This window comes from Triticum dicoccoides, chromosome 5B (genome assembly GCF_002162155.2).
Source record: "Triticum dicoccoides isolate Atlit2015 ecotype Zavitan chromosome 5B, WEW_v2.0, whole genome shotgun sequence".
Lineage (NCBI taxonomy): Eukaryota > Viridiplantae > Streptophyta > Magnoliopsida > Poales > Poaceae > Triticum > Triticum dicoccoides.
The window spans coordinates 426,448,507-426,520,595 of record NC_041389.1 but is presented as its reverse complement, the minus strand read 5'-3'; positions in this window follow the sequence as shown (position 1 = coordinate 426,520,595).

Below are 72,089 nucleotides of genomic sequence, written 5' to 3'. Positions count from 1 at the left end.
TAAAATGTTGAATAAGTATTAAAAATGTTGAATAAGTATTTGAAAATATTGAATAAGTATTAAGAATGTTTGACAATTATTTAAAAAATGTTGAATAACTATTTGAATTTTTTGTATAACTATTAAAATGTTTAACAAGTATTTTAAAAATGTTGAAATAGCCTTCAGACAGCGTTGAACGTGTATACTGAAAGTGTTGATCACTTGTTACAAAAATATTTTTGACATGTACGAAAAATAAAAAAAACATTGAAAACCAAAGGAATAAACAAAAAAATGAGAAAAAGAAAAAAGGAAAAGAAAAAAAAGAAAAAAAACAACACAGAAGAATATGAAGGAAGAAAAGAAAAAAAGAAAAATAGAAAACCTGCCTACTCAAATGCAGAGCCAAAAAACCCCGACGACGTGAGTGGTATAGTATGGAAAAATAAAAAAATAAATAAAGAAAACAGGGAAAGGAACAAACCAGTACAAAGAACGGCTTTTGTTTTCTTTAAGTAGGTCACGTCCTTTGTTTTGGAGGACGTGAAGGTCATGTCCTACATAGGACTCAAGAATTGATTTTTAAAAAAATGTTATGTTTTTATAACAAATTCGAGAAATGTATGCCCCAAAAATAATAATCAAATCTATGACCCCGTCGGCCTCGCCAAAGCTGTAGAGGGTCTCTTCGGTCAACTGCTGGCCGAAGAGTGATCTTCGATCTACTGTTGGCCGAAGAGGTAGTGGGATGGGCCGAAAAGGGACTTTTCAACTTTCTGTAGGCCGAAGAGCTATCTTCGGTTAACTTTAGGCCGAGGAGTGCTTAGAAGCCAACTCTTCGCGTAAACAACAGGCCGAAATTGCATCACGCCACTTCTCGGTTTTTATTAGGCCGAAGAGTCCTTTTTTTTGTAAACTGGTTTATCAATCTAGTACAACCATTTCTCACCATAGTCATTGAAAAAGTATGCTTTCCCACAACCCTTTGCCTTCATCTGTTCTTGCCATTATTCTTCCCGCCAAACCTTTCCCTCCATTTGTTCCTGCCATTTTCCCTCGCCATCCTATTTCCCGCCATTTGTTTCTGACTCTAAACCCTGTCATCTCACCGGTCCATGTGTTGAGCATTGCCTCTTTTAAATAAATAGTATAGGGGCACGAAGGAGATGGCATCCAACCCAATCTGGCCAGAGGCAACCAGCACATGTGAGCAAGGCAAGTGCAACAACTTCGGTTTGTTGCATGTACACTCACACGTTGGTGTTCACCTCATGTGTGTTCACCTCATTTGTAGAACCAAAACCATCGGTAGGTAGTTATACCTCGTACCTCCTTTCCTCATTACCTAAAGTTTGTTGTACTTCATATGTGTGTCCGAAAAACCCTCTGCGTAGACATAGCCCACTTTGTCACTGCATACTTCAATTTTTCTTGGCATTATACATAGCCCCTATCTCGACTTGGTTCAGATGATACTGCCATGGAGTCTCATGGCCATCGTTGGCAGTAAGGCCAATCGATATGTCCTTATCCCATGCAGAAGAAATCAACACCTCCACTTCCTCCTTGAATTTCCAGAATCCAGTTCCTCTGCCAATCCATCCTCATCCTCCTCCTCCATCACCCTATGCATTTCCTCCCCTTCCTCATCCCCATCAGCAAAAGCACAACCAGCAAATACTCTCGACTGACTACTCTGCCCTGTATCATGACCACACAAATTGTGTGTCACATAATCTAACTCCTGTCCGGGTTGGCTAACATCCGCATCCACTGGCTGTGACTCGGATATATCGATCTCGTTAGCCACTTGACTGCCCTGCCCGAGTTCATACCCCCCCCCCCTCGACTTGTACAGTATTCTCCTCCTTCGCCACAGGTTGCACTAGGGCATACAGGTGGATTCTTCGGTCTCTGCAACGCCTTAACAGGGTCAACCTCTTCTGGCTCCTATCTATCAGCATCAACTCCCACGATACATTTTTACATGATTTGATCCACAATGCATGAATACTAACAGAACATACTTCTGGATTCAGCCCAAAACTAGTAGTCAACCAGTACTTCAACTATTTAATGTCAAGTCTTTGTGGGTCTGAAAGTGTCATCGTGTAATTTTTATACTCGCTAAGATCAACCCCCAACTCATTATATCGGACATTACTGGGGCCATAGTAAAGAGTCAAATTAACCGATTCAGACATTTTCACATGTCAGACATTTCCATCTATTCATCAATCACAATGAAAAAATAATCCCCGCTTCACTAATTAAGCACTACAAGTATGCAATATGACTCATCTACACAAACTACACACTAAAACCTAATATGTACATACAAAAATAATTAGGAAAAATATATGACGACATGGTTATACATTCGACACGTCGGTTCGCTGCCTTGCTCCTCTCTTCCACTAAGCGGCACCGGTCACCTCCCAGAGTTCTTGAACCACCGGGCACCACCGCCGCCTACCCCTTGGCTCCCAGAGGTTGGACTCCGGCTACCTCCACCAAGGTACATCACCACCAGCGCGTCCTCCACCCCCAAGCCGCACCCCCTCCCCATCACCACCTCCTCCCCAGCCGCACCTCCGCCCCACCATTGCTCCTCCTCACCCATGCTCACTTCTCGCAAAAAAGCTACCCCATGGATAGATCGAACCATAGGCCGCGGGGGGATGGCTATGCTCTATTATTTTTGCTGGTTGGATGCAAGATTGGCTGGAAAACGGAGGAGCTCGCCGGAATTTCGCGAGAGAAAGGAGAGAGAAGACACAAAGAAAGAGCACGTTGGAAGAAGAAGAAGGTCGGCCTTATCCCACCTCTTCGGTCAGCAGTTGGCCGAAGACCACTCTTCGATCGCTGGTAGGTCGAAATGGCCCTCTTCGGTCGAGGCGTGGCCGAAGTTAATCTCTTTGGTCCACGGGCCACCGACAGCCACTCTTCAGCCCGCATACACATGTCTTCGTCGCCAGTACACCGAAAAGCCTCTCTTCGGCCGACGTGAGACCGAAAAGGTGGTCTTCGGCCTGAGTGAGGCCGACGGGGTCATACTTTTGGTTTTTGTGAATTAGGGCAAACATTTCTCGAATTTGTTATAAAACATATTTTTTTTAAAAAAAAATCAGAACTCAATACTAGTGCAGTGGCTAGCAGCATTGCCTCCGAACGAAGACATCCAAGTTTGATCCCTTGTGTGCACAAACTTTTTTAGTTTTTGTTTTCCCGAGAATGAGCGTTGGTGGGCCGGCCCAATACTGTAGTGCCTTGACGCGAGAGGGTTCATCCGGCTCGCTTAAAGTTAGAAATAGCTCTCGCAGAATTTGGATGCAGAGTTTTCTTTACTATGAGGTTTCATCTACAAAATATATAGTACATAAATATACGTAGGAGCTCTCATACATGCACATACTTTCGCTGCTATGAACACATGCATGCATTTATATCTACTTATATGAGTACCTTTGAAACTGGGATGTTTTTTTTGCGAGGGTTTATTAATTCTTTTGAGATAACGGTAGGACCCAACTGTATATTTTCTTATTGCTTTTTGGGGTAGTTTTTTTTCTGTGTGTGTAGATTTTCATGGAAGTTCTGTACAAAGAGAGAAAAAGAAAATTTACCCAAACAAAAGAGAGCTAAGAGCATCTTCAGCCGGGCGCCTCAAACCCACTCATGCGTCCGGACGGCAGACACGGTCACTTGCCGGTCAAAAATACCAACCCGGACGAGCGCCTCAAACCGGCCTCAAACGTCTGGGCTGACCGGCACCCCTCGTATCCAACCCAAATATGGGACGGATATGGGGAGGCCCGGACGTGACTGGGCACGTTCACCACGTCAGACCCAACCCGACTCCACGTATAATCGCCCACATCCGCTCCCCGGATCAAAACCTAACCACTCCATCCACTCTCCTCCGCCCAAGCTCCCGTTCGGCCATCTCTGACCTTCTCTGGCATGGCAGGCAAGGAATCTAACTCTCGTTCAGCAATCTCCAACCTTCTTCGGCATGGCAGGCAACGGATTAGACTCCGATCAGTCCGGATCTGTCGACGTCGACTAGGGTGTCGTTCTGTGTGGGTTGGAGTAGGCAATGGCCGTCCGCATTGCACTCCGCCGCTCCGGGGAGGACAGCGCCTGTCCGACGGCAGGATTTGTCTAGTGCGAGTCCATTGCTTCGGCGAATCAAGCGCTCGGATCCTCCAGGGCTGGATCATCAAGGTCCTCCCGAGAGTCTTCTAATCTCTCTTTCCCAATCACCAGTCCGCCGTAGTATGTGAGCTTCATGTTTTTAACTAACCATGGTTAAGATTTCAGAGTATGTTTCCCTTTTAGAAAATCAGCAACTTACAACTCGCCACCACGCTCACAACACCGGACTCATCCGAATTCCTCTAAAAAGATGTGTTTATCCAAAGTTAGAAATGAAGAAGTCACCACAGAGGAACAGTCTCGTTGCTGACCGTTTGTGTACCAATGCAAAACATTCAGTCTTTGACAGGTTGAGTACCACCATCTCCACAAAGGCACAAAGCAGTGTGCAACACGCGAGCTCCGGGATGCAACGTACCGTGCCCGGTAACCTCGGATCGATGATGGAGCCCGTGCCAGTAATCACCGTAGCCCCACTGAAGCTCTGTGCAACTCCAGCCCCATCACACATGCGCGTTCATGATTTTGCTGCTGTTGACTAGAATACAGAGTTACAGACAAAGCCGAAAGGACCGACAGGAGAAGTAAATGGTCGCCAGTAAATTGACATAGTAGTACTGTATGTACCCAAGGGACCTCAGGCATGCACGTACGGTCCAAATGAATCCAGAACTTAAGAACATTCAAGTTTCTGTTTGCAAGAGGGCAGCGCCTATCTGTATTAGCAGTCCTTTCTAACCCCCATCATGCCCAACAAACAACATGGAGCACGAGCGCACAGGCAGTCCTTCACCAGGCCGGCCTCGTCGCCGCCACCAGCTCCGTGGTTATCAGGGCTTCACCGTGCCGTGCTTCACCTCTTGGTCAGAGTCGTCGTCTAGGGTTTCTCCTCTTCCTCCCACGCCATGGAGCCAGCTGCACAGCTCGAAATAAGTAGACAGCTGCGCGCTCTGCTCCGCCGCCTTGCTGATCTGAGGAGGCGCGGCGGGGGCATCACAGTCCGCGGCAACCGAGCGCGGCGGTGATCACGAACGGCTAGTGGCATGTAACGGGCGGTTGAGATGCATGCACTTGGCCCGTCCTTGGCTTTGATTGCAGCAGTGCAGTGCGGTGCAGTACAGTACAGTAGTACTACAGAGAGAGAGAGCAGGCAGACACATTCAGAATTTGTGACATGCAGTGGCCACCCATCAATGGCTTTGATCCTGGCACGCACGTCCAAAAGCTGAGGACTTGCGTACAGGCGACATAGAGTAGAGACAAGCCATCGAAAGCACCCTGCCCTGAAACCAATGCGCTGCCGCTGCCCACCCCACGAGCCCCGAATTCATTGCGGTATCTGATGCGGTACAACTACCGATCCATTCACCCGTCCATCCATCATCGGTGGCGACCTGACCTGACGCCAAGATGAAACCCGCACCGCACGGGAGCTGAGCCCATTGGATATTGCTGAAAATAAAGTTTGTTTAGGGTTTAGCCAGCCAATTGTAGTATATTGCTGGTCCCACACACACTCCATTTTCTTACCTCTGCTGCATATATACTTGCTGGAGATGGACGAGCGCCGATCAAATATTAGCTCAGTGTGGCAGTGTCTGAGCTTCAGGCTACTCATAGTGGAAAGTATCATATAGTAGTATCATGCATATAATACTAGTATGCGATACTATCTTCATAGTGCATAGTATCATAAAATAGTATTATAAATGACGAGTCATGCATGACACAAAGTAGCATAGCATTTAGCATACCATTTAACATGATACTCTAACCCTCTTTTTTTTTTAATTGTGTGTCACGTAAGCATGTTTGCTAGTCCCAAGTACATGTTACCGGTTATGTTACCCCGCTATGGCCAGCCTCACACGACGTGCATAGCATGCGCCTAAATTAATGTAATGTATGCACGCCGGGGCACTACGTACTGTGCATGCACAGGGCGCGTACATTCGCGGTATGCCTCTCCACATGCAGCATTCGCGGCTACTCCATGCACGCACGCCCTCGCACGCGCGCGCTGAAATTTCTTCGATCCGGCTGCGCTGCATGCCTCCCTCCATCCATGGCTTCACGCCATATAGCCTTTCTTAGCTTTATAGCTTAGCTTCTGCTGCATTGGCATGCATCACAAGCCACAAGCAACACGACTCAGCTTCCGCTTCCGCTTCCGCAGACATGTACGTAGGTTTAGCTAGCTAGCTAGCCAGCTAGGCTGCTGCCTGAATTGTACCGTTCACCTCTTGGTCAGGGTGTCTCTCTCTCTTTCTCTCTCTCTCTCCCTCTGGAGCTGGAGCTGGAGCTGGTGCATTCATGCAGGCAGGAGCAGTAATGTGACTTTCTGCGTAGCTTTCAGTGCTACGAGATGGTGCAGAGACACCAGAGGCTACTTGATGATGATGATCTAGCTAGCCGGCCCAAGACAGACAAGGGGAGCTAGACCAGGCCATGGTGGCGCTGAAATCCACGCGCGCGTCCGCATCTGCTTCCATGCCCGCCATTTACTACCCCTCTACAGAGTCGTTTCATCATTTCACCCCCTGAGACATCGACATGATGCAGGCGGAGAGAGAGAGAGAGAGAGAGAGAGAGGAGAGGGAGAGCCGTGCTGCACTGCTGCGTGTGTGTTTGTGCGTGTTGTTTTGGACTACCAGTGCCATAGCTGAGCTGCTGCCACAGTGTTTGCCTACGGAGGTTTTCAAATTTTATCTCTAGTGGGGGCTCTTCCCTTCACACTTCTTTCAGTGCCCAGCAGTTCATTGTCCCCTGAGATTCTTCCACTCGGTTCCCCGCTTTCGATACCGTCCCTGCCTGCATGGTTCCATTCCCACCCGTCAAACCGGCCACAATACCTGATTACTCCACCCACTTACTAATATGGTATGGCGATCATCCGGCGGCAACAAAACGGTTGAGGAACTGTATAAATAGTGAAGATCATGTGACGTACGGATGAAGATAATTTTTCTATGAGTTTATGGGTACGGATGATGATTATATGTATAATACTTCCTCCGTTTCAAAATAGATATAAAGTTGGGTCATCTATTTTAGAACGGAGGAAGTATCTCTTATTGGTTTCGAAAACGAACATGACTTGACCCGTGCGGCAAGTCTCCCATGAGGGCATCCACAATGTATGCCTTTTGCTGCCTGTAAGCCTTCTCTCCTCTTAGAGGCAGCCTCTATATATTGCAGAGCTGCCTCTAACAAAAATGGCTAGCATCATCTCTAACCTTAGAGAAGGATGCCTCCAACAATTTAAGAATCTATCCGGTCCAGTTGCCAGCTTTAGGAAGCCATAAGAAAGTACAAGAGAAATCCCTCTTTGATCTCAAATAAAAAAAATGAGTGAAGTGCATTGTAGGTCCGTGAACTATTTTAAAGGTTTCTTATATAGATCCTCAAACTATGAAAATCGCCATCTAGATCATCGAAGTGCAGTAAGTGTGTCATTTAGGTCCAAAATTTGTCTGACCCCTCCCGACTGGTCAGCTGACGCCGTTGACTCATGACACGTCGGACCAGGCCCGCAAGGTAACCGCGGTGATGGAAATATGCAAATAAATTCAAATTCATAAACTTTCGAAAAATGATTGCGTCGTTCGTGAATATAGAAAAAATGTTCACGGACATTCATATACCTTCACGACTGAAAAAATGTTTGTGAATATGGAAAAAATGTTCATGACTTTAAAAATGTCCGCATCACTCGTGAATATGGAAAAAATGTTCGTGAAAATTCATATACTTTCACGACTTCAAAAAAATGTCCACTAATATATTTTTTAAGCCTTGAACATTTTTCCATATTCGCGAATAACGCGTATATGTTTTGAAGTCATGAACATTTTTTTTTCCATATTCTCAAACATTTGTTTAAAGTTCTGAAAGTATTTGAGTGTTCGCAAACATTGTTTTCATATTCGCGAATGACGCGGACTTCTTTCTAAAAACAATTGTGAACAATTTTTTCCATATTCACGAACATTTCTTTAAAGTCATTAAAATATATGAATGTTCACATATATTTTTTTCCATATTCACGAATGACGCGAACATATTTTTAAAGTTCATGAATTTGAATTTCGCTGCATATTTCCATCACCAGCCGTTACCTTGCAGGCCCCCGACCTGACGTGTCCTGGGTCAACGGTGCCAGCTGGCCGGTCAGGAGGGGTCGGACAGATTTTGAACCTGAATGACATACTTACTACACTTCGGGGACCTGAATGTCAGTTTGCATAGTTTGAGGACCTACATGACACCCCTGAAATAGTTCAAGGACCTACAATGCACTTCACTCCAAAAAAATCGTATGGTCTGAGACAAGCTATCAACCCTAGATCACCACCGAGTTTACATCACCGTGATAGAACGATCCACAGTGCAGGACTAGGATCCTGCAAGATCCACTGGAGGCCAGGCTAAAGTTGAAAACCATCCCAAACTCTAGACTCCGGCACACGAAAAATAGAGTTCAATCTAAAACATATGAGGAAATCCGGACAAAAATACATCAGGGCAAAAGAAGCCAATAGCTGGAAGACGAAAGGGAGCCACATAAGCACCGGGTCCACAATCAACCACTAATTCAAAGAACGCATGCTCTCCAGCCCTACGATGCTCGATAGACCTCACTTGCTACTCGCTCTATGAGTTTTGCCGCTAGCTTCATCGCCATTTGTCCTAGCTCCTTTATCTGCAGAATAGACCAATAGATGATCCAAGAGCACATCAGCTTGATCATAGTCATGGGATTAGAGATATTTTTTCTCTAAAAAATAATAACATTGTGATATCTTCAAACCATCCAAAACATCGTCGCAACTCCTACCAGAACCAACTGTTTATCATGCTTTGTAAAGCCCTTAATCCATCTACCAGAAACATCAGTCAGATTTACAAGAGTAGAATTAAGGGAAAAAACACACTTCATCAGACTCCAAATTAGCCTAGTAACAAAGCATTAAAAAACAAATAATCAATAGATTCATCTTGTACACAATATACATAACTTTTACTACTTTTCCAATCTCTTCTCAAAAGGTTATTTTTAGTTAAAATAGTTTTCTTGGTCATTAACTACAGGGAATTATTAATTTTTGAAGGTACTTTGGCTTTTCATAGAAATTTATGGGGAAAACCACAAACAGATTATAAAGAAAAATGGGTATAAGGATCTAACAATAAAATTCCTATCTAAAGTAAACATCCACTTGATTTTTTTGGGAAAAGACCATCATGGCTATGTTTATTAAGTTAACAACGATTACATCATTTTCGAGGACCAAAAGGATCCAGTCTCGAGGGTCATCAACCCACTTATAAGAAAGTTTATTCAGAGAACTAACTCTAACTAGCCCATGAGATGCACCATTAACTTCTCTCTTACATTTCCTAAATTTGACCTTCCCAATCATATTTTCCACATCTAGACATTTTGCACAAATGGCAGCAGCCGAGTCAAACCATTGTACCTGAGCAGTACAGAAGTTGATCACCTCGAGAGAACCTGATTCATTTGAGAAGACAATCTCTCATCCAATCGAGCATCAACTTGATTTGATTTGTACCTCCATCATCCTGACCTCCGAAAATCTTATTTTTAAGCTATTCCATATATCTAAAGTTTCGACAAAAATAGCTCTTCTAAATGTAATACCATCCTAGCCTCTCTTAACAACATCAGCCATAGAGATATTATGATTAAAGCTAAGAAAATACAATCCGGATAGGACAACTATAGAGGGTTTTCTCCTACCCACCAATCTTTCCAACCATTATAACTTTTCTTATAGAGGGTTTCCATCCATTATAACTTTTCTTATAGTGTTGATAGAATATGTCTTTCACTTTCAACAAACTAGACCAAAAGTGAGAATGTCCCACCTTGGGTTTAATTCTAAAGATACATTTTCCATTCACATACTTATTAAGCAGAACATCTTACCATAGCGTAATCTCTGTTTACAGTTTACAAAGCCATTTAGCAAGTAAATCGTTATTCATAAGCTCCAAATTCAGAACCCCCAGGCCCCCTAATTTTTGTGTTGGCTGCATGTTTTCCAGTTAACCAAATGGTATATTTTTCTTATCCTCATCAACTTGCCAAACCAACTAGCACTAAAAAACTCCTTCCTCACTCCAATAGGAATGGGATAAAAGGACATTGTTAGGGCATATTTCTCCCTTAACGGTTTTGGTGATTGATGACAATATATTTTGCGGACTAACCGTGTGCACCGAGTTTTTCAGAGAATATCCTAGTTGGCACAAGATGGTTTATTTCCCTCGGTGGCTTTAAGTGAAGACGATTATTTTCCTGGCGATTTCTTTTCGGTGGTTTGAGTTGTAGGGAACCCGTACTATTAAGAGGGGGTTCGCTTTGGAAAGGTATGGGTGGAATCAACGCGTACACGACCTCACTTGCACCCACTTTGCCTTTCCTCTTCATTGGAGCACTCTGCATGTTTTCTGGATTAGCTAGAGGTAGCACACAGGCGGTAGTACCGCTAGTGACCATGGTAGTACCGCTCGGCGGTACTAGCATTGGTCACTACCGGTCTACTACCGCTCAGGGGGTCCCACTTTTGCAGCCGTTGTCTGGTTTTATTTAGAGATACTAGAGCAGTAGTAGCACGGACCCCGTTCTAGCGGTACTACCGCGCCTACTACCGCTGCCAGTATCGCTTAGGGTTTCTCCCCTCCCATTCTAGCTCCTCTTAGTTCTTTCCCTCAAGCGGTACTAGAACGTTAGTACCGCTTGGCATGGTATTGCCGTCTTAGCACCCTCTAGTACCATTGCCTAGTCCGGCTCAGAGCACCTAAGTGGTAGTACTGATATGGGGTCCGGTAGTACCGCTCCTGCGGCACTACTGCCCTGTTCTCTCCTTTGTCTCTGACTGATTCTGGTAGTACCGCCTAAGAGGTAGTACCGCTCCTAGGAGCGGTAGTACCACTTAGATGCGGGCTGAGGGCAAAAAACGGTTGGATTTCCCCCACCTATATAAAGGGCGTCTTCTTCCCCAAGAAGACTCACCTCTTCCTACTCTAAACTCCATTGTTGCTCCAAAGCTCATTTTCGCCCGATCTCTCTCCCAGCCAGTCAAACTTGTTGACTTTCTAGGGATTGGTTGAGAAGGCCTCGATCTACACTTCCACAAAGAGAAAGTTGATTTCCCTCACTAATCCCTTGCGGTCTTGTTACTCTTGGGTGTTTGAGCATCCTAGATGGTTGAGTTCACCTCGGAGCCACATTCCATTGTGGTGAAGCTTCATGGTGTTGTTGGGAGCCTCCAATTTGGTTGTGGAGATTGCCCCAACCTTGTTTGTAAAGGTCTGGTTGCGGCCTTCAAGGCACCACTAGTGGAATCACAACATCTTGGATTGTGCGAGGGCGTGAGCAGAATATTGTGGCCCTAGTGGCTTCTTGGGGAGCATTGTGCCTCCACACTGCTCTAACGGAGACGTACTTCCCTTCAAAGAGAAGGAACTTTGGTAAAACATCCTCGTCTCCACCAGCTCCACTTGTGGTTATCTCTTACCTTTACTTTGTGCTAGCTATTATTGTGGTGTATCCTTTGCTTGCTCTTCTTGTTATTGTTAGCATCGTATAGGTTGCTCACCTAGTTAAACATCTAGAAAACCTATTTGTCAGCGTTCTGGATACGAGGGTACCCAGACTTGCCTGCCTGCGGCCCACTACATGGCTTCGTTGATGGCTTGGTACGGCCTAGCTTTAGCATCAACAACTCAAGACCCTCGCGAGGGGCCAAGCCTCGCGAGGCGGACAACACCAAGACCTCCAAGGGGATCAACCTCCTCAGGCTGGCTCCCGAGTGGCGAAGAGTTCTATGCAAGGTGCACCTCACGAGGCTCAGCTGACGTGAGCATGACGACCAAGGCCAGGCGGGCGCCAACGGGCGCAGAGTACTAGTTTCATCTTTGGTGCAAGGGAGGCAAGCAGTAGGCGCGAAGTCCCGAGGAATCAGCCAAAGGTTCCCATTCTGGTGCAACAAGACGAAGACCACCAGGACGGCAGGGCGGAGGTCACCGTCGAGCCCACCGCAGCGTCACAACCAGAGGCTTTTCGCAGGCGAAGACCACTTTAGTCAGGATAGGATGTACTTCATGTCCCCCTTCAAATCTGGTCGTTGTGGGATCCCTTCTCGCCAACATTTGGGAAGAGGACCAAGGCCACTATAAATAGGACTTAGCCACCACCATAGAGGGGGATGGACAGATGGGATCCATTCCTCTCTTCCGTCGATCGATCCACTAAAGGAAATATGCCCTAGAGGCAATAATAAAGTTATTATTTATTTCCTCATATCATGATAAATGTTTATTATTCATGCTAGAATTGTATTAACCGGAAACATGATACATGTGTGAATACATAGACAAACATAACATCACTAGTATGCCTCTACTTGACTAGCTCATTAATCAAAGATGGTTATGTTTCCTAACCATAGACATGTGTTGTCATTTGATTAACGGGATCACATCATTAGGAGAATGATGTGATTGACATGACCCATTCTGTTAGCCTAGCACTTGATCGTTTAGTATGTTGCCATTGCTTTCTTCATGACTTATACATGTTCCTGTAACTATGAGATTATGCAACTCCCGTTTACCGGAGGAACACTTTGTGTGCTACCAAACGTCACAACGTAACTGGGTGATTATAAAAGAGCTCTACAGGTGTCTCCAAAGGTACATGTTGGGTTGGCGTATTTCGAGATTAGGTTTTGTCACTCCGATTGTCGGAGAGGTATCTCTGGGCCCTCTCGGTAAAGCACATCACTATAAGCCTTGCTAGCAATGTAGCTAATGAGTTAGTTACCGAATGATGCATTACATAATGAGTAAAGAGACTTGCCGGTAACGAGATTGAACTAGGTATTAGATACTGACGATCGAATCTTGGGCAAGTAACATGCCGATGACAAAGGGAACAACGTATGTTGTTATGCGGTTTGACCGATAAAGATCTTCGTAGAATATGCGGGAGCCAATATGAGCATCCAGGTTCCGCTATTGGTTATTGACCAAGAATAGTTCTAGGTCATGTCTACATAGTTCTCGATCCCGTAGGGTCCGCACGCTTAATGTTACGATGACAGTTTTATTATGAGTTTATATGTTTTGATGTACCAAAGGTTGTTCGGAGTCCCGGATGTGATCCCGTACATGACGAGGAGTCTCGAAATGGTCGAGACATAAAGATTGATATATTGGACGACCATATTCGGACACCGGAAGTGTTCCGGGTGATTTCGAAGAAAACCGGAGTGCCGGAGGGGTTACCGGAACCCCTCGGGGAAGTATTGGGCCTTAGTGGGCCTGAGGGGAGAGAGAGGGCTGCTGCCCAGGAGGTGGCGCACCCCCTCCCATGGGGAGTCCGAATTGGACAAGGGGAGGGGGGCGCAGCCCCTCTTTCCCTCTCCCTCTCCCTCTCTTTCCTTCCCCTTCCTCCTTCCTAGTTGGACTAGGAAAGGGGAGTCCTACTCCCACTAGGAGGAGGACTCCCCCCTCCTTGGCGCGCCCCCTAGGGCCGGCCAGCCTCCCCCTTGCTCCTTTATATACGGGGGCAGGGGGCACCTCTAGACACACAAGTTGATCTTCGTGATCGTTCCTTAGCCGTGTGCGGTGCCCCCATCGACCATATTCCACCTCGGTCATATCGTTGCGGTGCTTAGGCGAAGCTCTGCGTCGGTAGAACATCATCATCGTCACCACGCCGTCGTGCTGACGGAACTCATACCCGACAACCTGCTGGATCAGAGTCTGGGATCGTCATCGAGTTGAACGTGTGCTGAACTCGGAGGTGCCGTACGTTCGGTGCTTGGATCGGTCGGATCGTGAAGACGTACGACTACATCAACCGCGTTGTCATAATGCTTCCGCTTACGGTCTACAAGGGTACGTGGACAACACTCTCCCCTCTCGTTGCTATGCATCACCATGATCTTGCGTGTGCGTAGGAAAATTTTGAAATTACTACGTTCCCCAACAGTGGTATCAGAGCCTAGGTTTTATGCGTTGATGTTATATGCACGAGTAGAACACAAGTGAGTTGTGGGCGATACAAGTCATACTGCTTACCAGCATGTCATACTTTGGTTCAGCGCTATTGTTGGATGAAGCGGCCCGGACTGACATTACGCGTACGCTTACGCGAGACTGGTTTTACCGCCGTGCTTTGCACACAGGTGACTAGCAGGTGTCTGTTTCTCCAACTTTAGTTGAACCGAGTGTGGCTATGCCCGGTCCTTGCGAAGGTTAAAATAGCACTAACTTGACGAACTATCGTTGTGGTTTTGATGCGTAGGTAAGAACGGTTCTTGCTCAGCCCGTAGCAGCCACGTAAAATTTGCAACAACAAAGTAGAGGACGTCTAACTTGTTTTTGCAGGGCATGTTGTGATGTGATATGGTCAAGACGTGATGCTATATTTTATTGTATGAGATGATCATGTTTTGTAACCAAAGTTATCGGCAACTGGCAGGAGCCATATGGTTGTTGCTTTATTGTATGAAATGCAAACGCCCTGTAATTGCTTTACTTTATCACTAAGCGGTATCGATAGTCGTAGAAGCAATAGATGGCGTAACGACAACGATGCTATGATGGAGATCAAGGTGTCGCGCCGGTGACGATGGTGATCACGACGGTGCTTCGGAGATGGAGATCACAAGCACAACATGATGATGGCCATATCATATCACTTATATTGATTGCATGTGATGTTTATCCTTTATGCATCTTATCTTGCTTTGATTGACGGTAGCATTTTAAGATGATCTCTCACTAAAAATTATCAAGAAGTGTTCTCCCTGAGTATGCACCATTGCGAAAGTTCTTCGTGCTGAGACACCACGTGATGATCGGGTGTGATAGGCTCTACGTTCAAATACAATGGGTGCAAAACAGTTGCACACGCGAAATACTCAGGTTAAACTTGACGAGCCTAGCATATAACAGATATGGCCTTGGAACACGGAGACCGAAAGGTCGAACGTGAATCATATAGTAGATATGATCAACATAGTGATGTTCACCATTGAAACTACTCCATCTCACGTGATGATCGGACATGGTTTAGTTGATTTAGATCACGTGATCACTTAGATGACTAGAGAGATGTCTGTCTAAGTGGGAGTTCTTAAGTAATATGATTAATTGAACTTAAATTTATCATGAACTTAGTACCTTATAGTATTTTGCTTGTCTATGTTTGTTGTAGATAGATGGCTCGTGCTGTTGTTCCGTTGAATTTTAATGCGTTCCTTGAGAAAGCAAAGTTGAAAGATGATGGTAGCAATTACACGGACCGGGTCCGTAACCTGAGGATTATCCTCATTGTTGCACAGAAGAATTACGTCCTGGAAGCACCGCTGGGTGCCAGGCCTGCTGCTGATGCAACTGACGACGTTAAGAACGTCTGGCAGAGCAAAGCTGATGACTACTCGATAGTTCAGTGTGCCATGCTTTACGGCTTAGAACCAGGTCTTCAACGACGTTTTGAACGTCATGGAGCATATGAGATGTTCCAGGAGTTGAAGTTAATATTTCAAGCAAATGCCCGGACTGAGAGATATGTAGTCTCCAATAAGTTCTATAGCTGCAAGATGGAGGAGGATAGTTCTGTCAGTGAACACATACTCAAAATGTCTGAGTATAATAATCACTTGATTCAACTGGGAGTTAATCTTAATGATGATAGTGTCATTGACAGAATTCTTCAATCACTGCCACCAAGCTACAAGAGCTTCGTGATGAACTATAATATGCAAGGGATGGACAAGACTATTCCCGAGCTCTTCGCAATGCTAAAAGCCGCGGAGGTAGAAATCAAGAAGGAGCATCAAGTGTTGATGGTCAACAAGACCACCAGTTTCAAGAAAAAAGGCAAAGGGAAGAAGAAGGGGAACTTCAAGAAGAACAGCAAACAAGTTGCTGCTCAAGAGAAGAAACCCAAGTTTGGACCTAAGCCTGAGACTGAGTGCTTCTACTGCAAGCAGACTGGAAGCGGAACTGCCCCAAGTATTTGGCGGATAAGAAGGATGGCAAAGTAAACAAAGGTATATGTGATATACATGTTATTGATGTGTACCTTACTAATACTCGCAGTAGTACCTGGGTATTTGATACTGGTTCTGTTGCTAATATTTGCATCTCGAAACAGGGACTACGGATTAAGCGAAGATTGGCTAAGGACGAGGTGACGATGCGCGTGGGAAATGGTTCCAAAGTCGATGTGATCGCAGTCGGCACGCCACCTCTACATCTACCATCGGGATTAGTTTTAGACCTAAATAATTGTTATTTGGTGCCAGCGTTGAGCATGAACATTATATCTGGATCTTGTTTGATGCGAGACGGTTATTCATTTAAATTAGAGAATAATGGTTGTTCTATTTATATGAGTAATATCTTTTATGGTCATGCACCCTTGAAGAATGGTCTATTTTTATTGAATCTCGATAGTAGTGATACACATATTCATAGTGTTGAAACCAAAAGATGCAGAGTTGATAATGATAGTGCAACTTATTTGTGGCACTACCGTTTAGGTCATATCGGTATAAAGCGCATGAAGAAACTCCATACTGATGGACTTTTGGAATCACTTGATTATGAATCACTTGGTACTTGCGAACCGTGCCTCATGGGCAAGATGACTAAAACGCCGTTCTCCAGAACTATGGAGCGAGCAACTGATTTGTTGGAAATCATACATACTGATGTTTGTGGTCCAATGAATATTGAGGCTCGCGGCGGGTATCGTTATTTTCTCACATTCACAGATAATTTGAGCAGATATGGGTATCTCTACTTAATGGAACACAAGTCTGAAACATTTGAAAAGTTCAAATTATTTTAGAGTGAAGTGGAAAATCATCGTAATAAGAAAATAAAATTTCTACGATCTGATCGTGGAGGAGAATATTTTAGTTACGAGTTTGGTTTACATATGAAACAATGCGGAATAGTTTCGCAACTCACGCCACCCGGAACACCACAACGAAATGGTGTGTCCGAACGTTGTAATCGTACTTTACTAGATATGGTGCGATCTATGATGTCTCTTACTGATTTACCGCTATCGTTTTGGGGTTATGCTTTAGAGACGGCCGCATTCACGTTAAATAGGGCACCATCAAAATCCGTTAAAACGACACCTCATGAACTGTGGTTTGGCAAGAAACCAAAGTTGTCGTTTCTTAAAGTTTGGGGCTGCGATGCTTATGTGAAGAAACTTCAACCAGATAAGCTCGAACCCAAATCAGAGAAATATGTCTTCATAGGATACCCAAAAGAGACTGTTGGGTACACCTTCTATCACAGATCTGAGGGCAAGATTTTCATTGCTAAATTCGGATCCTTTCTAGAGAAGGAGTTTCTCTCGAAAGAAGTGAGTGGGAGGAAAGTAGAACTTGATGAGGTAACTGTACCTGCTCCCTTATTGGAAAGTAGTCCATCACAAGAACCGGTTCCTGTGACAACTACACCAATTAATGAGGAAGCTAATGATATAGATCATGAAACTTCAGATCAAGTTTCTACTGAACCTCGTAGGTCTACCAGAGTAAGATCCGCACCAGAGTGGTACAGTAATCCTATTCTGGAAGTCATGTTACTTGACCATGGCGGACCTACGAACTATGAGGAAGCGATGATGAGCCCAGATTCCGCAAAATGGCTAGAAGCCATGAAATCTCAGATGGGATCCATGCATAAGAACAAAGTATGGACTTTGGTTGACTTGCCCAATGATCGGCAAGCCATTGAGAATAAATGGATCTTTAAGAAGAAGACTGACGCAGATGGTAATGTAACTGTCTATAAAGATCGACTTGTTGCGAAAGGTTTTCGACAAGTTCAAGGGGTTGACTACGATGAGACTTTCTCACCCATAGCGATGCTTAAGTCTGTCCGAATCATGTTAGCTATTGCTGCATGTTATGATTATGAAATTTGGCAAATGGATGTCAAAACTGCATTCTTGAATGGATTTCTGGAAGAAGAGTTGTATATGATGCAACCAGAAGGTTTTGTCGATCCAAAAGGAACTAACAAAGTGTGCAAGCTCCAGCGATCCATTTATGAACTGGTGCAAGCATCTCGGAGTTGGAATAAACGCTTTGATAGTGTGATCAAAGCATATGGTCTTATACAGACTTTTGGAGAAGCCTCTATTTACAAGAAAGTGAGTGGGAGCTCTGTAGCATTTCTGATATTATATGTAGATGACATATTATTAATTGGAAATGATATAGAATTTCTGGATAGCATAAAGGGATACTTGAATAAAAGTTTTTCTATGAAAGACCTCGGTGAAGCTGCTTACATATTGGGCATCAAGATTCATAGAGATAGATCAAGACGCTTAACTGGACTTTCACAAAGCACATACCTTGATAAAGTTTTGAAAAAGTTCAAAATGGATCAAGCAAAGAAAGGGTTCTTGCCTGTATTACAAGGTGTGAAGTTGAATCAGACTCAATGCCCGACCACAGCAGAAGATAGAGAGAAAATGAAAAATATTCCCTATGCTTCAGCCATAGGCTCTATCATGTATGCAATGCTGTGTATCAGACCTGATGTATGCTTAGAAATAAGCTTGGCAGGAAGGTACCAAAGTAATCCAGGAGAGGATCACTGGACAGCGGTCAAGAACATCCTGAAATACCTGAAAAGGACTAAGGATATGTTTCTCGTATATGGAGGTGACAAAGAGCTATTCGTAAATGGTTACGTCGATGCAGTCTTTGACACTGATCCGGACGATTCTAAATCGCAAACCGGATACGTGTTTTTATTAAATGGTGGAGCTGTAAGTTGGTGCAGTTCTAAACAAAGCGTCGTGGTGGGATCTACATGTGAAGCGGAGTACATGGCTGCTTCGGAAGAAGCAAATGAAGGAGTCTGGATGAAAGAGTTCATTTCTGATCTAGGTGTCATACCTAGTGCATCGGGACCAATGAAGATCTTCTGTGACAATACTGGAGCAATTGCCTTGGGAAAGGAATCCAGATTTCACAAAAGGACCAAGCACATCAGGAGACACTTCAATTCCATCCGGGACCAAGTCCAGGTGGGATACATAGAGATTTGCAAGATACACACGGATCTGAATGTTGCAGACCCATTGACTAAGCCTCTTCCACGAGCAAAACATGATCAGCACCAAGACTCCATGGGTGTTAGAATCATTACTGTGTAATCTAGATTATTGACTCTAGTGCAAGTGGGAGACTGAAGGAAATATGCCCTAGAGGCAATAATAAAGTTATTATTTATTTCCTCATATCATGATAAATGTTTATTATTCATGCTAGAATTGTATTAACCGGAAACATGATACATGTGTGAATACATAGACAAACATAACGTCACTAGTATGCCTCTACTTCACTAGCTCATTAATCAAAGATGGTTATGTTTCCTAACCATAGACATGTGTTGTCATTTTATTAACGAGATCACATCATTAGGAGAATGATGTGATTGACATGACCCATTCCGTTAGCCTAGCACTTGATCGTTTAGTATGTTGCTATTGCTTTCTTCATGACTTATACATGTTCCTGTAACTATGAGATTATGCAACTCCCGTTTACCGGAGGAACACTTTGTGTGCTACCAAACGTCACAACATAACTGGGTGATTATAAAGGAGCTCAGGTGTCTCCAAAGGTACATGTTGGGTTGGCGTATTTCGAGATTCACTCCGATTGTCGGAGAGGTATCTCCGAGCCCTCTCGGTAATGCACATCACTATAAGCCTTGCAAGCAATGTAGCTAATGAGTTAGTTACGGAACGATGCATTACGTAACGAGTAAAGAGACTTGCCAGTAACGAGATTGAACTAGGTATTAGATACCGACGATCGAATCTCGGGCAAGTAACATGCCGATGACAAAGGGAACAACGTATGTTGTTATGCGGTTTGACCGATAAAGATCTTCGTAGAATATGTGGGAGCCAATATGAGCATCCAGGTTCCGCTATTGGTTATTGACCGAGAATAGTTCTAGGTAATGTCTACATAGTTCTCGAACCCGTAGGGTCCGCACGCTTAACGTTACAATGATAGTTTTATTATGAGTTTATATGTTTTGATGTACCAAAGGTTGTTCGGAGTCCCGGATGTGATCACGGACATGACGAGGAGTCTCGAAATGGTCGAGACATAAAGATTGATATATTGGACGACAATATTCGGACACCGGAAGTGTTCCGGGTGATTTCGGAGAAAACCGGAGTACCGGAGGGGTTACCGGAACCCCCCGGGGAAGTATTGGGCCTTAGTGGGCCTGAGGGGAGAGAGAGGGCTGCTGCCCAGGAGGTGGTGCACCCCCTCCCATGGGGAGTCCGAATTGGACAAGGGGAGGGGGGTGCGGCCCCTCTTTCCCTCTCCCTCTCCCTCTCTTTCCTTCCCCCTTCCTCCTTCCTAGTTGGACTAGGAAAGGGGAGTCCTACTCCCACTAGGAGGAGGACTCCCCCCTCCTTGGCGCGCCCCCTAGGGCCGGCCGGCCTCCCCCCTTGCTCCTTTATATACGGGGCAGGGGGCACCTCTAGACACACAAGTTGCTCTTCGTGATCGTTCCTTAGCCGTGTGCGGTGCCCCCCTCCACCATATTCCACCTTGGTCATATCGTTGCGGTGCTTAGGCGAAGCTCTGCGTTGGTAGAACATCATCATCGTCACCACGCCGTCGTGCTGACGGAACTCATCCCCGACAACCTGCTGGATCGGAGTCCGGGGATCGTCATCGAGCTGAACGTGTGCTGAACTCGGAGGTGCCGTACGTTCGGTGCTTGGATCGGTCGGATCGTGAAGACGTACGACTACATCAACCACATTGTCATAACGCTTCCGCTTACGGTCTACAAGGGTACATGGACAACACTGTCCCCTCTCGTTGCTATGCATCACCATGATCTTGCGTGTGCGTAGGAAAATTTTGAAATTACTACATTCCCCAACATCCACCGCTACTACGACACTTCCATGTCTGACGCACGTCGGGCTCGCGCTGAGCGCCAGGCCGCGGTTGCTGCCCGCGTTACTCAGACGGCTCCGGCGGGTGACAGCTGTCCTCGTCGTCCTCTATCACCAGCGGCCAACGCCACCACAGGCCCTGCCGGCCACGATAAGCAAGCTTCATCGCTGCACCCCTCGGTGCATCACGACGGGCGCCGCTTCATCCTTCCACGCGCGTCGCGGCCCGGCAAACACGCAAGCTTCTCTGCTCATGGTGCGGAAGCTCCATCGCTACCGCCTGATGTCTACTATGCAACCTTCTTCTTGTAGACGTTGTTGGGCCTCCAAGTGCAGAGGTTTGTAGGACAGTAGCTTTATCCCTCAAGTGGATGACCTAAGGTTTATCAATCCGTGGGAGGCGTAGGATGAAGATGGTCTCTCTCAAGCAACCCTGCAACCAAATAACAAAGAGTCTCTTGTGTCCCCAACACACCCAATACAATGGTAAATTGTATAGGTGCACTAGTTCGGCAAAGAGATGGTGATACAAGTGCAATATGGATAGTAGATAAAGGTTTTTGTAATCTGAAAATATCAAAACAGCAAGGTAACTAATGATAAAAGTGAGCGTAAACGGTATTGCAATGGTAGGAAACAAGGCCTAAGGTTCATACTTTCACTAGTGCAAGTTCTCTCAACAATAATAACATAATTGGATCATATAACTATCCCTCAAGATGCAACAAAGAGTCACTCCAAAGTCACTAATAGCGGAGAGCAAACGAAGAGATTATGGTAGGGTACGAAACCACCTCAAAGTTATCCTTTCTGTTCTATCTATTCAAGAGACGGTGTAAAATAACACGAAGCTATTCTTTCCGTTCAATCTATCATAGAGTTCATACTAGAATAAGACCTTAAGATACAAATCAACCAAAACACTAATGTCACCTAGATACTCCATTGTCACCTCAAGTATCCATGGGCATGATTATACGATATGTATCACACAATCTCAGATTCATCTATTCAACCAACAGAAAGTACTTCAAAGAGTGCCCCAAAGTTTCTACCGGAGAGTCAAGACGAAAACATGTGCCAACCCCTATGCATAGGTTCATGGGCAGAACCCACAAGTTGATCACCAAAACATACATCAAGTGGATCACGTGATATCCCATTGTCACCACAGATAAACACGGCAAGACATACATCAAGTGTTCTCAAATCCTTAAAGACTCAATCCGACAAGATAACTTCAAAGGGAAAACTCAATTCATCACAAGAGAGTAGAGGGGGAGAAACATCATAAGATCCAACTATAATAGCAAAGCTCGCGATACATCATGATCGTGCCATAGAGAGAACACGAGAGAGAGAGATCAAACACATAGCTACTGGTACATACCCTCAGCCCCGAGGGTGAACTACTCCCTCCTCGTCATGGAGAGCGCTGGGATGATGAAGATGGCCTACCGGTGAGGGATCCCCCCTCCGGCAGGGTGCCGGAACGGGCTCCCGAGAGGTTTTTGGTGGCTATAGAGGCTTGCGGCGACGGAACTCCCGATCTATTGTGTTCTTCGATGGTTTTAGGGTATATGGGTATATATAGGCGAAAGAAGTCGGTCGGGGGAGCCACGAGGGGCCCACGAATGTGGACGGCGCGCCCCCTATCTCGTGGCTTCCTTGAAGCTTCCCTGACTTGCACTCCAAGTCCCCCTTGATTGATTCCGTTCCAAAAATAACTTTCCCGAAGGTTTGATTCTGTTTGGACTCCGTTTGATATTCCTTTTCTTCGAAACACTGAAATAGGCAAGAAAACAACAATATGGGCTGGGCCTCCGGTTAATAGGTTAGTCCCAATAATAATAAGAAGTGTATAATAAAGACCATAAACATTCAAAACAGATAATAAAATAGCATGAATGCTTCATAAATTATAGATACGTTGGAGACGTATCACTTCCCCGTCGACGACTTCTACGAGGAGTGGCTCGAGCGCATCGCCGAGCTCGTCAGCGCCGTCGAAGACTCCACTCCGCTGGCCCGCTCACTGCCTTAGCAGCCGCCTGCCACGGGCGACGTGGCTCACGGGGCACCTCCACCACCTCCAGCCCAGGGCGCCATCGTCGAGCCAAGGCGGGTGGCACCACGGCGCGACCCGCCGTGCCAGGCGCCTGCGCACGAAGAGGCGAGCAGCCAAGTGGTGCAGTGGCCCCAAGAAGATGCACGTGTGCTTCCAGTACCCCCACGTCAAGATTGTGTGCTGCCTGTGATGGTGGCGGCACGCGGGCACCAAGACCAAGCTGCACCTCCTTGACGGGCTCCCGTGACCACAACAGGGTACTGCGTTCACACTGGAGCTTCGCAACGTCATCTGGCCGGGCAAGTTCAAGCTTGACCTGCCCCCACGCTACAACGAAACCGCCGACCCCACCGAGTTCCTGCAGCTCTACAAGCTGAGCATCAAGGCGGCCATCGGCGGTGAGAAGATCATGGCGAACTGGTTTCCTATGGCCCTCAAAGATGGTGCGCGCTCCTGGCTCCTGAATCTCCCCATGGGATCTGTCTCCTCCTGGGATGAGATGCGCGACCTCTTCATCACCAACTTCCAGGGCACTCGCGACTGCCCGCCGGCCGCGGGTGACCTACGACGCATCAAGCAGCACCCAGGGGAGATCCTGCAGAAGTACATCCAGCGCTTCAACAATGTTCGCCTCAAGATCCCCAAGGTGTCGGACGAGGCCATCATCTCAGCGTTCACTGATGGTGTCCATGACGTCAAGATGAAGGAGGAGCTTGCCATTCACAAGGACCTCTGCACAGCCCTGGAGATGTTCAACATGGCGAACAAGTGCACGAGGGCTGAGGAGGGACGCCTCTCCCTCCTCGAGCTCCCTGACGCCGACCTAGAAGACAAGAAGGCCAAGGTCAAAGACGTGAAGAGCAAGGGGCCAGCTATGCTTGCAGCCGAGCCGGAGATGAAGCATGGCTGTGATCACCTGGATTCATCCAAGAGCAACTGACCGTTCTGCATCTTCCACAACGTGCATAGCCACAACACCAATGACTGCCAAGAGCTCAGGGCCCTCTGCGACGGACGCCTCAGTCGACGCCCCGAGCGCAATGACGGAGGCTACGGTCGTGGAGGTGGCCGAGGTGGAGGACGCTGGGACGACCACGACCATCGCCAGGAGTGGCACGACCAACCTTGGGAGGACCGCTGGCAGGGCCAGCCTCGCGAGGGTGCCTGGACGGACCAACCTCGTGAGGATCAGTCTCAGGGCAATGCCGGTCTTCCTCCGCTGCCTCCTCCACCAAGGAATGAAGATCACCACCAGGACGAGGGGGCTGGGGGCTTCCAGGAGCCTCGAGCCATCACCTGCATCCTGGGCGGCTCACAGGCCCCAGCCTCTCACCGTGTATTCAAGCAGTTCGCGTGCGAGGTGAACGCAGCGCTCTCCAGGCTCGAGGCAACTCGTGTGCACAAGTGGTCCAAATACGCCATCACCTTCAACTCCTCCGATCAGCTCAAGTGCGCGGCCACTGCTGGCGTGCTCCGAATGCTCTGCTCAACCATCATCAGCAATGTGGTTGTCACCAAGACACTCATTGATGGTGGAGCAGGGCTCAATGTTCTCTCTGTCCAGACGTTCAACAGGATCCAAGTGCCTTATTACCAGCTTCAGCCTACCAAGCCATTCTCAGGAGTGACCGACAGTTCCACGCATCCCATAGGACAGATCTGCCTCCCTATCACCTTCGACGAGCGCGACAACTACCACATCGAGCTCATAGACTTCGACGTCGTCGACATTCGCCTGCCATACAACGCCATCCTCGGGTACCCAACACTGGCCAAGTTCACGGCGGCAACACACCACGGCTACAACGTCCTCAAGATGCCAGGGAGCGACGGCATCATCACGGTCGCCTGCAAGGAAAAGGACCCGGTGTGCTCCCTTGAGCACGCCTACCAGGCTGCAACAGTCGTGAACCCTGAAGACGAGGGCATTGTCCTCCCTCTTGAGGTCGCTCCCAAGACGAAGAAGCCGCAGCTGGGTCAGGGGTCTCACGAGAAGGCATCACCCGACAGCACCGCACTAAGCCTCGCATCCCCGAATGGGGCGCCTTCACCTATCACATAGGAAGGCGCGCCTGGCGCCCCTCTCAGGTTGGGCTCGGGGGATCTTCTCTGGAGGGCCTCAGACCTAGCCAACGTCACGAGGGAGGCGCTCGGGGACCATGTGGAGGCATGCTTCAGTGCACGCTTCCCAAGAAAGGGCGCAGGACGCGAGGCGTTAGGCATTCAGAAGTTCATCAGCAAGACAATCGAGGAGATTCAAGAGGCAAGGGTTCTGTAGGGTGATCGCCGCCCACTGCCGGGTGCGGCTAATTGCCCTAGAGAGGGTAAGGAGTTCCGCGTCTGCATCGACATCCCAGGGCTCAACAGGGCCGCATCTTGGCAGCTCTTCTGGCCATCTCGTGTCGGCCGATGCGAGGGTCCCCCTCACAGCTATGTTCGCATGCTCTTCGGCCTACCGAGTGCGGCTGTCGCATTCCAGCACCGTATGTGGGATGTTCTGGCAGCTCGAGAGGCTAGGCATCATGCGATCCTGGCGATGGAGATGCATCTTCAGGAGCCCCCAGGCCCCCGGAGCCTCCCGAGGCTTAGGGCCAAGGCGGCTCATGAGGACAGCTCAGCGCGCAACTTCTGTTACCCCAACATCTCTTCAGCAACGGTGCCAGGTGACATCTTTTTAGTTCATTCAGTTTGGGGGTGCCCTTCGGGCTACATTATCCCCAAGTCGCGTGGGTCCGTCCCTGCGACATGTATCCTTTTGCATTCGTCAGAATTGCCTAACCATCTCTCATGAGCTTATCTATGGTTATCACCTGCTTGCTTCGAATCCTGTCCGCCTCGTGGTCCCCCTTTACATTGCTGACTCGTCCTATGCTCGTCCTGCAATGAAAGCTACACACATTGGCACGACGCTTGTGCTCAGGTCCGTCCCAGCAATGCTGGTAAACCCGGGGACCGAGCTCTGGCTCACGGCCTGCCTCGTGAATGCCAACTCACCAGGTCCTCGGTGCCTTCGTGTTCCTGCGAAGGGTTCAAGGATAGGCAGCCAGCGCCGCAGGGGGTTGCAATCTTTTCCCCCTGCTAACACGCAGGTTCACCCAAGGCTAATCTATGGGCAGGCCCTAGCTGTCACCACCTTACCCTCCGAGCCGCTTATGCGTTAAAGGGGGGGCTCCTGAGCATCGCGCCTCAAGAGCTCCTACCGGCAATCCAGCCCTCGATACGTCTCCAACGTATCTATAATTTTTGATTGTTCCATGCTATTATATTACCCGTTTTGGATGTTTATGGGCTTTACTTTACACTTTTATATCATTTTGGGACTAACCTACTAACCGGAGGCCCAACCCAAATTGCTGTTTTTTTGCCTATTTCAGTGTTTCGAAGAAAAGGAATATCAAACGGAGTCCAAACGGAATGAAACCTTCGGGAGCGATCTTTTTGGAACAAACGCAATCCAGGAGACTTGGAGTGGACGTCAAGAAGCAGCTGAGGCGGCCACGAGGGTCCAGGGCGCGCCCTAGGGGGGTGGGCGCGCCCCCACCCTCGTGGGCCCCTCGTGGCTCCCCTGACCGACCTTCTTCACCTACATATACTTGCATACCACGAAAACATCCAGGAGCACCATGAAAACCTATTTCCACTGCTGCAACCTTCTGTACCCGTGAGATCCCATCTTGGAGCCTTCCCTGGCGCTCCGCCGGAGGGGGAATCGATCACGGATGGCCTCTACATCATCGCCAAGGCCTCTCCGATGAGTTGTGAGTAGTTTACCACAGACCTTTGGGTCCATAGATATTAGCTAGATGGCTTCTTCTCTCTCTTTGAATCTCAATACAAAGTTTTCCTCGATCTTCTTGGAGATCTATTTGATGTAACTCTTTTTGCGGTGTCTTTGTCGAGATCTGATGAATTGTGGGTTTATGATCAAGTTTATCTATGAGAAATATTTGAATCTCCTCTGAATTCTTTTATGTATGATTGGTTATCTTTGCAAGTCTCTTTGAATTATCAGTTTGGTTTGGCCTACTAGATTGATCTTTCTTGCAATGAGAGAAGTGCTTAGCTTTGGGTTCAATCTTGCGGTGTCCTTTCCCAGTGACAACAGGGGCAGCAAGGCACGTATTGTATTGTTGCCATCGAGGATTAAAAGATGGGGTTTATATCATATTGCTTGAGTTTATCCATCTACATCATGTCATCTTTCTTAATGCGTTACTCTGTTCCTATGAACTTAATACTCTAGATGCATGCTGGATAGCGGTCGATGTTTGGAGTAATAGTAGTAGATGCAGGCAGGAGTCGGTCTACTTGTCTCGGACGTGATCCCTATATACATGATCATGCCTAGATATTCTCATAACTATGCACTTTTCTATCAATTGCTCGACAGTAATTTGTTCACCCACCGTAATACTTATGCTATCTTGAGAGAAGCCACTAGTGAAACCTATGGCCCGTGAGTCTATCTTCTATCATATAAGTTTCCAATCTACTTTATTTTGCAATCTTTATTTTCCAATATATATCATAAAAATACCAAAAATATTTATCTTATCTTATTATCTCTATCAAATCTCACTTTGCAAGTGGCCGTGAAGGGTTTGACAACCCCTTTGTCGCGTTGGTTGTGAGGTTCTTGTTTGTTTGTGTAGGTACGAGGGACTTGCGTGGAGCCTCCTACTGGATTGATACCTTGGTTCTCAAAAAATGAGGGAAATACTTACGCTACTTTGCAGCATCACCCTTTCCTCTTCAAGGGAAAACCAACGCAGTGCTCAAGAGGTAGCAAGAAGGATTTCTGGCGCCGTTGCTGGGGAGGTCTTCTCACAAGTCAAGACATACCAAGTACCCATCACAAAATCATCTCCCTCGCATTACATTATTTGCCATTTGCCTCTCATTTTCCTCTCCCCCACTTCGTCCTTTCCATTTTATTCGCCCTTTCTTTACCGTTTGCCTTCCCTTTACCATGGCTGAGTTGAAAAGAGTTAAGGGTTCTCTCCCGAGTTTTAGTACTTTGGATAGTCCCTCTGTCCTCTCTAAGCTCATAAATAATGATGCTATGGAAAGACCTACCGGGGTTACCAATGAGAGTTTGAATAATTTTTATGAAGAGACTCCGGATTTTTTCGTTATTTACTTGACGAGTCTTTAAAGATGCTTGGGATAGGCTATTAAGGATTCGAGCTAGCTATGTGCCACTATATCAAATTGAGATATATCTAAAAAGCTTTTATGTTGGCTTACCTCTTCGCTTAAGCAAGTTTTAGATTCTATTTTTTAAGAAGGTTTTCTTGGGGGGGGGGGATGCTATAGATACCTATGAAAAAAATAAAAACTATATTTGGGAACCCCATGAATGATAAGATTGAATCCACCACTCTCTTATGCTTTTATCAAAACGAAATTATCAAAGAGATGAAGGCTAGCTTAGATGCAAATTTCTGTAATGTGCTTAATCTTTCTTCCTCCATTAATGGACATGTGCTTTCCCAAAATAGAAGGATAAATGCTATAAATAAGAAATTTTCTCTTTTCTATCCCAATACTAAAGATGGCAATACTTAGATCTATTCTCGCTTTTATGCCTAGCTAGGGGCGTTAAACGATAGCGCTTGTTGGGAGGCAACCCAATTTTATTTTTGTTCCTTGATTCTTGTTCCTATTTAGTAATAAATAATTCATATAGCCTCTGTTTATATGTTGTTTTATGTTTTTATTAGTGTTTGTGCCAAGTAGAACCTATAGGATCGTCTTGGGTGAAAGTTAATTTGATCTTGCTGAAAAATAGAACCTTTTGCGCGCACGAGAATAATTTTAGTAAATCACATAAACGTGATTTTGAGTTGATTATTTTTGCAGTAGATCAATAGACAAATTGCCTAGGACTTACTATTTTGGTAGGAATTTTAGAGTTACAGAAGTATTAGAAAGTTACAGATTTCTACAGACTGTTCTATTTTTGACAGATTCTGTTTTTTCGTGTGTTGTTTGCTTATTTTGATGAATCTATGGATAGTGTCGGGGGGTATGAACCATAGAGAAGTCGGAATACAGTAGGTTTAACACCAATATAAATAAATAATGAGTTCATAACATTACCTTAAGTGGTGGTTTTTCTTTCTTGCACTAACGGAGCTCACGAGATTTTCTGTTGAGTTTTGTGTTGTGAAGTTTTCAAGTTTTGGGTAAAGATTTGATGGACTATGGAATAAGGAGTGGCAAGAGCCTAAGCTTGGGGATTCCCATGGCACCCCAAGATAATCCAAGGACAACCAAAAGCCTAAGCTTGGGGATGCCCCAGAAGGCATCACCTCTTTCGTCTTCGTCTATCGCTAACTTTACTTGGAGCTATATTTTTATTCACCACATGATATGTGTTTTGCTTGGAGCGTCTTGTATGATATGAGTCTTTGATTTTTAGTTTACCACAATCATCCTTGTTGTACACACTTTTTGGGAGAGACACACATGATTTGGAATTTATTAGAATACTCTATGTGCTTCACTTATATCTTTTGAGCTAGACAATTTTGCTCTAGTGCTTCACTTATATCTTTTTAGAGCATGGCGGTGGTTTTATTTTGTCGAAATTATTGATCTCTCATGCTTCACTTATATTATTTTGAGAGTATTTTAGAACAGCATGGTATTTGCTATGGTTATAAAATTGGTCCTAATATGATGGACATCCAAGTTGGGTATAATAAAAACTATCATAGAAAGTGAATTGGATGCTATGATCAATTTGATGCTTGATAATTGTTTTGAGATATAAAGGTGGTAATCTTAGAGTCATGCTAGTTAGGTAATTATGAAATTGAGAAGTACTTGTGTTGAAGTTGGCAAGTCCCGTAGCATGCACGTATGGTAAAAGTTGTGTGACAAATTTGTTGCATGGGGTGCTCTTTTGATTGCCTTCCTTATGTGTGGAGGTCGAGATCGCGCGATGGTTAACTCCTACCAACCCTTCCCCTAGGAGCATGTGTAGTAGTACTTTGCTTCGAGGGCTAATAAACTTTTGCAATAAGTATATGAGTTATTTATGACTAATGTGAGTCCATGGACTATACGCATTCTTACCCTTCCATCATTGCTAGCCTCTACGGTACCGTGCATTGCCCTTTCTCACCGAGCTGGTGCAAACTTCGCCGGTGCATCCAAACCCCGTGATACGATATGCTCTATAACATATAAACCTCGTTATATCTTCCTCAAAACAGCCACCATTCCTACCTATTATGGCATTTCCATAGCCATTCCGAGATATATTGCCATGCAACTTTCCACCGTTCCGTTTATTATGACACGTTTCATCATTGTCATATTGCTTTTGCATAATCATGTTGTTGACATCGTATTTGTGGCAAAGCCACCATGCATAATTTTTTATACGTGTCGCTCTTGATTCATCGCATATCCCGGTGCACCGCCGGAGGCATTCATATAGAGTCATATCTTGTTCTAGTATCGAGTTGTAATCAATGAGTTGTAAATAAATAGAAGTGTGATGATCATCATTATTAGAGCATTGTCCCTTAAAAAAGGACAAATAAAAAAAGGCCAAAAAAGGCCAAATAAAAAAAAGGATAAAGGCAAAAAAAAAGAAAGGCCCAAAAAAAGGGGGACAATGTTACTATCCTTTTCCACACTTGTGCTTCAAAGTAGCACCATGATCTTTATGATAGAGAGTCTCTTTTGTTGTCACTTTCATATGCTAGTGGGAATTTTTCATTATAGAACTTGGTTTGTATATTCCAACGATGGGCTTCCTCAAAATGCCCTAGGTCGTCGTGAGCAAGCAAGTTGGATGCACACCCACTTAGTTTCTTTTGTTGAGCTTTCATACATTTATAGCTCTAGTGCATCCGTTGCATGGCAATCCCTACTCCCCATGTTGACATCAATTGATGGGCATGTCCATAGCCCATTGATTAGCCTCGTCAATATGAGACTTTCTCCTTTTTTCTTCTCCATGCAACCTCCATCATCATATTCTATTCCACCCATAGTGCTATATCCATGGCTTACACTCATGTATTGCATGAGAGTTAAAAAAGCTGAAGCGCGTTAAAAAGTACGAACCAATTGCTTGGCTGAAACCGGGGTTGTGCATGATGAGAGTATTTTGTGTGATGAAAATGAAACATAGCCTAACTATATGATTTTGTATGGATAAGCTTTCTTTAGCCATGTTATTTTGAGAAGACATGATTGCTTTGTTAGTATGCTTCAAGTATTATTACTCTTATGTTAATATGAAATTTTATCTTGAATCATTTGGGTCTGAACATTAATGCCACAATAAAGAAAATTACATTGAGAAATATACTAGGTAGCATTACACATCAAAAATTCTGTTTTTATCATTTACCTACTCGAGGACGAGCATGAATTAAGCTTGGGGATGCTTGATACGTCTCCAACATATCTATAATTTTTGATTGTTCCATGCTATTATATTACCCATTTTGGATGTTTATGGGCTTTACTTTACACTTTAATATCATTTTTGGGACTAACCTACTAACCGGAGGCCCAGCCAAATTGCTGTTTTTTTTGCCTATTTCAGTGTTTCGAAGAAAAGGAATATCGAATGGAGTCCAAACAAAATGAAACCTTCGGGAGCGATCTTTTTGGAACAAACGCAATCCAGGAGACTTGGAGTGGACGTCAAGAAGCAGCCGAGGGGGCCACGAGGGTCCAGGGCGCGCCCTAGGGGGTGGGCGCGCCCCCCACCCTCGTGGCTCCCCTGATCGACCTCCTTTGCCTATATATACTTGCATACCCTGAAAACATCCAGCAGCACCACGAAAACCTATTTCCACCACCGCAACCTTCTGTACCCGTGAGATCCCATCTCGGAGCATTCGCCGATGCTCCACCGAAGGGGGAATCGATCATGGAGGGACTCTACATTGTTGCCAAGGCCTCTCCGATGAGTTGTGAGTAGTTTACCACAGACCTTCGGGTCCATAGTTATTAGCTAGATGGCTTCTTCTCTCTCTTTGAATCTCAATACAAAGTTCTCCTCGATCTTCTTGGAGATCTATTCGATGTAACTCTTTTTGTGGTGTGTTTGTCGAGATCCGATGAATTGTGGGTTTATTATAAAGTTTATCTATAGAAATATTTGAATCTCCTCTGAATTCTTTTATGTATGATTGGTTTAGTTTGGTTTGGTCTACTAGATTGATCTTTCTTGCAATGGGAGAAGTGCTTAGCTTTGGGTTCAATCTTGCAGTGTCCTTTCCCAGTGACAGCAGGGGCAGCAAGGCACGTATTGTATTGCTGCCATCGAGGATAAAAAGATGGGGTTTATATCATATTGCTTGAGTTTATCCCTCTACATCATGTCATCTTTCTTAATGCATTACTCTGTTCTTATGAACTTAATACTCTAGATGCATGCTGGATAGTGGTCGATGTGTGGAGTAATGGTAGTAGATGCAGGCAGGAGTAGGTCTACTTTTCGCGGACGTGATGCCTATATACATGATCATGCCTAGATATTCTCATAACTATGCACTTTTCTATCAATTGCTCGACAGTAATTTGTTGACCCACCGTAATACTTATGCTATCTTGAGAGAAGCCACTAGTGAAACCTATGGCCCCCGGGTCTATCTCTTATCATATAAGCTTTCAATCTACTTTTATTTGCATCTTTTACTTTCCCTATCTATATTATAAAATACCAAAAATATATTTATCTTATCTTATTATCTCTATCAGATCTCACTTTTGCAAGTGGCCATGAAGGGATTGACAACCCCTTTGTCGCGTTGGTTGCGAGGTTCTTGTTTGTTTCTGTAGGTACGAGGGACTTGCATGGAGCCTCCTACTCAATTGATACCTTGGTTCTCAAAAACTGAGGGAAATACTTACGCTACTTTTCTACATCACCCTTTCCTCTTCAAGGGAAAACCAACGCAGTGCTCAAGAGGTAGCAGCCCTCACCCATGGCCTTGACAACGACATTGTGACCTGGCATACCAGCGGCGACTGAGCCTGCTCGAGGGTCGGGACCCGAGGACGTAGAGCACCCAGGCAAGCGAGGACGAGGGTATGATCGTTGTGGGCCCTGCCTAGTGACGCTACCGCAGAGGCATGAATGGGCACCACCCAGGGGAATTGCAATAGGACTGCTAAAATATAAGTCACGTACGCCATGAGATAAGCCTCGCAACCCGCTCACCCAAGCCTCCCAATCCCGCTTCGGCAGTTTCACCCCCTTTTCCGTTTCTTGGGCAGTTGCTTGCACGCCAAGGGGGACCTCGTGAGCATCACGCCTCATGAGCTCTCACTAGACCTCGGGCCGCTCACGTCCTGGCCTTGACCACGACATCGCGACCTGGCATACTAGCGACAACTGAAGCCTACCTGGGGACTGGGTCCCACTGACGTAGAGTGCTACGCTACCTAAGGGGAAGAAAGGGGGGAATCATGCTAGATTGGGATATGCTATTTCATCATAAAACCAAAAGAACGACACTGGAATTAAGACATTTCGATTCTTACATGCCCCGCGGGGCTAGTCCTAATTTCCACACAGGGAAGCAAAAGAAGAAAGGCCCCGACTATGCCAACGCGCATCACCGGTGATGCCGGGCGGCAGCCACTGCCACGCTTTGGCCACGACGGGAGCTCGGCGGTATGTAGCTGTTGTCGCTGGACTCCGGAGTCTCGCTAGGCTTAGGAGAATTGCCGGATTCCCAAGAGTCGTCGCTGCTGCTGGAGGGGGCACCGTCAGGAACGGAAGCAGGTCCGGCGCCCTCAGTCGCATCCCGCGGGATGCTTCCTATGGGGTGCTACGTCTTGAGCTTGCGTTGGTTTTCCTTGAAGAGGAAAGGGTGATGCAGCAATAGTAGGTAAGTATTTCCCTCAGTTTTTGAGAACCAAGGTATCAATCCAGCAGGAGGCTCCTCAAAAGTCCCACGCACGCACACAAACAAACAAAGAACTCGTAACCAACGCAATAAAGGGGTTGTCAATCCCTTCACGGCCACTTGCGAAAGTGAGATTTGATAGAGATAGTATGATAAGATAAATATATTTTTGGTATTTTATAATATAGATGCAAAAAGTAAAGATGCAAATAAAAGTAGATTGAAAGCTAATATGATAAAAGATAGACCCGGGGGCCATAGGTTTCACTAGTGGCTTCTCTCAAGATAGCATAAGTATTATGGTGGGTGAACAAATTACAGTCGAGCAATTGATAGAAAATTGAATAATTATGAGATTATCTAGGCATGATCATGTATATAGGCATCACGTCCGTGACAAGTAGACCAACTCCTGCCTGCATCTACTACTATTACTCCACACATCGACCGCTATCCAGCATGCATCTAGAGTATTAAGTTCATAAGAACAAAGTAACGCATTAAGAAAGATGACATGATGTAGAGGGATAAACTCAAGCAATATGATATAAACCCCATCTTTTTATCCTCGATGGCAACAATACAATACGTGCCTTGCAACCCTTTCTGTCAATGGGTGAGGACACCACAAGATTGAACCCAAAGCTAAGCACTTCTCCCATGGCAAGAAAGATCAATCTAGTAGGCCAAACTAAACTGATAATTCGAAGAGACATGCAAAGATAACTCAATCATACATAAAAGAATTCAGAGAAGATTCAAATATTTCTCATAGATAAACTTGATCATAAACCCACAATTCATCGGATCTCGACAAACACACCGCAAAAAGAGTTTACATCGAATAGATCTCCACAGGAGAGGGGGAGAACATTGTATTGAGATCCAAAAAGAGAGAAGAAGACAACTAGCTCATAACTATGGACCCGAAGGCCTGTGGTGAACTACTCACAACTCATCAGAGGGGCTATGGTGTTGATGTAGAAGCCCTCCATGGTCGATTCCCCCTCCGGCGGAGCGCCGACAAAGGCTCCAAGATGGGATCTCACGGATACAGAAGGTTACGGCGGTGGAAATTGTGTTTCGGTGGCTCCCTGGATGTTTTCGGGGTACGTAGGTATATATAGGAGGAAGAAGTACGTTGGTGGCCGCTCGAGGGGCCCAGGAGACAAGGGGCACACCCAGGAGGGGTGGGTGCACCCTCCTATCTCCTGGCCGCCTTGATTGCTTCTTGACTTGCACTCCAAGTCCTCTATATCACATTCGTTCCAAAAATCACGCTCCCAAAGGTTTCATTCGGTTTGGACTCCGTTTGATATTCCTTTTTTACGAAATACTGAAATAAGCAAAAAAAAACAGCAATACGGGCTGGGCCTCCGGTTAGTAGGTTAGTCCCAAAAATGATATAAATGTGTAAAATAAAGCCCATAAACATCCAAAAGGGGTAATATAATAGCATGGAACAATAAAAAATTATACATACGTTGGAGACGTATCACGGGGCAGCACTCCTGCCGCCGGCCCTCCTCGTCGAAGACCTTGAAGAACAGGGTGGAGGCGCCGTCGTACTCGAAGTGGATCACGAGAGCCCCCTCTGCGTGGCAGGCTCGAGCAACCTCACCCCATACGCGGGTCATGAAGACATCGCCAGGGGCACCACCTCGACCTTGCCCCGGTGGCTAGGCTGCAGCACCAGGCTTGCTGTAACCACTACTCATGTGGCCCCCTCGACGACAGCTCGTCAGCGAAGAACCTTGGGAGCCGGATCCACGAGTCGGGCGGTATCACTACCCACACCACAAACTCGTGCGAGCTACCCTCGGGGTGGGTCCGCGGCTCGATGGGTTGGACGCAGCGGCCCGTCCTTCGCCACCCGAAATTGCTTGACAACGCACGTCATTGTCCCGTGCGCGGGTGTACAAAGGAAGGGGAAAGCCGGGAGGAGGCCTTGATTGCCAAGGCCTGGTCACCTCCTGCCTCATGCCGGCGCCGCGGGGAAGGAGGAACCGCTTCTTCGGCGGGAGAGTATCAGGCACCTCCTAAGGGGCCTTGCCTTTTTCAGCCACAGAAAACCTCCTGATCGGCGCCATGGAAGCAGAAGCAAGATGGAGAAGGAGAAACGAGCAACGAGAAGACGTAAGAAGAGATGAGCGAGGGGGATCTACCTCTTCCCTCATTTATAGCCAAAGGGAGGCCAACCGCCGGCCTCCACGACCTTGCGCAATGATGATCTTCTGCATGCAGCATCGACCCGTCAAGTCGAACGGTTGCCGAGGCAGCATGGGGAAGTGGAGATGCCCACGTCCCATCAATCACCACGCGTCGTTTAAGACCGTAGGCGGTTAGGGCCCGCGGCGCTCCCCACTTTCCCTTTGGCTTCGCCTAGAAGCCAAGTCCAAGCATGCCTTGGGCCCGGGGGCAACTATCGGCGTTCTGGATACGGGGGTACCCAGACTTGCCTCCCTGCAGCCCACTGCGTGGCTCCATTGATGGCCTGGTACGACCCAGCTTCAACATCAACAAGTCAAGACCCTCGCGAGGGGCCAAGCATCGCGAGGCGGACGATGCCAAGACCTGCAAGGGGATCGGCCTCCTCAGGCTGGCTCCCAAGGGGCGGAGAGTTCTATGCAAGTGCACCTCACGAGGCTCAGCTGACGTGAGCCATGACGACCAAGGCCAGGCGGGCGCCAGCGGGCGTAGAGTACCAGTTTCCTCTTTGATGCAAGGGAGGCAAGCAGCAGGCGCAAAGCCTCGAGGAATCAGCCAAATATTTCCATTCTGGTGCAACAAGAACAAGACCGCCAGGACGGCAGGACGGAGGTCACCGCCGAGCCCGCCGCAGCGTCACGACCAGAGGCTTTTCGTAGGCCACTTTAGTTAGGATAGGATGTACTTCTTGTTCCCCTTAAAATCTGGCCGTTGTGGGATTCCTTCCCGCCAAAATTTGGGAAGAGGACCAAGGCCACTATAAATAGGACTTAGCCATCATCATAGAGGGGAACGGACAGATGGGATCCATTCTTACCCGACCACCTCACCAGCTCCCTTGAGCTCAAGAACACCTCACCTCTTGAGGCCAGTTCATCCACTGTACTAGTTCATCCTCAGCCCCTCGAGGTAATCCATAAAAATGCTGGAGTAGGGTATTACACCGCAAGGTGGCCCGAACCAGGATAAATTGTTGTGTCTCTCTGTCCCTTTGAGCTCGACGCGCTAGGCTTGAGGATCATGAGTAGGCAGGCTGGGTAGGTTGAGATCTCCGCACGCACCCCAGTGTTCGAACCTATCAAGGGTTTGCGGAACCCGAAATCTGACACTATTTTTTACTAAACCTAATTTGTTAAGAAAAGCTAAAAATTGATAGTTGCCTGTTCACCCCCTCTAGTCAACCATATCAATGCTTTCGACATCGTGAACAAGGGAATGATAGTTAAACATGATAGTACCAAGGTAACCCCGTTAGCAATGTTTAATATCTTTCCTTGCTAACAAGCACACCTCTTCTCATTTTTTCAGTGAACACTTACCAGTGTTTGTTTCTAATTTGAATGCTTGAGAGGTACACCAAGATATTCTAAAGGAACCTCCCCTAACTCAAGTAAAAATCTCCTCATGTAATCTAGCTTTTTTAACAACCTCCTGAAACAAGAAGATCTCATTTTCATGAAAATTAATAGTCAGCCCTGACATTTACTAAAAAACATGAATTTCAGATTTCTTACACTACTTTCATCATCTTATAAAAGAAAAATGGTATCATCTACATATTGGATCATATTAACCCCTTTGTCCAAAAATTCTCCAAAAGCCCCCTTAAATAGGTCATTTAGGCTAATCTTCTCCATCATAACAGTCAAAGCATCAACATCCAAAATCAAAGGATAAGGGCGAGAGAGTATTCCCTCGCCTCAATCCTTTAGGTGTTCTAAAATAAGAACCAATTACATCATTAACTTTGACTCCCACATGACCCCCTCTCATAGTGTACAAAATCTAGTCACACCACTGATCAGGGAAGTTTTAAAATTTCAACATATGATAAGCAAATGGCCATCTGATCTTATCATAAGCTTTTCCAAAATCAACCTTAAATGGGAGGGCATTTTGTTTCCCATGATATATAGAATTCAAGGATTTATGAAGAACAACCACAAGTTCCATAATATATCTCCATTTAATAAAATCAGTTTTGAGTTTGTGAGATAATAGGATTCACCACTTTATTAAGTCTATTAATCAGAACTTTAGTAATAATCTTAAAGCTCACATTCAAGGTAATCGTAGATTCCTCAACATGTCCAAACATTTTTTAATATAAATTAGTGATGTAACTTAATAGATGAGCACCCTTACTCCTTCTCCAGAGAGACAACCCTATTCTTCCTTCTCGCGTGATTGGCCTTAGCATGGTAATATCTAGTATTAGTATCTCCCTCTTTAATTTCCTTATCTATATCTGTATAGCCATTTCAGCTCTTCCTATTTCAACATTCTCCCCAATTATGATCTAAGCTCTCTCTGCTCATTCACTAGTGCAGAGACGCCCTATGCAAACAGTTTTTACCCCCTTTTACCCCCTTTAGGTGACACAATTTTAAAACTAGGCCTTGCTAACATAGGGGGGGTGTCCATCCCACACAACCCAGATAAATAGTTTGCGATAGATCCTCCGGTCACCCAGGCATAGCAAATACGCTCGTGTGCGATCGAGAGAGCTATCACAGACAATTATGCTGGACAAGCCATGTTAGATGGCTTTTAATCCCACACAATAAGGTTGAAACAAACATTTATGCTAGAAGAGTACATCACACACAACTTTCTGTATGAACTCATGTTTGGTAGGGAGAGCCATCATAGATGCTTTTCCTCAGTTAAGAGTTTACACTATTCAAGTATATCACACACGATTCAGTGGAGAAAACTATATGACATAGGGCTATCTATCACACCTGATTTTCCTGCTGGAAATTTTGCAAAGTGCCATGACCCATTTAGCAGGTTTATTAGTTTACTATTAATAGTCCCAGAATTAAGCAAATTCACATTTCATATCGACTATATTTTTATCACATTTTCATATCGGGCACACAATATATTTTAACATCAAAGTACAAATTGGTACGTCACCACAACACAATACACCATATAACTAGTTCACCTTGATAAGCACAAAGTATGTTGAGCACAATACTAGAACCAATTTTTCCCTAAGCGGCCAATGTATGTTGGTGGATGTGTGCATGATCAGCCAAATTCTTATTCTCCAGCACTGCTTCTAGTTGAGTAAGATCCAATTTTGCACTGCCCAATTTGGAAAGTGCCTCCTCCTTCTCACGCACCATCTCAAAAAGCCTAATTAAAAAAATCTGAGCTCATTGTCCATCTTCCTCCAGTATCTTGAAAAATTCCTCAATGTTGACAACATTTCCTCTAAGCCTATCTCTATTCTCTTCCTCATACATGCTCCAAAGCTTTGCTAGGCACATCTTCAGAGAGTGTGGCCATTCTGGATCAACCCACACTGGTACGCGTCGGTGCTATATAAACGGTTTAAAACGCCTTTCCACGACGACATTTGGAACCGTTGCCTAGTGAGTGTGGGCGATTAGGGGGTCCTTCCCACACGACCCAGAAACCGTCGGGGATAGGGAGACTTGATGCATACAGTTGCCCCTCTATAACCGTTTTTGATGTCTCGCATATTCGAAATGATTCATCCTTGCTACTCGTTTGTGCTGGCACTGCCATCACAGTCGGAGTTTTGTGGTTTTTACCTAAACCCAGGTAGATTCCAGGCCCAGGAAGATTCCAGGCATGGGAGTTTTCTAGGCACGGCTCTACATTTACGATGCCTGGCACATCACAAATAGTAAACCATGTACGATAGGTAGACATTCACAAACATTTAGTTTCCCTGCATCGTATGTGATAATGTCTGACATCACACACGCTTTGCAAACAACAATTGTGTGCATTGTTACACATGTTTCCACTCCGTGAACCATGTCGAATTATGATGTATATCGCACATGCTGTGCTTTATTAACCGTGTGGGCCGTAATGACCTGCACACCGTAATTTCGCCCTAATTTAATTGCTGCTAGTTAAAATTGTACATAATTTAAACTTGAAAGTATAGGCTATACTTTATTCATATCCATCAGGTTCAAACAACCAATCCATTATTCAATTCGCAGGTACATATGTTTAAGAATTACATAAGCACCAAATAAAGAATTATGAACCAGGGTTCTATACTTGTACTATTACAGATGGTAAAGAAAGAGGCGACATACATTCTGGTTGCTGAACAAGGTGAGATGGAATGACCCTATTGTGCTCTCCTGGATGCAGAAGGCACACATGACTCTAGTCCAACCCCTTGTGATGGTTGGCCGCCAATCATGTAGTTTGAGAGGTAATCTTGAGTAAACTTCTTCAGGATCCACTTCAAAGGAAAAAAGATTCAGACATTGTCATCTAACACAACTCATTACCGGCAGTAAAAAGAAGGCCACATGGTTCTTACTTACCATCCTGCAGTTCACTGTTGTCTTGCATAAAGTGTAAACATATAGTTCGATTGACATCTTTGGACCCCTTTTAATAACAATCTTTATCAGTTTCCTCATTTGATGCTGGTTCATGAATATCATATTGCCACATACACAGAAAGATCGAAGTGTGGATCTTTGGCAATGACATGTGTACCTAAAATCACCAAGTTAATATTAGAAGCTAAACAACAATTGCAAAATGATGTAGTACAACACTCCCTCCATCCCATTATATAAGATTTTATACACATATATCAAGACATCATCAGAACATTAAGGTAACACGAACAATAAGGTAACACTCTTCCTTATTGCTATGTAGGCTGGGATTGCATATTTAGTCATTCATTACAATGCATGTTGCTATGTAGTCTCAGATATATTAAATATGGCCTAGTTAACCTACTGATAAATGGGTTACAGATATCTTCAGTGAAATGTCCGATTCAACGATTAATCCCTTATCAGCCCCCATGCTATATGGTACCAGCTACCGAGATCCTGAATAGTGAGTACATATAAGCAATGCGATGAAACTAACCTCGATGGAAAAACAACACTGTTCTCAATATTGTTCTATATGAGTACATATAAAGGCATGTTAAGCACAATAGGCTAAACATCAACATAAACATAATCTACAAATGATAGCTTCAGTGTGCAGGCTTAAGCACGCTAGTTAAGCAAACCAAGAAGTGGAAAGGTGTGTTAACTGCATCAGGCATAACATTTATAAACAAGCAAATAGTCATTCAAACTGGTATTATGCAGGTCTAAAGTACAATAGTTATTGTTAAAAAAACGAAAAGGCATGTTAACGACAATATCCTTAACAACAACCAAATATCGTAATTCATAGTGGTATTGTTGAAACTGTTATTGATGAAATTGAATTGCATGGCAAATATTTGCACATATAGAGCATCACATTGTGAAGAACTGAAATAAACAAGGCATAAGGCCATCTCTAGCCGATCCTTTAGAAGTTAAAGGACTAAAATAATTAGTGGATATATATATATATACTCTAGAAATTTTTGCCGTTTCTACTCGATCGCCTAAACTTAATGTTGTAAAGTTTAATTTGATCAAGTTCAAAGCAGGTTCAACCGAAAGTAGCATGCATTCAAACATAAACATAGATAGTTTTGCATAACCGAACATAAAACATAAATTTAGACTAAGCTAAACTACTTTCGGTCGAAGTAGAGGTCGAGCCAATCCTTCCTCGTCAGGTACAATGTGCCACGAGCCGAGTCCGGGATGGTGCCATCATCGGGGTCGTTGGGGAAGGTACTCCTCCAGTCATCGACGTTGATCTCCTCATCCTCACCACCCACCTGGAAGCCCTTCGCACCGCCGTCCTCGCCGCCTTCGACCTTGTCATTAGAGGAGAGCGCGATAACCTCGCCGCCCTCCGCACCGCCGTCCTTGCCGCCTTCGACCTCGTCATTGGAGGAGAGCGTGATAATCTTGCCGCCGTCCGTGCCGCCGTCCTTGCTGCCTTCGACCTCATCATTAGAGGAGAGCGCGATAACCTCGCTGCCCTCTGTGCCGGCAACGATCGCCCGCTCCGCCTCCACGAGCTCCAGGTGCTACCGGAGGAGCTCTTGCATGTAGGCCTCGGCGGCGTCCTCGGCCTCGAGGCGCTCCCACACCTCACAGTCCTCCCGCGCCATAGCCGAGCTCACCACCCCTAGCTCCGGTGGAACAAGGTGGACCAGACGTGTGCCGAAGGGGAAATTGAGCCTAGCCGCCACGCCGTGGTAGAGGACCTGCCAGCGATCATACTCCATGGCCACGAGCTCGGCCGTGCGGAAGCTACCGAGCCACCGGCGAGTGTGGGTCTCCTGATCTGTAATCTTAGTGACCCACGTCCCCCACTGCCGCTGCCGGATCCCGGGGTAGGATCTCGTTGGCTGCCGGGTCTGAGGGAGGACAGGGAAGTCCTCGAAACGGTGTAGGGGCGCGGCGGCTGGCGGATCGGGGGACTGGCGACGGCGGATCGATAAAGATCCCATGGAGGATGACAGGGACATCTCGGCGACCACCTCGCCGGTGTCGGGCGAAGAGGCCATGATAAACCTCTCTTGGGCCATTGGCTCCTCGAGCTCCCCGGCAAATAGGCAGAGGTTGAGGATGGAGGCGGTGGCGATGGCGGCGACCTACCATTAATGGTTACGGGGGTGGTGTGTGTCGGTGAGTGCATGTTTTGTGGAGTGTAGGTGTGTGTGTGGAGGGTGGGGGGTAAGGTGGTGTTTGAGGAAATACCGTGACAACTGAAAATTTTACTAGGCGGGAGTAACAAGACGGGGTTACTGAAAATTTTGATAAGGGCGAGCAGATATTTTTGAGATTGCGAGGGATGCAGAGGTGGGAGTATTTTGGGAGCGAGCTAGTGTGCTTGACACGCCGACTGTGGACTGTAGTCGACGCACCTTCTCGCGTAAGCCATAGGCGTACTATACACCAACGGTGCTCCAGGATATTTTGTACTGCATCTCACAAGGTTGGTGACAATAAACTGTGTGGGATCTACTTGAGTTTTCATTTTGATTTGAATTACATAATGGGATCACAACAGCAATGGACAGTGTTTGAATTGCTAGACCTTCATCTTCAGTGAACATGCAACTATATGTGTGTCAAAAAAATGGAATTATTCAGGGTTCGTTTGGAAATTTTATACATTAAATTGGTTTTCTAGCAATTTCAGGTGCACAATTCAAAATCAAAGCACATGCTCCAGTCCCTAAAAACGGGTTGCAAAATCAAATGTTTGTCCTTGGTTACAAGCTTAGGTCACATACAAGAAATGAGAATGAATGTCAAACACCTTGACATCGCTCAGCCGCTAACATTGAGATACATGGTTTTAAAATTCTAGTAAATCGAAAATTCGGCTAAAATTCATGAAACTTGACATGATATCATGGAACGGCATCGACATGCCATGCTAAAAATATTTTCCCATTTGGGTCAGGTTTGGGTATAAGCTTGTCACAAACCGGAGCTTCTCTCACAACAAGCCAAATGGTCTCGGTAGGGAACGTGCCACCTTGGCGGACAAATGATATATGTTGCCTCTTCTTACTTTCCAAATATTTCTCGTGTCAACGTAGAACAACACGAGTGTTGTGTCATTTTTTGGGACTTTTCAGGGTTCGCTTGGACATTTTTATACATTAACTAAGTTTTCTATGCATTCATGTGCATAATTGAAATTTGAACTACATGCACATGCTCCAATGCATATAAAGTGGTTCAGAATTGGAATGTGTGTCCTTGGTTACATGCTTAAGTCCCATGCAATAAATGAGAATGAATGTCAAACACCTTGACACAGTCGCTCGACCGCTAACATTGAGATACTTGGTTTTTAAATTCTACTAAATCGAAAACGTTTCTGAAATTTATGAATCTTGACACGCTAGCATGGAATGACATCAACATGCAGTGGTAAAAATATTGTCCCATTTGGGGCAGGTTGGGGTATATAAGCTTCTCAAAAACCAGAGCTTCTGACAACAAGCCTCATGGTTACGGTAGGGAACGTTTCACCTTTCTGGACGAAATGATATCCGTTGCCTATTCTTGATTTCAATTCTTTTTCTAGTGAAAACATAGAACAACATGAGTGTTGTGTTAAAATTTGTGATTTTTCGGGGTTCGTTTGGACATTTGTATGCATTAACTGGGTTTCTAGGCATTTTATGTGCATAATTCAAATTTGAACTAGAAGCACATGCTCCAATGCACCAAAGTTGGTTGAAAAATCACATGTGTGTCCTTGGGTGCATGCTTAGGTCCCATGCAAGAGACGGGAATGAATTTCAAACACCAAGGTACTGTTGATTGCCAGCAAAACATTGAGATACCTGGGTTTTAAATTGTATTAAATCCAAAACTCATCTGAAATTCATGAAACTTGGCATGCTATCATGGAGCAGCATCAACATGCCGTGGTAAAAAAGTTTTCCCATTTGGGGCAGGTTCGGGTATAAGCTTCTCACAAACCAGAGCTTCTCACAACAAGCATGATGGTTTTCGATAGGGAACGTCCCACCTTTGGGTATGAAACCATATCAATTGCATTTTATTGCTTTCAAAAATTTTCTAGTGTCAACATAGAACAATGGGAGTGTTGTGTCAATTTTTGTGATTTTTCGGGGTTTGTTTGGACATTTTTATGCATTAACTGGGTTTTCCAGGCATTTTATGTGCATAATTCTAATTTGAACTACAAGCACATGCTCCAATGCACTAAAGTTGGTTGAAAAATCTAATATGTGTCCTTGGGTGAATTTCTAGGTCCCATGGAAGAGATGGGAATGAAATTCAAACACCAGGGCATTGTTGATTGCTGGCAAAACATTGAGATGCATAGTTTTTAAATTCTAGTAAATCCAAAACTCGTCTGAAATTCATGAAACTTGGCATGCTATCATGGAGCGGCATCAACATGCCGTGGTTAAAAAATTTGTCCCATTTGGGGCAGGTTCGGGTATATGCTTCTCACAAACCAGAGCTTCTCACAACAAGCATGATGGTTTCGGTAGGGAACGTCCCACCTTTGGGGACGAAATGATATCCATTGCCTCTTATTGCTTTCAAAAATTTTCTCGTGTCAACATAGAAAAACATGAGTGTTGTGTCAATTTTTGGGATTTTTCGGGGTTCATTTGGACATTTTTATGCATTAGCTGAGTTTTCAATGCATTTATGTGCATAATTCAAATTTGAACCACATGCACATGCTCCAGTGCATATAAATTGGTTGAAAAATCAAATTTGTGTCCTTGGGTGCATGCTTAGGTCCCATGCAAGAAATGGGAATTAATTTCAAACACCAGGGCACCGTTGATTGCCGGCAAAACATTGAGATGCTTGGTTTTAAATTCTAGTAAATCCAAAACTCGTCTGAAATTCATGAAACTTGGCATGCTATCATGGAATGGCACCCGACATGCTGTGGCATTTTTCGTGTCCATTTTGAGAGAAGGCGCACTCGAATAATGACAGCCAACAAAGGCATTTTGAAAAATAGCTACCACTTTAATATCTCAAACGTTTGTATAATTCAAACCGTGTGCATTCTGTTAACCATTCACGTGACGCCACGTGTCTTGGTTTTAATGGCTGTAGGAGGTGCCGTGCGGACAGCTACTTGACCTTGACTGAATGGGAGGCGTGTGAGCACAGTCCGGTGCGCAGGCTGACCGAGAGGCGTGCAAGCTGTCCTCCAATGCGTAGGCTCACTGGGAAGCATGCGAGCTGTACGCTGCGTAGGCTCACTGGGAAGCGAGCCCTTTGACTTCCATGGGATGCTACCATCGACCGCTACCTCTCAGCGGCGCCAGTTTCCGTCCTCTCGCTCCCCGCTCGTCGATCGCGTGATGACATGATGTTTGATTTACAAGTGAAGAACATTTTGTGCTGCCTTGAAGACTTCAACAACGGCGTCCTGGAGGACGACAACGACAACAACATCGCGGCATGCCGCCTCCGCCGCCGTCGGAAATAGTTTTTTGGGGTTTAACACTGTATCTTGAATTCTCGATCATATGAATATAAATTCCCAGCATGACTGAATGGAAGATATGGTTCGGACGAACTTGCATTTTTCTCTCTTAATGTACAGACTTATCAAGCAATTTTCTTTTGAAAAAAATGTCAATGGTTTTTGAATATAAAACACTCATCGCGAACGTTTTAGTTAGAACACCCGTATGAAAACGACAACTTCCCGAGGAAGCCAAGGGAAAATGTGTCGAGCAGGATTTCTGCATCCCTTCAACACAAACGGTTGTTTTGCATGACCCGTGTGCAACCACGTACAAACAATTGAGTAAGATTTGCATATATGTCATTTTGGGTATGTTGCCATTTGTCAAATTGGAAAGATTGACATTTGTTGATCTAGTAACATTGCCATTTGTCGACCTTGTAACACTGCGATTTGTCAAAATATGCAGCTAAAAATCACTAGCACTATCTAATTTTTGCAACTAAAATCACTACCACTGTTCATATGGACACCACTAGCACGTGTGAGTTGATGGACGTATATGCAAATGTACCATTGATTACATAAAACAAGTAATCAACCCACAAGGACAACGAGGATACATGTTGGATTATAGATCATTTCCAACAAAACATTCTAGTATTCTCACAAAACAAATAACAAAGCGATGAAATGAACTTTAGCTCAACCACTCGTCGGTGTTCGAAACGCTTGCTTTGAACCAGAAGTGATTCTCTGGGAAGGGCCAGCTACTGTCAATCTCGAGACCAACGCAGGACTGATAATCAAGGCTGAAGCGGCCTATGTCAGGACCCATATTGGGACAGTAGGGAAGCATAGCAATGTCCTAGGTATAGATACAATTGCTTCCCATAAATGGTAGTAATGTTGTGTCAATAGAAGCTGGATCACCTTCCACCATCATTGGATAGTTTTGTCCAAGGAAGAGCGAGTTTCCTCCAAGACTTCCAATACTGAACCAGGGAGAAGGTATTGGCGCTAGTACACCAGTACCCATCCCGAATACCCTGCAACGGATGTTGGAATAGGTCCAGAGAGTGCGACCATGAGAGACAACACCTGCTTCCTTAGTAACATCAGCAGTGCCCTTTATACAAACAAGAAGAGGTGATCCATCGAAATAAGTTGCCAGGCGCCACTGAGTATATGGGTCCTGCTCATCCTCATGCTCGTGATCATCAGCATCATCATCCCCCCTTGGTTATAAAAAATTTCAAGTATAGGTGGTGGAATGTCCACAGGACCTTGGAAAGACAATAAGTTTAATTAGTAAAGGGAAACTAGCTAACCCGCATGCATGTGGATGAAACAATTATAATTACGATGGAAGACAAACGTACTGAAAGCATCAGGATCCCATGCAAAAACAGTGCCACTAGTGGTGGCAGCAAACATAAGACCCTCGTATTGAATTGCATCATAGACTCATCCATGTACATAAATTGATTTTTCAGCAATATCCATCAAGGCATGGAAGTAAGGACAGCAACAAGCTTTTCGAAGATAGCAACAACTTCATAGTTCGTGTAATCCCAAGAGCGGCTAGGAACTCGACAAATTGCTATCTTCCCTAGACGACAGTCACCATGATCGTATTTGAACTCACATAGAATACTGGTGTACTCAACCTCCGGGCAGTCATTTGAGATTTTTGGAAGTGGAACCCGGTGACGGCTGTACACATTCACAAGTTCCCACTCGCAGTTGTACCCAATATAAACAACCCAATCTCCATTTGCGCCTGCCCAAGCCTTGCCCTCAAGCGATGGCATCTTAACATCATACGCATCATTATCAAGCGGCATCAACTTGCACAAGGCGAGGCTTCCCTCGTCCCCGCGACAGTTAGCAGGGTCACGGCGAAGAAGATAGGGGAGATCAAACTACTTCTGGACCCTTGGGTTCCTTGTAATGATGTTATTAGTCGAGTCGAGAATGGTCTTGAACGAACCTGCCATGCTAGCAGAGGTGATGACGTCGCACCGATCAATGAGTTCCTCCACCACGTCATCTTTCAGATCGGGGCAAGAATAACGGGGTCATTTCCGGCCTGTTCCCTCCATGGAGAAGATGATCAAACAATGGCAGAAGGAAGGGTGAAGGCAAATGGAGGGAGGAAGAGTGTGCGACAGCAGTTCCAAATCGAGAGGGAAAGGTGAAGAGGCGGTGGACGGTTGCCATGGTACACGAAGAGGCGCCTGGGGAAGTGGGGAGCGAATGGTTGCCACAGAGGTCACACACTGACGACAAGGGCCGAGTGAACCGCATGCGTATATCGCACACACCTTGATCTGGCTGACCGTTTATTTCGTGTTGGCTAATCACAAACAGTTCATCCGAGTGAACAATAAGCTATATATCGTAGACACCTTCATCTGGCTGACCGTTTCTTTTGTGTTGCCTAATCACAAACAGTTCATCCGAGTGAACCATATGCTCTATATCGCACACACCTTCATCTGGCTGACCGTTTATTTTGTGTTTCCTAATCACAAACAGTTCATCCGAGTGAACCGTATGCTGTATATCGCACACACCTTCATCTGGCTGCCCGTTTCTTTTGTTACTTCTCATCGCAAACAGTTAATTGAACCGAACCGTATGCCCTGCATCGCACACGCAACTAAAATCTGAACTGTGTTTGATGCATCGATCATCACAAACGTTTTGGACATTTTTGACGGTTCTCTGACACCACCATTTGCGATTATTGCATCGCACACAGTTTCTCGAAGGGTCTCTGATCGTAGTGTCGCGTTAGCAGCATCCTGTAGTAGTGCTACTCTAGGTAAGAACACTTCCATTCATGCTATAATATTTAAAACTAAATCAGATTACAATTATAGGAAAAAATAGTTTCTAGTAACTTAGAAAATCACCATACATACCTTTTGAAAACCTGAAGAAACACATTAATTATGATATATGTTCTTAAAAAAATTCAATGTGCAAATAAATTAATTGCTACTAAGAAAATAACCAAATTCAGGAACATCACATGCTAAAATTAAGTACAACAACACTACAATTTGTTAGTCATGTATGATAACAAAAATTGGCCATTTTATGAAGAAGCTAAATATAACTGCAACAACATAGGGACGGTGTTTGAACGACATGAAAATAATACTAATAGGTATGTACATGCACAAACTTTATAACATACAACTGATGCGAATAGCACTGCCATCAGTTCTATCTAGAATTTTATATCATGGAATTGATGCCATCAATTAAAATAGCACTAACATGGAACTGTGACCATGTCTTAGTCACATACAGAATAACATAGAACAATGACAATGTCTATATCACATCTAACAAATGATTTCTAACAACAAAAGGCGAGATAACCTTCTCTGCACATGCCAGAAACTTCCTCCGACTCTCCACAAATTCAAAAGTCACTAACTTCACGCATGGAGATTGATGCTGATAACAAGCAGGAAGATCTTTAGCTACCCCGCTCCATTCCTTGCAAGTGATGGTCCTAGGGATATAAAAGAGGAACAAATGGATCAAAACGGCCACCGGATTAAAATCCTCAATTCCAAACCATAACCCTAAGCTTAGGCGAGTGAGAGGGAGAATAGAGGCATACCTGGCTGGTGACAGAGTCATCATCGGAGGAGGAACCATTGGATAGGTCATTCTAGGAGAGCATGGCATCCGCGGTGGTCGGAGGAGAGACGACGAGAGCGAGCAAGCAAGCGAGGAAGAGGCTAGAGCTTAGGAAGGAAGGACGAAACATGGGAAATTTGGCTCTTGGTTGGGGAGAAAGAGGGGGGGGGGAGGTAGATATTTCGGCGGCTGGCGATTTTTTTTGCTAGGTGGTGGGTTACTCGGCGTGCAAACTGTCATCGGAAATGATTCCTTTTGAACAAATGTGTGCGATAACATACCATCACAAACGGTTCTTTTGTTTTATGTGCATGCGATGAATTAGAACGTACAAATTTTCATGCGAGTTTCCCTCGTTAGAGTGGTCATCCATGTCATTGCATAATTTAACATCAACTGCTAATTTGGGTAAATTAAATAGCCGACAACATAGCTCACAGTTAAATAATCGAGCAACCCTAGTACAATGAGGTGCTATACAAATCGTTTTTATCCCCTTTCCGCGACGGTGTTCGGAACCGTCGCCAAGTGAGTGACTGCGATGGGGGGGGTACTTCCCACACGACCCAGAAACCGTTGGGGATATGCCCTCCTGGCACACACGTTCGGCAAAATGAGGTCGTGTGCGGTCGGCGAGCGCTCTAATACGGTTATATGTACAGTAGTGCTAAAAAAATACAATTATACAAGCAAAATCATTTCTGGTCGTAAGTACATCCCACGCGGTCAGTCCCCACTAGAAGTTTCCATTCATATGTACATTCCACATAGTCAATCCAAGAAATACGTTTCCGTTAGTATGTATATCCCACACCGTTAATCCAAGAAGTACCTATCGCACGTGTTCTGACCAAACATTTGCGATGCGCACGACATCACAAACAGTCCATAATTTTGAAGCGTGTGTGATAAGATGACTACCACAAACATTTAATAAGAAAGAACCGTGTGCGATGCTGTTGTTAATCGCACACGTTTTTTCTTGGTTGATCGTGTGTGCAGTGGAGATTGATCACACATGTAGTGGATCCCAGAAACGTGTCTGATCTCCACATCTATCGTAGACGTTTCGCATTCGCAAACTGTGTGCAGTGTAATCCCTAATTTAAAAATCAAAGGTTTTGAATTTCAAAGTAGGCAATCACTTATTTCATATCCAACCATGTTTATTACAAATATAGGTTCAACCACAAATGCATAATTCGATGCATAGGTACATATACTGTAGAACTGTAGAAGCACCAAGTAAAGAATGATGAACCACAATTGTACTAAAGACTGTAAAGAGAGAGGCAAAAGACATTCTAGTTGCTGGAGAAGGTGAAGCAGAATGCCCATATTGTGCCCTCCTCCATGCGTAATGCACGCACAACTCTAGGCCAACCCCTTATGATGGCCGCCGGTCCATCCTTCACTGTCTTCATTATGACTTCTCGATGCTCATTGTAGTCTAGATGAAATACTTTAACCTTCATTGCGTGTCCATCAATCATGTACTTTGCGAGGTAATCTTGAGTGAACTGCTTCGGGAACCACTGCGAATGAAAACGAGTTAGACATTATTATCTAACAACTCATTACGGGCAGTAAAAATAGAAGGCCACAGAGTTTGTAGTTACCATCCTACAACTCACTGTTATGTTGGATAGAGCATAAACAAATAATTTGCTTGCCACCATTTGTATCTTTTTGCTAATAATCCTGATCAGTTTCCTGACTTGATGCTTGATCATGAATATCTCATTGCCCCATATGCAAAAAGGGTCGATGCATGGATCCTTGCCAAGGGAATATGTACCTACAAGCAACAAGTCAATATTAGAAGCTAACAAGTGTCCAGCAAAGGGATGAAACTAACCTCGGCGGAAAATGGTGGCCACTCCCATTTTTGTGTTGCATAAGTAGTGGAAAGGCATGATAAGTACAACAACCTTAACTTCAAACAAATATAGCAAAGGTAAACAACATCATCTCCAAATGATAGCTTGAATGTGTTGGTTTCAGCATGCTATTAAAGCAGATATAAAATGGAAGGCAATGTTACTGATAGCAGGCTTAGCAGCCATCAAATATTGCCATTCAAACTGGTATTGTTGAAAATGAATAGAACGTTGGTAATGCTTAAACATCACACTGGATAAATGTGCAAAACTTAAATAAAGGGCATGTGTTAACTACAACATGCATAACTGGAACCAAATATAGCCATTCAAACTAGTATTGATGCAGTCGAGTGGCATAGTTCTGACTTGCACATAATGAATAACACATTGTGAATGACTAAAATAAACAAGGCATAAATGATTAGTATAACAACCAAATATAGCCATTGAAAACTGGACATAGTCTCACTGCAACCAACCTAAAAAGAAAATACAGATAAACATGGCATATGCTTGAAACTAGACAAATGCTCACTACAACCAACCTAACAAGCAAATACAGATAAACAAGGCATCTGCTTGAAAACTGGACAATTGCTAAAAAAAGCAACCTAAAAACCAAATACAGATAAACAAGGCATCTACTTGATAACTGGACAAATGCTCACTGCAACCAAACTAAGACAAAATACATATAAACAAGGCATTGGCTCGATAACTAGAAAAATGCTCACTGCAACCAACCTAACAACCTAACACTGATAAACAAGGCATCTACTGACTATAAACAACCAAATATAGCCATTCGTGAAACTGAAGTGGACAATTCATACTTAAACATCACATAGCCCTATTGCACAACACATTTTTGCATAAATGAAATAATTAAACACGGCACAGTTAAAGCACCGCACGACAAATGCTACTACAACAAAGGGTACGGGTTGGCAAGCTAGAAAAGGTAAGATTTGCTGATAGGATGTTGCCTCACATTTCATGGACGGGATCCTTCCAGTTGGAAGAGCATAGACCCATGGTGCACTCACTGATGTCACAGATGGGCTGTTTCACCTTAGAAGAACCTTTGTGGGTGCCCTCCTCATGGTCGTGGTCGATGAGATCTGACTTGGCAATTGAGGATCCCAAGCCGCCACCGTAGAACATGTCCTTCAGATATGACAAAATGGGCTTGATGGCATATAAGGATCGCAAATCCTTTACCGCTTGGCAGAGGAGATCAGCGACAGGGCCATCGAAGAGATTGACGGCGGTTGAACCAGATGGGTTAGGGATGGACCACTTAACCTGTGACATGGCCCGCGTGAAGTCGTCGCTATCGACGAGCTTGATGTCGTAGCCACCTTTCTTGAGATACAATAATACGCTAGCTCGCTGACATGAAGCCTTCGGCATGGCAATGTAGTGAACGTCTTCGTCGGCTTCTGTGGTGACGTGTTGATCTGGGATCGACAGGTCGGGGCGAATGGCGGCCACCTCACCAACGTTCACCGGAGAGGCCATGATAAACCTCTTCTTGGCCGAACGCTCGTCGGGCTCCCCGGGGTACGTGGTCAAGCTTAGGCTGCAACATTCTGGAGCAGGGGATGTGGATCTGGCGGGGAGGGACACCGCAAGCCTCATCTAAAAACTCAGGGGAGTGGGGCGACAGTATGGGAATCGTTGGGTAACCTGAACTTTATTATCCAAGCTAGGAGGAACGGGCAGACAAGTAGGGGTTGGCGGCGGTGCTGGCGGCGGCCACAAGCTAGGGTTCAAGGGGAGAAGGGGCAGGGTGGGGGGACTATGGAGGGGTGGTGGTGGTGTTTGAGGATATGTCGTGCCTACTGAAAATTTTAGTAATGGTGGGTGGAAATGGTGGTGACGAGGGAGGGCGACGGTTCAAATGCCTCGACGACTACAATTTTACTATAAGGTCGGTGCTGGAGGAGTGTGTGCGATGGTTGAAGTACGACGACTACTAAAATTTGGGTAAAGGAATTGATGCAGGGCGGGAGTGCCCAAGATCGTGCACGGTCCAATGAGAATATCTATGTATGATAATAAGGAAAAGTGGTGGAGCTGTCGATTTTTGCAACGCTCAAGGTGGGTAGTTTGTTTTTATATTTCTAGGTAGCTATTCTATCGCACACGGTTCGGACTAATTTCTAAATAAACTACCCGCCTTTAGCTTGCGTAGGTGGTGATTTTATAGCGCACTTGCATCACACACGGTTAAGCCAGTACCTCCACCCTTTGCTCGCACTTGCGCAGTTGTGGTGATTGTATAGCGCACTTGCATCACACACGGTTCAGCCAGTACCTCCAACTTTGCTCGCGCTTGCATAGTCATCGTGATTGACAACGCACTTGCATCGCACACAGTTAAGACATTATACTCGTGTCCATTGAGCGTCATCAGAGTCTTTGCAGCAAAAAAAACATTAGAGAGGGTCAAAAGACAGCCACACCAGCATGTGGCCCAAATATATATGAGTGAAAAGGGTGGGCTGTGATGTTCAAAATTCCAACACTAACGCATGAGCTTGAGCTTTGGTTGAATGACATGTGACGATGACCAACACTAACACGAACTAGGAGTAATCCATTCATGGCCAACACATACCCCTTGTTATCGGTCAAAGGGATGATATATATACACTTGGGGGCCCACAAATATGCGTGTCTTCACAAAAAACCACACAAGGGAGACATGGTCAATCAGAAGGCCCCGTATACACTGCATGCGGCCCGAAAATATGTATGGGTACGATGGTGTGTGATGTGTTTAAATTCGAATGCACAACTTCTATGGGCCACCAACTACATTACAAAACGAACACCGTACCCAACTCCAAGCCTGGTTCAATACATATGATGTCGGGTTCCAAACTTCGAGGCGGTGGGGGGGGGGGTCGTTCCGTGCATGCGCTAAAACTTTATTTGGTCTAACATGGCACACATATCAACAGGAAACCATCATGGTTAAACCCTTCTCGTTGTTGGGTCAAAGGGATAGATTGTGTGGGCCCCCCTCATTATCGGTAAAGGATAATATATATACCTCGGGGAGCCCACAGATATGTGCAGCATCTATAAACCACACAGGTGAGACATGCTCAATCAGAACACCCTGCCCCTATACCCTGCATGCGACCTAAAAAGGTTTATATAATATCCATGACATGTCACTATAGAGTCAATCATTCTTTAATTATTTTAGAGTAAAAAATAATCAATAAAAACAGTCTACAAATTAGCAAAACAAGGATCCCAAGGTTTATATAATCGCCATGACATGGTCATTATAGAGATAAATGAATCTTGAGATATGCAACTTCCCACCGGGTCACCCATCCTTGGACTACTCCAGCCCAAGCACGCTTAACTTCTGCATTCTATTAGACTAGGCTAGCGGATGGGAATTGCCTCCTTGCCTTTAAGGCATTTCACGCTGGTCACCCTATGGGACCTACTACCTCCTATCACGCACATTCTTTCTTTTAGAAACTTTGTGCGATATTTACGTGGCTGGTGTGTCGCCGCCTAGCCTTCAATGAGCACTGACACTGGTAGCGGGAGAACGATGGGAGAAGAGGCGGGAAACTGATGAGAGGAGTGGCGGGAAACGGTAGCCTGTTTAGAAAACTTAGCAAAGAAGGAAGCGTGAGCTAGCACGACGCATGCGCATAGTGCTTACCCATGTACTGCATGTGCTGTCGAAAGGGATGAGGGTTGCCGTTCGATCTAGGAGCATCCAATAGTGCAGTCGTATGATCAATGGGGTTTGGGTTCTAGCCAATCAGAATGCACGACTCAGATCACGCGCGCAGTAGGGGAGGGGTCCATCGACCACGGTTGGGTAGGCACACGGCTTTCGTGAGCGAACCGTGTTCTATTTGAAAACATTTTGTGAGAAGAATCTCGCTTTTTAAATCCCCGTAAATCCAAAACTCACCCAAAAATCGTGAAACTTGGCATGGTGTCACGACATGGCACATATAGGTCGAGGAATTTTTTCATCTATTTTGGCGCAAGTTTTATTACAAGCCTCTTATAAACCGGAGCTTCTCTCAAAGAGGCCTCGTGGTTCCGATAGGGAAACATGTCCCCCTTGTGGGCGAAACGATAATCACTGCCTCTTTTCTCCTTGTATTTTCTTCTACGGGCAACATGGAACAACAAGATAGCCGTGTTGAAATTTAAACTTATTCAGGGTTCGTTTGGCCTCTATATACACTAGTTGAGTTTCCTAGGCATTTAATGTCCATAATTCAAATCTGAACTTCAAATGCATGCTCCAGTTCACCAAAATGTCTAGAAATATTATACATGTGTCCTTGGGTGCAATTTTAGGTCCCATGCCACATATGGGAACAAATTACAACCGTACCGACGTCCTGGATCGTCCTCAAACATTTGGAATCCTGGTTTTTAAATCCCCGTAAATCCTAAACTCATCAGAAAGTCATGAAAGTTGGCATGGTGTCACGTCATGGCACATATATGTCATGGTAAAGACATAGTCCAATTTGGGCCAAGCTTTATTACAAACCTCTTACAAACCGGAGCTTCTCTCAAAGAAGCCTCGTGGTTCCGATAGGGAAACGTGTTCCCCTTGTGGGCGTGAAAGCACAAGTGCTCCCTGGGTGATTTTGGTAATTATTGTCAACATATCTCTTGTTGGACTAATATTTCTACCTAGTATATTTCAGATAAGTTCAACATTGGAGTGGCATGGACAAGAGGATGTGGAACCCCTTCAAGATGCTAAGGAAAAACATTGGCAGAAGCTCAAGACTCTACATTTTCATTTTAGTGATCCAAGATCACATTGAGTCCATAGGAAAGCCAATACTATTAAAAGGGGATGAGGTGTTGCTTAATGGCTTGCTTGCTCAAAGTGCTTAGTTATATGCTCCAAAGCCCTCAACCACTCTCTCATATCCACATATGTCCTAAAATCTAAAAGTCAAACTCGGCCCCACCGATTTGATCTATCCAGCATCACCGAGTTCATTTGACATAGCCACTGCCAAACCCTAATCAGTTCGGTCTCACTGATGGGATCTCGGTCTCACCGAGATGGGCTTGTAAATTCTCTATTACCTGTTGCAACAACTTCAGTCCCACCGAGTTTGTGCAATCGGTCCCACCGAGTTTGCTTGACCAATTCTCTGTTTGCTTATTACCAAAATTGGTCTCACCGAGGTTGTGTAATCGGTCAAACCGAGTTGAGGTTTTACCCTAACCCTTGCACATCGATCCCACCGAGTTAACCTTGTCGGTCCCACCGAAAACTCTAACGTTCACATTTTGACCTAAGTCGGTCTAACCGAGTTTCACCATTCGGTCCCATCGAGTTTGGGAATCTGTGTGTAACAAATAGATTTTGTGTGGAGGCTATATATACCCCTCTGCCCACTCTTCATTCAGGGAGAGAGCCATCAGAATGTGCCTACACTTCCACCATTCATTTTCTGAGAAAGAACCACCTACTCATGTGTTGAGACCAAGACATTCCAGTCCAACCACAAGAATCTTGATCTCTAGCCTTCCCCAAGTTGCTTTCCACTCAAATCATCTTTCCACCATAGCCAAATCTATGAGAGAGAGTTGAGTGTTGGGGAGACTATCATTTGAACCACAAGAGCAAGGAGTTCATCATCAACACACCATCTATTACCTTTTGGAGAGTGGTGTCTCCTAGATTTGTTAGGTGTCACTTGAGCCTCCGTCAAGATTGTGGAGTTGAACCAAGGAGTTTGTAAGGGGAAGGAGATCGCCTACTTCACGAAGATCTACCCAAGTGAGGCAAGTCATTCGTGGGCGATGGCCATGGTGGGATAGACAAGGTTGCTTCTTCGTGGACCCTTCGTGAGTGGAGCCCTCTGTGGACTCGCGCAACCGTTACCCTTTGTGGGTTGAAGTCTCCACCAACGTGGATGTATGATAGCACCACCTATCGGAACCACGCCAAAAATCTCCGTGTCTCCAATTGCGTTTACACACTCCAATCAGTACAAAAAAAGACACATCCATGACATTTTGGGCCGAACAAATTTTTTTCCTTTCATACTTATGACACGTCTATGACAATAATTGTGACAAAACCCGATATCATCATAGATGTGGTGGGCTCCTACTTCTATGACAAAAAATCATGACAGAAAATGGGCTTTTCATCCTGGGCGGGCCGGAGACGCAGCTGCATGACATTCTTTGGGCCGTCCATGACGGAAAAAACCGTGGTAGAAGCAAGGGCGAGGAAAATATCGGGGTTTTCCCGGTTATGGTGGGTGGTCGGGGCCGAGCGATGCACGGAGGTTTGCGTGTTTCTCTCGTACACGCACGCGCGTGGGTGCGAGGCATTGGGCTCTAACTGAACCCGAGGCGTTCGCCTACTGAACCCGAGTGATTGCACTGCAGTCTATGCATTATTGAACCTGAGCGATCGATCGATGGCTGTTAACTGAACCCGTGTAGAACGATTCCTTCGCTACTACTAACTGAAACCGATCGATGTTGCCTCAGGATGAATAGTGAGCGTTGTTGGGGGGTGGATGAACAGTTCCTGGTGGGGGGTTGGATGAATAGGACCCTGTGGTAGTAGAGGCCGTTGCCACTGGATTAATAGGACCCCTATCGATCGAGCCGGTTGGGGCTGGATGAACAGGACCCCGTGGAGGGCTAGATGAACAAGACAACCCGTGGAGGGTTGGTTGAACAGTAGCCGGTGGAGGGCTGGATGAACAATAGCCCGTGGAGGGGTGGTTGAACAGGACCCCGTGGAGAGGGTTGGTTGAACAGTAGCCGGTGGAGTAGCATGCGGTGGAGGCTGGATGAACAGGAGCCCGTGGATGAACAGTCGCAGATGGAGGCTGGAGGAGGTCGATGGTGGATGAACAGTAGCCCGTGGAGGCTGGAGGAGGTCGACTGTGGAGATGAACAATATCCCGTGGAGTCCCGTTTTGTGGTACGCCACACCCCTCCTGATGAACATGACCCCCGTTTCGACCGTAGTGCTCCAACACAAGTCCGTTTCCTCCGTTTTGCGGTACGCCATACCCCTCCCGATCAACAGGACCCTGTTTCGACCGTAGGAGGTCCAATAGAAGTTCGTTTCCTCTGTTTTGCGGTACGCCAGACCCCTCCCGATGAACAGGATCCCGTTTCAACATTGACATGTAGAACACAAGGTCGTTTCCTCCGTTGTACGGTACACCATGCCTCGTTTCCATCGGTTGTTCCGTCCAAGCCCTCCCGATGAACACGATGACGCATTTCGTTCCAACCCAGCCAGCTGGCTCCCCATGAACACGACGATGACGTAGTTTCTCCGTTCAGACCCAACCATGTACACGAGCCCTGGCTGTACGTATGCGCTAATAGGCATTCGAGACCCCGCCCGTATGTACGTACGTGGCCGTATTTAATTTCTTGCACCTGGCCACTGTACGTACTTGTACATGCTACGTGTGCGCCTCTACTATGACATGTACGCGTCTCTACATCGACCAGTATGTACTTACACGTTCGCGACCAGAATGACAATGCTATGTACGCTTCGACCAGGTGGGTCCCGACTGTTAGGCATTTCCTTGTGTGCGAAGATGTAGCTGGTGGGTCCCAGCAGTCAGGGGGCGAATCATTTTTTTTGCCCATAATATGGACGCACTTCCTTGCATGCGAAGATGTAGCTGGTGGGTCCCATCAGTCAGGGGGATACATTTTTTTCGCAAAATATGATGGCCCTTCCGGTGGGTCCCTGCTGTCAGGTGGAGGAATAATGATTTTGCGTGTCATAAGGAGGCACTTCCTTGCGACTACGGTGGACCCAACTGTCATCGTCTCCACGTACAGTACTCTTCCGATGGAAGTCGTTCCTTGACCACATTGACCATGCCGCGCCGAGAGCACCATGGCGGTGGACGGAGGTGAGGCCAAGGAAGGGGACCACTCGGAGCCGGGGAAGACGTGATAGTGGAAACCCGCGCGGAGAGGAGTACGAGGGTTCACTGGTTTAGCTGCGGTGTGAGGCCACCGTCGCCGCAGAATAACAGGGGGTGTGGGTGAGTAGAGGGATGGGCTGGCCAGCGGTGGGAGTAGTAGGGGGCGGTGAGGCCTCCACAGCATCACAACCGGCCACGGGACGCAGGAGCACGCGGCACGACCGGCGCTGCTTTGGGCGGCTGGAGCAAGAAGACCAGAGGTTGAAGAAGCACTACGACCGTTGGATGGACATCGTACGATCACTGCAGCTAGAATCGTTTATATTGACTAAGTTGACAAAGCCCTAGGTACACTTCAACTTAGTAGGCCCATAGGTCAGCCTCTGAAACGGTGCGCTCCATATGTCAGGGGGAGGAATCATTTTTTGGGCGGCTGAAGCAAGAATATCCGAGATTGAAGAAGAAGCACGACATCCGTTGGATAGACATCCAACTGCCACAGCTGCTAGAACCGTGTGTTGTTGACAAAGCCTTGCATACATGTCAACTTAGTTTTTTTAGGGGACGCGCCAACTTAGAAGGACCACAAGTGTGTGGCAGAGAACATATAGCCCATTTGCGATTTGTAAGAATGTACAACCTATGGAGGATATAGCTACTGAGTATAAACCGGCCAGGAGGGCCCGGTTCACCCTTGACTATGTTGAAGCCATGAAGATCCGGAAGATGGCGCTTCACTAAAGGAAGCATAGAAGCCCGAAGCCCAAAGGCGGATTAGGGCCCATCGTGGTAAACCGCCATGACTATGTACTTGTAGTATAAGTTAGGAAAGGAGAGACCGAGCCAGACACTTTGTATGAGTCGGCCTCGGGGCTCTGTAAACCGGCCGGGCGTCAACCTGTGTATATAAAGGGACGACCCGGCGGCGGTTCAGGGACAACAGACAACAACTCGAGACTCAGGCAAGCGTATTCCGCTCCCTGATCATCGAAACCCAATCAATCCCATCACAACTAGATGTAGGCTTTTACCTTCATCGAAGGGGCCGAACTAGTATAACTCCCGTGTCCCTTGTCCGGTTTAACCCTTCAAGCTAACCCATTGCGATGGCTCCATGACTAAGTCCTTTCACAAGGACATCTGACATGAGAATTCCACGACAGTTGGCGCCCACCGTGGGGCTATCGCACGATGGTGTCGAGTTCTTGAAGGGCTGCTCTGAAGGACTTAAGGGGTACGTGATCGGCCGGATGACCAAAAGTCGTCGCGGCAAGCTTTACATCGATGACAAAGGATGGGGCCCCGAAGCCGTCTCAATTGAGTACGGGTACCGGGTCCCCTTCGGCGGAATTCATGTCTTCATTGGCAAGATCGGCGAACCAGGCCCTGAGCCGGACATCTACACCGACCTCATCAAGACGGCTCAGCGTGCGAGTCCAGCCCGGGTTAAGCCCGCCGTGAAGCGTGCGTTCATAGGATGTGTCCATGGGATCAGATCTGAACCGGTGTCTGAGGGCGAGACGGCAGTATATTCCGATGGCGAGTCATCCACTGGCGAAACCGAGTCCTTGTACCAGATTCATGGCGGTATGCTCGAGGGACATCCTTGAAGTGCCGAGCCGGGTCGCTATTTACATGGCCGGCATGCAGCCTGTGTTGCAATCTTCATCTACCGCAGCAATGACTACCGGATCAGCGGCCGCGGCAGGTACCTCGGCGCGCCGGCCGGCGCAGGTTCTCTCCGGTTTAATGGATGCTTGGGCGACCTTGTTAGCCGCGACAGTCACCCCGGATACGCAGGATCAACACAATGTGGAAGTTGCGAGACTGAAGGAGCAGATTACGCAGGCTAAAGAGGACCTGGTGGCTGAGGATAATAGGATGGCTGAGGTACAAGCCGCTTTGAATGTTCAATCACAGCAAATACAAGCACAGAATTACCGGCTCATGCTAGATCGGACCGCATCAGAGGATGTGTTACGAAGGAAGTATCGGTCACGCCTGCTGCCGGTTTACGAAGGGTTAAATCTTTTTCAGACACCAGGCACTGGGCCGAGCAATCCGGCAGCCGCAAACCGAGCCAAAACGCCTAGGATCGCCCCGGATCAGCCACGAGCAACGGAGCTACCCGACGGACAGTTAACCCGCCACAGTATGTGCCTACACCACCGGGTCACTTTTCGAGCCCCCTGGATAACATGATTGCTACGGCCTCACGTTTGGCAGCCATTCCAATGGAAGGAGATTCAATAGAGGCAGTTGAGACACGGCGGGCGAGAGAGCTTCTTCAAACCGTCGTAGTGCAGCAACAGGCTTATTCATATAGCCGGGATAGAATTCATTCAACCCCTTGTCCGAGCCCAAGTTATAGCAGGCGGATGGACGAACCAGAGGTGTCTAGCAGCGCGCGTCGTCGCAATGCTCAGGAGGTAGTGGACCATGGCAGGGCACGAAGGGATGGCGCTTTTGATCGTTATCAACCCGCCCCGGTGCAGCCAACAGTGTCGGTTAACAGAGGCACCGGGCTTGCTTTCAGTTCCTGGGGAGTACCGTTTCTTATTCCGGCTCTCCGTAATGTGCGTCTGCCCAAGGATTTCAAGGGACCACGCAAGGTGCCTAACTATACGGCGGATCAGCCGCCTGAGGCGTGGGTCGAGACTTATGAGATGGCAATGGAGATGCTGGATGTGGATGAAGCAGCTTGTGCAAAGTACTTCACGATGATGTTGGAAGGACTAGCCCGCACTTGGTTGAAAAATCTGCCAGCTAACTCCATCGAGTCATGGCATCAGTTGAAGGCCCGGTTTATAGCCAATTTTAAGGATACATGCAAACAACCCATGTCCATTGTAGATCTGGATGCTTGTGTTCAGGGTGAGAACGAGTCCACAACTCATTGGGTGCGCCGGGTCTCAGAAGTTTTGCACTCGTCCGACCGGATTAACGCTGGCCAAGCGATTATCACGCTGGAATGTAATTGCCGGTTCAAGTCACTGAAGGAGAAGTTGGGACGGCTCAAGCGCCACTGCAATGACCTGGGAACCCTCATGGCAGCCTTGGTAAAATATGTCGATTCTGATAATACCAAGGATCCTGATTCTGATAATGAGAAACCAGAGAAGGGAAAGACGAATGGCGGTGCGAAGGGACAGCAGCACAACCAGGGAGGCCATGGGAATAATGGTAAGCGTAAAGCGGATTCAGATTTTGTGGCTAATGCTAATGTGCAGCGTCATAGGGGTAAACTGCCCCAGCGTGGTGGGACGATGAATCTGGAGCGCTTGTTGAATCAGCCTTGTCCAAAGCATGGAACCAAAGACTCTGATCTCTTCCACAACACATCTCTGGAAGGATTGCAACATTATGAAGGAGTTCAAAAACTCTGATCTCTTCCGGTATGATCAGGGCCCGTCGGGCGGTTCAGGTCTAGGTTTTCATGGGGGCGGCGGTTCAAGCTCTGGGTTTCAGAACAATCACAGTAACCAGAACAACCAAAGTGGTAATAACCAACAGAGTAGTCAAGGGAATCAGCAGCAGTCGGGTTACCAAAGTCATCCGAAGCAGCTGAATGGTGGACAATATCATGTATTCACCACTAGTCTGTGCAAGCGTGATCTGAAGCTGCATAAGAGGGCGGTCAATGCGGTTGAACCGGCAGTTCCACGCTATCTGCGATGGTCGGAACAGCCTATCGTGTGGAGTAGGGAGGATCATCTGCCCCGGGTTGATAATACGAGTCAGCTAGCTCTGGTGGTGGCACCTCAGGTGGGAGGATACAAGTTCACCAAAGTACTCATGGATGGAGGAAGCAGCATTAATATTCTGTATTATGAGACATTTCGCCGAATGGGGTTGATAGATAAGAATCGTAAACCGTCCAATACTGTTTCCCATGGTGTGGTACCAGGAAAGTCGGCATAACCAGTGGGCAAGATTGCCTTGGAAGTTGTGTTTGGGGACGAACATGATTCCCGGTCTGAGACATTGACTTTTGAGGTGGTGAGAATCCAGAGCCCGTATCACACACTGTTTGGGCGGCCGGCTTATGCAAAATTCATGGCTAGGCCTTGTTATATTTATTTGCAGCTCAAGATGCCGGGTCACAAAGGAACCATCACGGTTCATGGAAGTCGGAAAATCGCTTTGAATTATGAAGAGAGTGATGCGGCTTACGCTGAGTTGGTTTGTGCTACAGAGGAGTGAAAGTTTTACAAGGAGAATGTTGATCCAGCAGATATGACCCCTCTGAAGAAGCCCACCACTGAGCATGACCCAACCCTACACTTCAAACCGGCTGACGAGAAAAAGCTTGTTGACTTTGTACCTGGCGATTCATCCAAGCAGTTCAGCATAAGCACCAATGTGGATCCAAAATAGGAAAGCGCGCTCATCGAGTTCATCCATGAGAACCGGGACATCTTTGCATGGAAGCCTTCTGACATGCCAGGTGTACCGAGGGAACTCGCTGAGCACACTCTTAATATTGATCCGAAGTTTAAACCGGTCAAGCAATTTCTTCGTCGCTTTAATGAAGAGAGACGCAAGGCAATTGGGGAGGAGGTAGCCCGGCTGTTGGCTGCTGGGTTTATCGTTGAAGTGTTTCATCCTGAATGGTTGGCTAATCCGGAGCTGGTTCTTAAGAAAAACGGGACTTGGCGTATGTGTGTGGACTACACGGACTTAAATAAGGCTTGCTCGGCCTATCCTTTTGCTCTCCCGCGTATTGATCAGATCATTGATGCGACGGCGGGTTGTGAGCGCCTGATTTTTTTGGATGCTTATTCAGGGTACCATCAGATTAAAATGGCAGTTAAAGACCAGGAGAAGACGGCTTTCATCACTCCCTTTGGAGCCTTCTGCTATGTTTCTATGCCCTTTGGGCTCAAGAGTGCTCAGGCAACTTATCAGCGTTGTGTGGAAAATTGTCTTCACACGCAGATTGGGCGTAATGTTCATGCCTATGTGGATGACATTGTGGTGAAATCCAGGGAAAAGGAGACATTGATAGCTGATCTCAAGGAGACGTTTGACAACCTCCGGGTTTACAAGATGATGCTTAACCCGGATAAGTGTGTCTTTGGTGTTCCGGCAGGCAAGCTGCTCGGTTTTCTTGTGTCTAACAGGGGCATTAAGGCTAATCCGGAAAAGATAAAGGCAATCACATCCTTGGCTAAACCCACATGTATCAATGATGTTCAGCATCTCGCAGGCCGGATTGCAGTCCTCAGCCGGTTTATCAGTCGTCTGGGTGAGAAGGCTATTCCCTTGTATCAGATGCTGAAGAAGACGGATGATTTCGTCTGGAGTGATGCGGCCAATGCGGCTTTTGAGGAGTTAAAACGGCAGTTGATTGAACCACCAGTTCTTGCAGCCCCAATTGATCATGAGCCTTTACTATTATATGTGGCTGCTAATGCCCGAGCGGTCAGTGTGGCAATTGTGGTAGAGCGTAAAGAGGCTGGGAAGGAGTATCCGATTCAACGACCAGTATACTACATCAGTGAAGTTTTGATCGAATCAAAGCAACGCTATCCGCATTGGCAGAAGTTGGTGTATGGGGTTTTTATGGCCAGCCGAAAGCTCAAGCAATATTTTCAAGGTCACCCCATCACAGTGGTTAGTTCTGCTCCCTTGGGCGATATCATCCAAAACAGAGAAGCAACTGGCCGGGTTGCAAAGTGGGCAATTGAGCTTGGTCCACATGGTTTGAAATATGTACCTCGAAAAGCCATCAAGTCTCAGGCACTTGTGGACTTTATCCATGATTGGACTGAGTTGCAAGCACTGGAAGATAAGCCAGATAATACATACTGGACTATTCATTTCGATGGATCAAGGCAGTTGGAAGGTTCGGGGGCTAGAGTTGTCCTAACTTCCCCTCGAGGTGATAAAATTTGCTATGTCCTCCATTTGATGTTTCCTTGTACTAACAATGCAGCTGAGTATGAAGCTCTACTTCATGGTCTCCATGTGGCTAAAGAGATGAACTTAACTCGAGTTCGTTGTTTCGGAGATTCTGATCTGGTGGCTCAGCAAGTTTCTGGTACTTGGGATTCTAAGGATCCACTCATGGCGGCTTACAGACGTGAGGTAGATATTGTGGCGGGTCACTTCAAAGGATATCAGGTTGAGCATATTGATCGGCGCAAAAATGAAGCGGCAGACGCTTTGAGCCGACTTGGATCTCAGCGTAAACCGGTACCTCCTAAAACATTTGATATCTTGCATAACCCATCTGTTAAATTGGCAACAGAAAAGGATCTGGCTGTTCCTGATCCGGAGGCGCAGCTGGTGGCCGCTTTGCACATTGTGCCGGATTGGACGGTTCCATATCTGGCGTATATGAGCCGGAGTGAGCTACCAAATGATCAAGTCCTGGCCTGACAAATAGTCTGGCGGTCCAAGTCCATGGTTATTCACAATGGTGAGTTACACCGCTGTAGCGTTTCAGGCGTATTTCAGTGTTGTGTTTCTCCAGAAGAAGGCCAAGCAATCCTCCGGGAAATTTATGAAGGGGATTGTGGTCATCATGCTGGTTCAAAGTCCCTGGTTGCAAAAGCTTTTCGTCATGGGTTTTACTGGTTGACAGCTCATGATGATGCGGAGGATCTGGTAAAGCGATGTGATGCTTGTCAAAAAATTTCACGCAGAGCTCATGTTCCGGCTCAGGAGCTATGGATGATTCCCATCCCTTGGCCTTTTGCTACTTGGGGGCTTGATATGGTGGGACCCTTTAAACATTCCCAGGACAAGAAGACCCACCTGTTGGTGGCAGTTGATAAATTCACCAAGTGGGTTGAAGCGGAGCCTGTTAGCAAGTGTGATGCGGCTACGGCGGTTCGATTTCTCAAAAAGATTATTTTCCGTTTTGGCTATCCACACAACATCATCACGGATAATGGTACTAACCTTTCCAAAGGTGAGATGGAGGATTTCTGTCAGAGAGAGCACATCCGGCTTGACCTAGCATCTGTGGCACACCCTCAATCCAACGGTCAAGCAGAACGAGCTAATCAAGAAATCTTAAAGGGTCTTAAACCCCGGCTCATGATTCCCTTGAAGCGGACGCTGGGTTGTTGGGTGGAAGAATTACCTTCTGTATTGTGGAGCATCAACACCACCCCCAATCGATCAACAGGATACACGCCTTTCTTTATGGTCTACGGGGCAGAGGCGGTTCTCCCAAGTGATATACGTCATGATTCGCCCCGGGTTTCTAATTACGTTGAAGCAGACAATGAGCAAGCCCGCCAAGAGGCACTGGACTTGCTTGATGAGAAGCGGGATATGGCTTTGGAACGATCGGCGGTTTATCAACAAGACCTGCAGCGTTATCACAGCCGTCGGGTTAAGACAAGAGCCTTTCAAGAAGGTGACTTGGTGCTCCGGCTTATCCAGGATCAGACCGACATCCACAAGTTATCCCTGCCTTGGGAAGGACCCTTTGTGGTCAGCAAGAATCTGCACAACGGATCATACTACCTCATTGACGTTCGAGACGACTCACGCAAATCTGAGGAGGAGACCCGGCGGACCTGGAACATAGCTCTCCTCCGGCCTTACTACACTTGAGCCATAGGCTCTTTTTTATGTACATATTTTGACAATGTATATATTATCATCAATAAATGAATCAGCATCCTTGCTTTAAAGCGGGGCCTCTGCTGTTTTTTCTCAAATATTCTTTGAGCTACATGGGGGCTTCAGCTGGCAAAGCGGAGTACTACCTGTTAAATCGGCTATCACGCCACAAAAGCTTGGGAGCTTCACACCCAAAGGGCCAAAGAGAGTTTGCGATGCTATGCACAACTCAAACATAAGGCACCTAATGAGCACAACTCATCACGTTACTTGGGGGCTCCTTGGTCCAATACCAAGAAGTTTGAATGGACCCTTGTAGCTGGGTATCGACCCACGACTTGGAAGCCTGGTATATTTACCTAAAACCCCGGGTTAACCTGCCTTCATCAAGTAAGACACTCCTATCCAGGTCATCCTGGCACGGCCCTCCGAACGTTTGACAGTTACTCTCCTTGAGACCCTGCACTTGTCAAAGTTAAAATGGTGATTGGTTAGTTGGAGGTCCATCTTAAAAGGCTTTGTTAAATGGTTCAACTCAGTGGCCTGGCAGCCCACAAAAAGCCTCGAATTTGGGCCTGGCAGCCCCCAAAAAGCCTCGACTACACGGTTTCATTTGAGTTTTGGCTGAATTTTATGTTAAACCGATTTTTTTTGGCTTGATCAGTCATCTTCTTAACCTGGTATTCTGTAAACCGGCTTGGTTTGCAACTACACGTTGACAGACCTTAATTTTAAACCGGAGTTTCTTAACCCGGCTTGGCGTTGACTCCCTGTCAACAGCTCGGATAATCTGGTGTGAATCATCACCCGGTATGACTTAATCTACGACATCAGAGAATGATGGAGATACATATAGTTCACATTTGGGTTCTTCACCCTTATTTCAATTCACGTTGGCCAGCCAACTAACCAGGGATCTTATATTACCGGTATGTATAATTTCATATTTTTATGATTTGATTATCAATCCGGCCTATTTTGGGCATTATGACCCGTCCGGCGGTAAAACGCCAGGACCCTTTGTCTTTTTTATGCACACATGAGTTGCATAATATGATAGTTGGAACAAAATTGACATTGATATGGCGGATCCACACAAAATATCTCATGCACGATGGCAACAGATCATCATAAGTTTTTGCTATCCTATTACACGGCACTCCGAGGCCCAAAATATGGAATTGTTCACATGGATAGTTTCTGATATATCAACCGCCTTGACGGATTAAGCTTCATCACCGGGTTGATGTGAGGTAGATGGGTCATCTGGCGTCGGTTCAGCCTCCTCCTCATCCAATGGCTGGAAGTCATTGGTGGTCCAATCAATCCGGGTCAAGGCTTGAAAGACAGCCTCTTCACTTATAAGCTCAGCTGGGTTAACGTCAGGGGCGTAAGTATGCTTACGGTTTGGTGGAATAAGGTTCTGCACTTCAGGAATCACAGCTTCAACCCGTCTGTTGTTTGCATCATAGAAAGATCGGTGAACCGCCAGGTTTGCCTCTTCTGCTAGTTGACTCGCCAAAGGACGCATCTCCCTTGTTACCCGTTTGAGGGCGTCATTGTCAAATTCTTCGCCATTTTCTTGTGCACTGGGGAAGCCTTTGGCTATATCAGCCGGATCAAGATCAACTATCCATGCCTTGGCTTGAGTCAGCGCCAGCAAAGCGCCTGCCCGAGCAGCGGATCGCTTTAGCTCTTCTGTTTGCGCTGGCGTCATTGAGAGGCGATCCAGCGTGTCCTTGGTAAGCGTTGATGCCGCATTGTCATATGAAGTTGCGCATATAACCCGTTGAGCGCCGGTATACAGCTGTTCAATCGGTGTATATGCAGCCTTGAGTTTCTTCCGCATGTCAGAACCTAGATGAGCAATGCGACTACCTATATCGGTTCAGGAAATGCATGTTAAAACGATGAAATTTCAAAGAGATACAACTTTGGCAACCACTACTTACCAAATATGGCAGAGGTCATGGCATTGATTTGGCGCTTCAAACCAGACAGTTCTTCTTTCACCGGTTCAAGAGCTGCTTCAGCAGTCTTCCCCCGCTTCACCAGTCCGGCCTTTTCGGTGTCCCAGTTGGCCTGTTCAGCCTTAAACCATTCTTTCAGCTGCTCCATGGTGGTCAAGGCGTTTTTCAGCTCATCCCTGGCCTTGGTGGTTTCTGCTTGTTGGGGTTTCAGATTTGCTCGAAGATCAGCAATTTGCGAGATTTGTTGATTTATTTCACTCTGCAACAGTAAGAGAGCATGCCAATATTTTTGTTCAAAGTCCCAAGCATATAACCAGTTATACACTCGGCACTTGGGGGCTAATGCGGATCATTTTTTATGCGGGTACTTGAAGTCCCAAGGATTAATACAAGTTTTAATCATGGCACTTGGGGGCTAATGTGTGTTTGATCAGACATAAAGAAAATTTCACAAGTTACCGCATGGGGTGTATAAAGTCCCGGTTTGACTTTCTCAAGACAAACCGGCCCTTGGGGGCTACATTGCAAAGAAGGTACAGAACAAGACGAGATAATGTTTACCTCATCGCGCTCCTTCATCAGATTTACTAAACCGGCTTCGTAATCACGGCTTGTATACAGCTGGTTTAGGAAGCCAGAATGAAGATCTTGAGCAGAGAGATCGGTATAAGCAGACAAATCAGTCTTCCCCTTCCCCTTGCTCATGGCAGCAAATTCATCCTTGGCAGTGTGCTTTGATAGAGCAACCGGATTACCAGGGGCGTTATACGCAGTGCCCGTAACAACAATGTCATCATCCTTGGCCGGGCTGGAAGGATCAATATTCTGAACAGGACTTGGTGCTTTCATGGAAGGGCTTGGCGGTTTGTTAGTTGGACTTGGTGGATCAGCAGTTGAGCCCCGTTCTTCTATTGTGGGACTTGGAGGAGCAGGAGGATGTGAAGTGTCAGCTTCTGCAGTCGGTTCAACTTCTGGCGGGTTAGCATTACCATCTTGGTTATGCCCAGCAGAGCTGTCCATGGCAACTTCCGGGTTTTCCTCATGATGCTCGGGCATCTTTTCCGGATCAACTTCAACAGAAGGGTCGCTGGTCTTGGTCTTCTTTCTTAATCGAGCCTTGGCACTACAACATCAAAGGTTAGAGTATGGTAAACAGACAAATAAAGTTATAAACTATGTAATACTCACCCAACGACAACTTTGAGAGGAGGTAATTGGGTGGTTGACGAACCGCCAGACGAGTTGGAAGAAGCCTGGTAATTCGGGTCAGACGGATTGAGAGGGCATCGGAAGAAACCTTTTAAAGGATAATGTTTTTCAAGAAAACAAGTCACCTCTAGACGGTGTTTTCGGGAGGGCGTATCAGCTAAACCGGACGAAGTGATTTGTTGACCACTATGCCAGGTTGTGTGACGTTCTTCGGCTTGCCGTGTCTTCAAAGAAAATTTTGGATCCAAGTGAGCAAGGGGGTGAGATTGTTTTACTTTCCGGATTGTACGGCGAATTCTTTGACCCGGTACAGGATCTGAGTCGGAAGAAAGAAGAATTACCTCAACATGATCTGCATGGCTGGCCTCAGCGTCATCTTGAAAATGGTCATTGTCAATAAGATATACGAAAAAGGAGCCAAGTGAGTCAAGCTCTACCTCAGCATCTGATTCTTCCTCCGGCAGATCAGAAGACTCGGCGGTTTTCTTCTTTCCAGGCTTCTTGGTGGCCTTGGTTTTTACACGAGGAGCACGGGCCGGTTTAGTCCGTTTCCAGAAAGAGCTGTTGGCCTGAAATTAAGGCAAAGAAAGGTTAGTAGACAGTCAATGCGGAAGCAAATCAGTAAGGTATGTACATAAACTTAATAACGGCGGTTTGTTGGAGACATAAAACGGAGCCAAACCGGTTTGGCTGCATGCAGAGACCGGTTCATCAAGCATCTTCTTTACACATTCGGCGATTTCAAGGTTGGTAATTACTACTTCATGATATCGTTGAGGGTCTTTTACATTGCCGGTATACTCATGCATCAATCCGGGGCGGCGGCTCAAAGGCAGAATGCCCCAAGAAACCCAGCAGTGGACAAGATAAATACCAGTTAAACCGTTGGCCATCAGAGCCCGGAGCTTGGCAAGTTGAGGAGAAAAATTCTTCCATTCTGCGGCGGTTAAACATGGAGGCAATGGGTGGCCATTGCTAAGCCGATGAGGGCGGTATCCTGGCAAGGGATTTTCTCCATCAGGAGCAGTGTTCCGGCAGTAAAACCAGGTCTGGTAACAATCTTTAGGATGGCTATGATGTTTGGCATGAGGGAAGTCAGCCTCTTTCCTTTTTTGAATTGACACGCCACCAAGCTATGTGTTGGGACCATCTGAGAATTCTGTGCGGCGGTTCAGATGAAAGAAATCTCAGAACAACTCCACGGTTGGCTCTTCTTGAAGATAGACTTTGCAGCATACTTGAAAGTTGCATATATTTGATACAAAGTTCGGACCAATATCTTGCGGATGGAGTTGGAAGCTTGCGAGGACATCCAGGAAATTTTTTGATTCGGGCGGGCTGAATCCCCGGTCTAAGTGTTGCATAAAAACAATCACCTCTCCTTCTTGAGGTTCAGGTGGACATTCCAATTCCGGAACTCGCCAGTGGAGAACCCTCTTTGAGGCTAAGGCACCAGTGGTGACATAACCATTGATCTATGTCTCTGTGATCCCGGACGGAACCCAATTGCAAGCATAAAATTGCTTTGACATTCCGGAAAGAGGAACTGAAAGTAAAAGTGCCGGTTTAAGGTGTCTAATTCAGAGTTAAACCGGAGAAGAATACTGTGCAAGTTCAGTTGGCGGTTTAAGAGAGGGCTAATGCTATA